Consider the following 72,089-nt stretch of genomic DNA (forward strand, 5'->3'; position numbering starts at 1 on the left):
AACAAGACATTAAAAGGCATGATCATGGGGCTCCCTTAAAAACTCAAAAGGACATGGGATGTCCTCTTGCCATGTCTGCTTTTCGCTTACAGAGAGGTGCCTCAGAAGGGAGTAGGGTTCTCACCCTTTGAACTTCTGTTTGGCCACCCTGTAAGGGGACCACTAGCTCTTGTGAAAGAAGGCTGGGAGAGACCTCTTCATGAGCCTAAGCAAGATATAGTGGACTATGTACTGGGCCTACGTTCAAGGATGGCAGAGTACATGGAAAAGGCAAGTAAAAACCTTGGGGCCAGCCAACAGCTCCAGAAGTTTTGGTATGACCAAAAGGCTGCAATGGTTGAATTTCAGCCAGGGCAGAAAGTCTGGGTTCTGGAGCCTGTGGCTCCCAGGGCACTTCAGGACAAATGGAGTGGCCCTTACCCAGTGCTAGAAAAGAAGAGTCAGGTCACCTACCTGGTGGACCTAGGCACTAGCAGGAGCCCCCAGAGGGTGATCTATGTGAACTACCTTAAGCTCTTCCATGACAGGGCTGATGTGAATCTGTTGATGGTAACACATGAGGACCAGGAAGCTGAGAGTGAGCCTCTCCCTGATCTCCTCTCCTCAGACCCTAAAGATGGTTCAGTTGATGGAGTGATTTATTCAGACACCCTCTCTGGCCAACAGCAATCTGACTGCAGGAAGGTCCTGCAACAGTTTGCTGAGCTCTTTTCCCTAACCCCTGGTCAGACACACCTGTGTACCCATGATGTGGACACAGGAGACAGCATGCCTGTCAAAAACAAAATATTCAGACAGTCTGACCAAGTTAAGGAAAGCATCAAAGTGGAAGTCCACAAGATGCTGGAATTGGGAGTCATTGAGCACTCTGACAGCCCCTGGGCTAGCCCAGTGGTCTTAGTCCCCAAACCTCACACCAAAGATGGAAAGAGAGAGATGAGGTTTTGTGTGGACTACAGAGGACTTAATTCTGTCACCAAGACAGATGCCCATCCCATTCCAAGGGCTGATGAACTGATTGATAAATTAGGTGCTGCCAAATTCTTAAGTACCTTTGACTTAACAGCAGGGTACTGGCAAATCAAAATGGCACCAGGAGCAAAGGAAAAGACAGCATTCTCCACAACTGATGGGCATTATCAGTTTAGTTTGGTTTAAAGAATGCCCCTGCCACCTTCCAAAGGTTGGTGAATAAAGTCCTTGCTGGCTTGGAGTCCTTTAGTGCAGCTTATCTTGACGATATTGCTGTCTTTAGCTCCAGCTGGCAGGATCACCTGGTCTACCTGAAGAAGGTTTTGAAGGCTCTGCAATCAGCAGGCCTCTCTATCAAGGCATCCAAATGCCAGATAGGGCAGGGAACTGTGGTTTACTTGGGACACCTTGTAGGTGGAGGCCAAGTTCAGCCACTCCAGCCTAAGATCCAGACTATTCTGGACTGGGCAGCTCCATAAACCCAGACTCAAGTCAGGGCATTCCTTGGCTTGACTGGGTATTACAGGAGGTTTGTGAAGGGATATGGATCCATAGTGACAGCCCTCACAGAACTTACCTCCAAGAAAATGCCCAAGAAGGTAAACTGGACTGTAGAATGCCAACAGGCCTTTGACACCCTGAAACAAGCAATGTGCACAGCGCCAGTTCTAAAAGCTCCAGATTACTCCAAGCAGTTCATTGTGCAGACAGATGCCTCTGAACATGGGATAGGGGCAGTTTTGTCCCAAACAAATGATGATGGCCTTGACCAGCCTGTTGCTTTCATTAGCAGGAGGTTACTCCCCAGGGAACAGCGTTGGAGTACCATTGAGAGGGAGGCCTTTGCTGTGGTTTGGTCCCTGAAGAAGCTGAGACCATACCTCTTTGGTACTCACTTTGTAGTTCAAACTGACCACAGACCTCTCAGATGGCTGATGCAAATGAAAGGTGAAAACCCAAAACTGTTGAGGTGGTCCATCTCCCTACAGGGAATGGACTTTATAGTGGAACACAGACCTGGGACTGCCCATGCCAATGTAGATGGCCTTTCCAGGTTCTTCCACTTAGAAAAGGAAGACTCTCTTGGGAAAGGTTAGTCTCATCCTATTTCGTTTGGGGGGGGGGGTTGTGTAAGGAAATGCCTCCTTGGCATGGTTACCCCCTGACTTTTTGCCTTTGCTGATGCTAAGTTTTGATTTGAAAGTGTGCTGAGGCCTGCTAACCAGGCCCCAGCACCAGTGTTCTTTCCCTAACCTGTACTTTTGTTTCCACAATTGGCACACCCTGGCATCCAGGTAAGTCCCTTGTAACTGGTACCCCTGGTACCAAGGGCCCTGATGCCAGGGAAGGTCTCTAAGGGCTGCAGCATGTCTTATGCCACCCTGGGGACCCCTCACTCAGCACAGACACACTGCTTGCCAGCTTGTGTGTGCTAGTGAGGACAAAACGAGTAAGTCGACATGACACTCCCCTCAGGGTGCCATGCCAACCTCACACTGCCTATGCAGTATAGATAAGTCACCCCTCTAGCAGGCCTTACAGCCCTAAGGCAGGGTGCACTATACCATAGGTGAGGGCATAAGTGCATGAGCACTATGCCCCTACAGTGTCTAAACAAAACCTTAGACATTGTAAGTGCAGGGTAGCCATAGGAGTATATGGTCTGGGAGTCTGTCATGCACGAACTCCACAGCACCATAATGGCTACACTGAAAACTGTGAAGTTTGGTATCAAACTTCTCAGCACAATAAATGCACACTGATGCCAGTGTACATTTTATTGTAACATACACCCCAGAGGGCACCTTAGAGGTGCCCCCTGAAACCTTAACCGACTACCCGTGTAGGCTGACTGGTTTTAGCAGCCTGCCACACTCGAGACATGTTGCTGGCCACATGGGGAGAGTGACTTTGTCACTCTGTGGCTAGTAACAAAGCCTGTACTGGGTGGAGATGCTTATCACCTCCCCCTTGCAGGAACTGTAACACCTGGCGGTGAGCCTCAAAGGCTCACCCCCTTTGTTACAGCACCCCAGGGCATTCCAGCTAGTGGAGTTGCCCGCCCCCTCCGGCCACAGCCCCACTTTTGGCGTCAAGGCCCGAGGAGATAATGAGAAAAACAAGGAGGAGTCACTGGCCAGTCAGGACAGCCCCTAAGGCAACCTGAGCTGAGGTGACTCTGACTTTTAGAAATCCTCCATCTTGCAGATGGAGGATTCCCCCAAAAGGGATAGGAATGTGACCCCCTCCCCTTGGGAGGAGGCACAAAGAGGGTGTAGCCACCCTCAGGGCTAGTAGCCATTGGCTACTAACCCCCCAGACCTAAACACACCCCTAAATCGAGTATTTAGGGGCACCCAGAACACAGCAAGATAGATTCCTGCAACCTAAGAGGAAGAGGACTGCTAAGCTGAAAAACCCTGTAGAGAAGACGAAGACACCAACTGCTTTGGCCCCAGCTCTACCGGCCTGTCTCCCCCCTTCTAAAGACACTGCTCCAGCGACGCTCTCCCCAGGGACCAGCGACCTCTGAATCCTCAGAGGACTGCCCTGCTCTAGAAGGACCAAGAACTCCTGAGGACAGCGGCTCTGTTCACCCAAGACTGCAACTTTGTTACAAAGGAGCAACTTTAAAAACGACCTGCGTTTCCCGCCGGAAGCGGGAGACTTGCTACTCTGCACCCGACACCCCCGGCTCGACTTGTGGAGAACAAACACTTCAGGGAGGACTCCCCGGCGACTGCGAGACCGTGAGTAGCCAGAGTTGCCCCCCCTGAGCCCCCACAGCGACGCCTGCAGAGGGAATCCCGAGGCTCCCCCTGACCGCGACTGCCTGTTCCTCAGATCCCGACGCCTGGTAAAGACTCTGCACCCGCAGCCCCCAGGACCTGAAGGATCCGATCTCCAGTGCAGGAGTGACCCCCAGGAGGCCCTCTCCCTTGCCCAGGTGGTGGCTACCCCGAGGAGCCCCCCCCCTTGCCTGCCTGCATCGCTGAAGAGACCCCTTGGTCTCCCATTGATTTCTATTGGGAACCCGACGCGTGTCTGCACACTGCACCCGGCCGCCCCGTGCTGCTGAGGGTGTACTTTCTGTGCTAACTTGTGTCCCCCCCGGTGCCCTACAAAACCCCCCTGGTCTGCCCTCCGAAGACGCGGGTACTTACCTGCTGGCAGACTGGAACCGGGGCACCCCCTTCTCCATTGATGCCTATGCGTTTTGGGCACCACTTTGACCTCTGCACCTGACCGGCCCTGAGCTGCTGGTGTGGTAACTTTGCAGTTGCTCTGAACCCCCAACGGTGGGCTACCTTCGACCCAAACTTGAACCCCGTAGGTGGTTTACTTACCTGCAAAAACTAACAAACACTTACCTCCCCCAGGAACTGTTGAAAATTGCACTGTCTAGTTCTAAAATAGCTATATGTGATTTATGTGAAAAGTGTATATGCTATTTTGCTAATTCAAAGTTCCTAAAGTACCTACCTGCAATACCTTTCATTTGAAGTATTACATGTAAATCTTGAACCTGTGGTTCTTAAAATAAACTATATAAGAAAATATATTTTTCTATACAAAAACCTATTGGCCTGGAATTGTCTCTGAGTGTGTGTTCCTCATTTATTGCCTGTGTGTGTACAACAAATGCTTAACACTACTCCTTTGATAAGCCTACTGCTCGACCACACTACCACAAAATAGAGCATTAGTAATATCTCTTTTTGCCACTATCTTACCTCTAAGGGGAACCCTTGGACTCTGTGCATACTATTCCTTACTTTGAAATAGTACATACAGAGCCAACTTCCTACAGTTGGGCTAGAGAGGTAGGGTCAAAAGGGACTGCAAGGAGACCAGTGACGATAGCAGTGCTGGTGGCTTTGGTATCCAAGTTACCAGAAATTCGTTTGGAAGATGGTGAGGTGCTGCTCTTTAGTACACTAATGGTATGGATATTCTTCGGGTCTTTAGTGTGTCTGAGCTATTAGGTCATAGGGGATAATCAGGGATTCGGTGGATTGACATCCAAGAGGAGAAGACCACTGTTTGGATTTGGATTAGTAAATCAAAAACGGACCAAAGAGGTCGAGGGAGTAGGGTACACCTGAATGCTTACCCAGACAGGCGCATATGCCCGGTAGTATGGGGCTGTGCGCTGCAAACAAGAGGTGGGTTTCCTTCTGAGCTAGTCTTTTTACATAAGGATAATCGGCCCGTGACAGCATTCCAATTGCTGTCAGTGCTAAGGAAAGCGGCTCTATCTTTGGGATTCATTCATTCAGGATTTGGTACTCATTCCTTTAGAATAGGCATAGCGACTGAGGCAAGCAAAAGAGGTTGGGATAGGGAACGGATTATGAATTTGGAGAGGTGGGGCTCTGATGCTTTTAAGAGGTATGTGTGCAATGATCAAGGAAAATGTTGATAGTTTACTTAAGTTTTCTTGTATTTGTTCTTTTTCAGGTTCGGTATCTGGCCTGGCGAGCAAGGTTGTGGCGATTTGGCTGGTGGGACATTCCTTTATAAAATGGGCGTGCCTGCAGGCTCATCAGGGCAGTGATGGAGCGAATCTGGGGTTTAAATCAGCAGCATTCATGCTACAGTGGCACGGAAAGGGGGGTGAAGTTGCTGGAATTGGTTCCATGTTTGAATAGGTTGGCTGTGCGAGGACAGTGTCCGGATGTTTTGCTAATTCACCTTGGCGACAATGATTTAGTTGAAGCAAAAGGGTTGCAGGTTTTAAAAAGCATGACGAGAGATATTGAGGAGATTCAGAAGCAATGGGCTGGTTGCCATGTACAGGGAGTGCAGAATTATTAGGCAAATGAGTATTTTGACCACATCATCCTCTTTATGCATGTTGTCTTACTCCAAGCTGTATAGGCTCGAAAGCCTACTACCAATTAAGCATATTAGGTGATGTGCATCTCTGTAATGAGAAGGGGTGTGGTCTAATGACATCAACACCCTATATCAGGTGTGCATAATTATTAGGCAACTTCCTTTCCTTTGGCAAAATGGGTCAAAAGAAGGACTTGACAGGCTCCGAAAAGTCAAAAATAGTGAGATATCTTGCAGAGGGATGCAGCACTCTTAAAATTGCAAAGCTTCTGAAGCGTGATCATCGAACAATCAAGCGTTTCATTCAAAATAGTCAACAGGGTCGCAAGAAGCGTGTGGAAAAACCAAGGCGCAAAATAACTGCCCATTAACTGAGAAAAGTCAAGCGTGCAGCTGCCACGATGCCACTTGCCACCAGTTTGGCCATATTTCAGAGCTGCAACATCACTGGAGTGCCCAAAAGCACAAGGTGTGCAATACTCCGAGACATGGCCAAGGTAAGAAAGGCTGAAAGACGACCACCACTGAACAAGACACACAAGCTGAAACGTCAAGACTGGGCCAATAAATATCTCAAGACTGATTTTTCTAAGGTTTTATGGACTGATGAAATGAGAGTGAGTCTTGATGGGCCAGATGGATGGGCCCGTGGCTGGATTGGTAAAGGGCAGAGAGCTCCAGTCCGACTCAGACGCCAGCAAGGTGGAGGTGGAGTACTGGTTTGGGCTGGTATCATCAAAGATGAGCTTGTGGGGCCTTTTCGGGTTGAGGATGGAGTCAAGCTCAACTCCCAGTCCTACTGCCAGTTCCTGGAAGACACCTTCTTCAAGCAGTGGTACAGCAAGAAGTCTGCATCCTTCAAGAAAAACATGATTTTCATGCAGGACAATGCTCCATCACACGCGTCCAAGTACTCCACAGCGTGGCTGGCAAGAAAGGGTATAAAAGAAGGAAATCTAATGACATGGCCTCCTTGTTCACCTGATCTGAACCCCATTGAGAACCTGTGGTCCATCATCAAATGTGAGATTTACAAGGAGGGAAAACAGTACACCTCTCTGAACAGTGTCTGGGAGGCTGTGGTTGCTGCTGCACGCAATGTTGATGGTGAACAGATCAAAACACTGACAGAATCCATGGATGGCAGGCTTTTGAGTGTCCTTGCAAAGAAAGGTGGCTATATTGGTCACTGATTTGTTTTTGTTTTGTTTTTGAATGTCAGAAATGTATATTTGTGAATGTTGAGATGTTATATTGGTTTCACTGGTAATAATAAATAATTGAAATGGGTATATATATTTTTTTTGTTAAGTTGCCTAATAATTATGCACAGTAATAGACACCTGCACACACAGATATCCCCCTAACATAGCTAAAACTAAAAACAAACTAAAAACTACTTCCAAAAATATTCAGCTTTGATATTAATGAGTTTTTTGGGTTCATTGAGAACATGGTTGTTGTTCAATAATAAAATTAATCCTCAAAAATACAACTTGCCTAATAATTCTGCACTCCCTGTAGTATGGACGGCATTTGTTCTGCGGATGTCGTGGAGGGTTGCAAGACGGCTAGGAACAATTGATTGGGAAAGCAGAAAATCAACAAGGAGATTAGGAATTTTTGTAGAGAACGGAGTCTTACATATTTGGAACACTCTGATCTGAAGTTGAAGGATGACGAGAAGACGGTGTTCATTTGTCTTTCATGGGCAGAAGTTTATTTGTTGCAGAGCAAGGACGTTTTGCAGGACCTCTTTGCGCTGAGTTAAATAGGACGTTTGGGTGGGGGTGCAGAAACAGCCCTTTAGAGGACTCTTTCTGGGTGGCGAAGGCAGGGCGTGAGGGCAGGGCTGGTTGGCACAGTTTGCACAGTTTTAGGCTTGAAAGCGGCAGTCCAGGTGGGAAAGGAAATGGGAGACTGGACTTCACCTGGTCGAGCCATGTTAAAATGTTCGGCAGGAAGTTAGAGTTGTTACAGTTGCAAAGTAATAGCATCTTGAAAGAAGTTTTAAAATAGCAATTGCAATGACAGGATTGAAATACTGTTTGTGGAGAGGGGAGAGGGTAGGGTTGAAGCACATGTATAGCACATGAAGCGCATGTATAGTGAGGCAGTTAGTTTTGAAAGGCAAAGGCCTGGTTGTAATGTTAATGGCACCTGTTTGCAATAAAGCAGCCTTTTCCACACAATTCGGTGTCAGTCCTGGTTATGCCCCCATTTTCCCCAATTATGTTTTAGGGGGTAGCCGACCGGTTGATGTCTCCCCCTGGAATTATTCGGGGAATGGAGCAGTCCATGACTGCTCCCGCTACTTTTGGTCTACATTTGGGTTCTGTTCATGCTCCGGTTATTTAACCAGCCATTTTATGTATTAGGTCACCATTTTGTCATAGGTGACACAGTGGCAGGCTGGCTGTAGGAGTAGAGAATAATTTTCCTTCTGTCCACCCTTTAGTTTAGTTTTCGGGAGGGGGTGTTTGTCATTAAGTCTGGTATTTGGTAAGGCAAGGAGGCCTTCTTGGGGACAGGTGCTCTGGGTTAAAGTTTGTGTGTTTGCTTTGGTGTCTCTTGGAGGCAGGTGCTATAGCAGGGACAGGGACAGCTGGTACGGTTTGCACAGTTTTAGGCTTGAAAGTGGCAGCCCAGGTGGTAAAGGAGAAGGGAGACTAGACTTCGCATGGTCGAGCCACATTGCTAAAATGTCCAGCACTTGTTATAGTTGCCGAGTAATAGCATCTTGAAAGGTGTTTTAAAATAGCAATTGCAACCATAAAGGCAAGAGGGCAGGATTGCAATACTGTTTGTAGGGAGTAGGGGTGAGGGGTGGCATAGTTGAAGCGCATGTATATTGAGACAGTTAGTTGTGTAAGGCAAAGGCCAGGTTGTAATGAAAAGGGCACCTGTCTTCAATAAAGCAGCCTTTTCCACTCAATTCGGTGTCAGTCTTGGTTATGCCCCCATTTTCCCCAATTCCAAGTTGGGGAGGCAAAGCAACTCGGTAGGTAGGATGGATAGGAATGGGATAAAGCTGACATTTCGGTCATAGACAGGAAGTTTAACATTTGCAGTTTTAGGAGTTTAACAGACGTTCAGGTGGTAGGCAAAGGTAAGGTGAAGCATGGTTGTATTGGGAAGGTTTGTTGGGATGGTTATTTAGGGGTGTGGATAATGAGATTATAGATAAAATCAGTGTTTAATAAGACAAGTTTTAGTCTGTAAGGCTAAGAGCCCAGGGTGATGTTTGCAACGTGCACCTCCTCTATTAAAGTGGCCTTTTCTATACAAACCGTAGTTGAGTAATCTTTGCAGTCTTGTTTAAACATGTTTTTACTAAACTTTTACATATTTGTCCGAGGTTTTGGTTTGCAAGGCAATGAAGAAAGCCAGTTCAACCGTCGGACAGTGGGGTGAAGTCTGAACCAACACATCTTCAGCCAAAATCCTGATTACTGGACAATTCCCAGCATACCACATAAACGTGTTACGTGGAAGTTTCTACTATAGTAAAAGAATGCTGAACTGGCAGGAAAAAAATGTTACTACAGACCTCCCCAGGGCAGCTACAACCCCGATGCAGGGAACAAGAGAACAAAGTCATTCAGTTTGTCACGTCCACAGAGAGATAACAGTAAACTGCAGCAGGGGAACCAGCACTTTGTGCATTTTTGAACCTTGTCCTGTAAGTGTCTCCCTGCCTACGGCCTCCTGTTCTCACTCACACACACCAGATACTCTTTTATATCCTTCTACCATGGGGTTAAAAAATAAAGACCACAGTTTTGGGGGCTGACGTACACTTTACAGGGACTAGTAGATCCTTCAAGCCAGGAGAACAGGTTTACGAGAAATGTGACCCTCACCTCCCTCCGCGCACTGATCTCCATACTGTGCTTAGAGTCAGCAGGACCAACTTTAGCGCTGATGACGTCAGGTACGACAATGTTTGTTGACGCCTCTACCAATGACCACCTTCGCCACAGTTCCCTCACTATCACCCTTTAACAGTGCCCGGAAGTCTCCATAACCACTCTCTCTCAGATGCATTTAATTCGTTTTATAGCACCACTCATAAAAGTGTAGCGTGTCAGAGCACTTTACATCACAAACAAATTATAGGGAGTCAAATCAATCATTTGTGTAAATCAGTGTATAGGAAATTTTACATAAGTCAAGGGACTGCAAGGTGCAGGAGAAGCACAAATTCAGAATGTAAAACTACAACCATAGTTGGGGTTTGTCTTTACTAATAAGAATTGATTTCTACCCAAATTAACCCTTTTTGCAACATTAGGATAATGAAAGACTGGGGAACTAATAAAAACGCTCTAACCTATACCTTGCAGTTTCCACGCAGCTCTTTGATGACAGTTTCTTGCTCACTGTTCTAGGTTAGGATTTTACCTTGTAAACTGCTAGTTACTAAAGGTTATCCCCAAAAAAAGCAGTAACCCACGAACACATTTAGATTATATGTACTTTGTGATCTGCATGGTTCATGTTCTTTGTAGCAGGTGTATTAACCCTCTGCGCTACCTTATGATGAGTTAGAACCTCCACTAGAGAAAACTCGATCTCTCTCCAGAAGGTCCATTAACCACAGTTAACTTGACATTTTAATTGTTGAAAATTGCTGTTGGCAAGGCACACGGAATCAGGTGCTTTTAAAACCATAACAGGCGCTCTCACCCGAAGACAACGTCCGGTGCAGTGGCACCGGTCGCACCCCCCGAGATTTGGCCCTGTGCAACAGCCACCTTTGCCTACCGGTGTGGTAAGTTTGGGTGGGTCGACTAATCGGTGCAGCCTAGGTTTTACCATCTAAGGGCAGAACGGTCCATGGAAGCCCTTCAGTGTACTCGCAGACTGTCTAGTCCAATGGGACGAGTTAAAAAGGCATGTCAGAAAGCAATCGAACAGGGGCGGGTAGCACAACTTTTAAAAGCCGTGCAAGAACTCCTCTCTCTTCAGCCTCTGACCTCCTTTGTGGTTCTGCACCGAGCCCGCTGCACGCTCTCCATAGTTACACTGTCCTGTCTCAACATGACTCGTCCTTGCTCAAATAGATGTCAGGTCTGTTTTTCCAAAACGCCCTTTCACCTTTTAGCACATGAAAGAGCGATAGTCTGCATGCCTCTGGCGTCTCGCTGTTTAACGGTGCAAGACGTCTTCTGTTAATATCGACATGTCACTGTTACCTTGGAATCCGTGGAATCATTATACTTATTCTATACAGACCACATGTGACACTCGGTAAACTTTATGGGAAATAAACAAATAATAGCACACGCATTGTAGGAAAGTACCATCTTTCTTGGCATGTTATCCCTATTTTTACCTGTATGTCAGTATGTTTTTGCCTGTCTCACTGTGATCCTGCTGGCCAGGACCCCAGTGCTCATAGTTTGTGGCCTAATGTGTGTGTTGTGAGTAGTGCTTGACTGTGTCACTGAGGCTCTGCTAACCAGAACCTCAGTGCTTATGCTCTCGCTGCTTTTAAATTTGTCACTATAGGCTAGTGACTTCATTTACCAATTCCAATTGGCACACTGGGCCCCCCTTATAAGTCCCTAGTATATGGTACCTAGGTGCCCAGGGCATTGGGGTTCCAGGAGATCTTTATGGGCTGCAGCATTTCTTTTGCTGCCCATAAGGAGCTCAGACAAAACCTTTCACAGGACAGCCCCTGCAGCCTGCGTGAAATAGTGCACACACTATTTCACAGCCATTTTTCACTGCACTTAAGTAACCTATAAGTCACCTATATATCTAACCTTCATTTACTGAAGGCTGGGTGCAAAGTTACTAAGTGGGAGGGCACCCTTGCACTAGCAAAGGTGCCCCCATGCTGTCCAGGGCCAAATCCTCGACTTCGTGAGTGTGGGGGCGCCATTACATGTGTGCACTACATATAGGTCAATACCTATATGTAGCTTCACAATGGTGACTCCGAATATGGCCATGTAAGGTGTCTAAGCTCATGGAATTGTCCCCCCATTCCAAATATGGTAGTGGGGAGCCAATTCCATGCATCCTGGGGGCTCCACCATGGACCCCCAGTACTGCCAAACTAGCTCTCTGAGGCTTGCACTGCAGCTACAGCTGCTGCCACCTCACAAACAGGGTGCTGCCCTCCTGGGGTCTGAGCAGCTCAGTCCCAGGAGGGCAGAACAAAGCATTTCCTTTGGGGGGAGGGTGTTACACCCTCTCCCTTTGAAAATAGGTGTTACAGGCTAAGGAGGGGAAGCCTCCCAGAGCCTCTGGAAATACTTTTGAAGGGCACAGATGGTGGCCTCCTTGCATAAGCCAGTCTACACCAGTTCAGGGACCCCCAGTTCCTGCTCGGCGTGAAACTGGACAAAGGAAAGGGGAGTGGCCACTCTCCTGTCCATAACCACCCCAGGGGTGGTGCCCAGAGCTCCTCCAGTGTGTCCCAGACTTCAGCCATCTTGTTTTCCAAGGTGTGGGGACACTCTGGAGGCCTCTGAGTGGCCAGTGCCAGCAGGTGACATCAGAGACCCCTCCTGATAGGTCCATACCTGATAAGGTAGCCAATCCCCCTCTCAGGGCCACTTAGGGTGTCTCCTGTGGGTTTCTCTTCAGATTCTGCTTGCAAGTTTCCATCAGGAATCCTCTGCAACTACTACTTCATCATCTGACCTCGGATTGACCGCAGACTGCTCCAGGAACCGCTGTAACTGCAACAAAGTATCCAGAAAGGCTATTTTGACCCTGGAACTTCAGCTCCAGCCAGCAACTGCAACAGTTTCCACAGTGTGCACACTCTGGGGACTCCCTGTCTTCACCCTGCACCAGAAGGACCGAAGAATTCTCCCGTGGAGTGACTGAGTCACTTCCCTGCTCCAGCAGGCACCTTTCAAGATGACGGCCGGTTTTCTTGGACTCCTCTCCTGGCGACGAGCGTGCTCCATGGAACACAGGTGGTGGACCTCTTCAACACAGACTATCCAAAGGTCCTGCTGTCCAAATTTGGTGGAGGTAGGAGCTTGCCTTCCCTGTTTGTGACAGTACCCCTGTGCACTGCGTCATCTTCACCTCCTGAGGAATCTGTGCGGTATTTGCATGGATCCTTCATGCACAGCCTGGCCCAGGTCCCCAGCATTCTATCCTGCCATGCTCAACTCGCTGAGTTGTTCTCCGGCGGCGTGGGGACTTCTTTTGTAGTGCTGCTGCAACCGCAATTTGCACCTTCTTTGTCCCTGTGTCCTGGGACCTCCGTGGGTGCTGCCTGGTCATCTGTGGGTTCCCTCCAGTGTTGGGAGCGCCCTCTGCCTCCTCAGTCTGAGTTGAGGCCCCCAGGTCCCTCCTGGGTCCAGGCAGTGCCACTTTAACGCAATCCGCGACATTGCTTGAAACAAGGCTTGTTGGATGAATACAGCGCCGAAACTCGCCTGCATCGAACATCTCCACGTGGAACATCCTTTGCATCATGCAGGAATCCGCAGCCATCTTCCTTGGTGCTCTTCTGTAGTCTTCTTCCAACCGGAGACTCTCTTTTGCACCATCTTCTAGGTTGGCAGGGGCACCTGTCCCTTCTGGAATCTTCTGCAACTTCTGGACTTGGTCTCCTCTCTTTACAGGTCTTCAGGTCCAGAAATCCACCATTTGTTGCTTGCAGTCTTGCTTGGTTCTTGCAATAAGTCTAATCACGACTTGTAGTGTGTCCTAAGGAAACTTGCAGTACTTTACTCTTACTTTCCTGGGCTCTGGGGTGGGGTATTTTACTCACCTTTGTGGTATTCTTACTCTCCCAGCGATTCTCTGCACACTACACTTGTCTAGGGGGGAATTCGTGATTTGCATTCCACTTTCTTAGTACATGGTTTGTGTCGCCTCTAGACCTAATTCTTCCTATTGCTTTCTATGGTATTTTCTAATGTTTGGAATTACCTTATTTTGCTGTATAGTGTATATGTTGTGTATAATACTTAGCTCCAGAAGGAGTATTGACTCTAAGGTATTTTTGACATTGTGTCACTAATATAAACTACCTTTATTTTTGGTAACACTGAGTATTGCCTTTACTTGTGTATAAGTACTGTGTAGCTATAGTGGTATTGAAGGAGCTTTGCATGTCTCCTAGTTCCACCTAAGCTGTTCTGCTACATCTTCCTCTATCAACCTAAGCTGCTGGAACACTACTACATTTCACTAATAAGGGATAACTGGACCTGGTATAAGGTGTAAGTACCCAAGGTACCCACTACAAACCAAGCCAACCTCCTACACGCACACATATTCTGTAGCAGAAGCTAATGCGAAGCAAGGCGCTGCCATGTAGAAAACCTCTCAAATGTTCCTACTTCTTCCACAACAAAGAGTAGACAGCTCCAGAAAGGCAATTGTCTGTCCTGCTTTAGTAGGGGTCGGTATCGCTGATGGCTGTTGTCCACCATTGCTGGCCGTTGAGAGAAAGCGATGCTTAAATCACAATGATATTGCAAAATTACTGTTTGACAAACCTCACTGTAAGCCCGTCCGTACTGCACTAATTATACGGGCCAAGCCTGCTTGGTAATTCCTGAGTTCAGCAGAATTTGTTATTGCCAGCAACTTTAAGAGAAGGAGGGGACTCTGGGGACATATTCGCTATGTTTTGTGCTGAGCTCGTGCTGCTCTTTTCAAAAGTACGACCTTTCCACCTTAATCACCAGCATCTACGGCGGGAATGGGTTCAGAAAGAGGGGTGACAACAGACATTGTTTTTCCTTTGTCTGTGTCACTTCAGACAGTTAAACATCTTTTCACAATGCCCATTTGTTTATCCAAGGAGTGTTAATGTTGGCTCATTAGCTGTCAGATGATTACACATGCATATGGGAGGCTTTGCCTGCCCTCTCCCCCACTAGGCTGCTTAAACTATGAAACAACAAAAAGGCACAAAGTCAAGAACAAGATTTTATTTTGCATTTCAGAAGTCAGTCGATTTGCACTGTGACATATAACCGGGGCCACTGAATTAAGCATTTTTTGCAGCTGCTGCGTTTTTTGCATAAACATGGAGTTTCCTCATTTATCACCTTCTATATCATCTGCTGCACAATTTTAAGATTGCACCTACCGGATCACCGATTGGAAGCAGCTCTCCGCTGAAGATACCATCTCCATCATGACCTCCATCTACTCCAGATCCCCAGCGGACCCCTACCTTCCTTGCTTCTACAACCTGGGAAGAGAAGTAATCGGAGTCTCCTTCACAGAAGTCTTCAACACCTCCATTTCCACAGCTACTGTACAATGCCTAGAAACATGCCGAGGTCAAGCCCCTCCTGAAGAAACCCCCTGCCAACCCCAAAAAACTCAAAAACTACAGCCCCAACTTGCTCCTCCCAATTCCCTGCCAAATTTTTGGAAAAGGCCATCAACCCCCAGCTCACGGACTACCTTGAAGACAACAACCTGCTCAACCCATCCCAATCCGGCTTCGGGCCTAATCATAGTACTGAGCAGCCGTGGCTTGTCCTTTGGGACTGAGGGGCCATGCCCCCACCTTTTGCCCCTCAAGAAGAGTGTCTGTCAGGCTGAGCAAAGGTTAGCCTGACAGACACTCTTCATTTTCAGGTCAGGCAGCCAGGAGCTGGGCATGCGCTATTTGTAAACAAAAAATGCTAGATATAATTCTAAGCAGAGACAGATTCTTTGCCACATTTATCTCATCACCTAAGCTGCCTAAGCTGAGCTTTGCTGGACTGAAGAAGTCACAGTCCTGTCGGCATGACCTCTTCAGCCTAACAAAGGTGCCTGGAAGCCCCCCCCCCCAAATGACGATGGGGAATGTCACCAATTTCTCCGGACCTGGACACTTCAGTTTTAGGCCCTGAAGTGCCTAGGGCCGAATGTCAATTAGTGACACCTCGTCACAGAGTGGGGTGGGGTCAGCAGTCTCACTGACCCCATCCCACTCTGTGACGAGTTGGGACTGCTGCCTTCCCTCATTGGCCGACCTTAGGTTAGTTATTGAGGAAAGGCAGCAGTCACAACCCTGTTGGGACCTCCGAGGAAGAGCAGAAGGTAAGTGTGTGTGCGTGCGTTTTTTAAAAATTGAATGTTTGGTGCGTGTGTGCATGTATGTTTGACTAATTGATAATGAGTGTTGTGAATGGATGAGTGTGTGCACGCATGTGTGAATGACTGAGCGTGAGTTGCCATGTGTGTCCCACCCACCCCCTCACTCCTAAAATTACCGGCCGCCACTGGCACTAAGATTGCCCTGATCGCAGCAACTGATGACATCAGATGCCTCCTCGACCTAGGGGGAACAGCTGCCCACTTCCTCCTTGACTTATCAATATCCTTTGACACTGTTCTCCACAACACTCTCATCACCAGTCTCCACCGCATTGGCATCCAAGACAACACACTCAATTGGATCTCCTCCTCCCTCTCCGGCCAAACATAGAGGATCCACCTACCACCCTTCATCTACACACCAAAACCAATCATCATCTGTGGTGTTCCCTAGGGCTCCTCCTTCAGCCCTACTGTCTTCAACACCTACATGACACCACTGGTAGACATCGTAAGCACCCTCGGACTCAACGTCATCTACTATGCCGATGACACCCTGCTCATCCTGTCCCTCACAGGCGACACTGCCATCACACAAACCAACTTCCAAAACACCATGCCCGACATTGCCACCTGGATAAGAACCAACTGCCTTAAGCTCAACTCAGACAAAACTGAGGTCCTCATTTTCAGGGTTAAGCCCTCCCCCTAGGACGACATGTGGTGGCCTGCTGCCCTTGGCCCCTCTCACGCCCCCACCAGCCACGCACGCAACCTCAGAATTATCCTGGACATCGAACTGACCATGAAGCAACAGATCAACACCGTCTCCTCTGCCTGCTTCCACATCCTTCGCATGTTCTACAAGATCTTCTGATGGATCACCATCTCTGCCAGGAAGACAGTCAACCAGGCCCACATCTCCAGCTGAGCCGACTGTGGCAAAGCACTCTACACCAGAATCACCAAACAGCCCATGAACCGCCTCCAGACCATCCAGAACTCAGTGGCAAGACTCATCCTTGACCTCCCCAGAAGAACCAGCATCAACCCTCAACTCGGGCTCTCCACTGGCATCCTGCCCAGCAAAGATGCCTCTTCGGACTCCTGACGTACGCCTACAAAGCCCTCCACAACTTCGGACCCGCATACATCAACAACTACCTTACATTCCACCGACCGTCCAGAGAACTCTGCCCTGTATACCTCATCCAGGCCCACGTCCACCACATCCATCGCAACCGCTTTGGAGGTCACTCCTTTTCTCACCTCGCCGCAAACTACTGTAACAACCTCCCACTCCACCTGCACACCTTCCTTTTGCAGAAGGACTTCAGAAAGCAGCTCAAGACTTGGCTCTTCAACTGCCATCGCCAACTGGATGAGGCTCGCAGCATCCCACTAGTGCCTGGAGAGCCCCCAGGGTGACAAGCCGCACTGTACAAGACCCCATTGATTGATAAAACATATTTTGCTTCTAGGTCAATCAGATCAAATGTTAGTAAACAAAAAATGCTAGATATAATTCTTAGCAGAGACAGATCCTTTGCAACGTTTATCTCATCACCTTTCATTTGCTGAATTCTGTATTCAGGTGTTAAACTGGTACTAATGGGGTGTGGGTTTGCAGAGACAATGGCTGCTAAAATATAGAAATAATACTGCTACATGTTGTGTCATGCTATGCCTTAAATTTGGCCTTTCCTGGCTGCATGATTTTGCCAACCCTGTCTCATAATTTGATCCACCAATGGCCTTATTTATAATACCATCCACCATTCCTGGCTTTTTAGCCAGTAGCATGCTGTATTTTGGGGGTCATAATTTTGCTTTGAATGCTGCCATTATGGACTCAAAACCCAGCATACAAACTACTGTTGACTCCAAAGCCAGAAACACCTAAGTTAATAGGCATGACATTTGTCTACTATGTTTTAAATATCTGCAGTCATCTAGTCTGTTTAAAAAAAAAGCTTGTTTCACACATTAAACCAAAAGTAACCTCTGCACACATATTTTATGTTTTCTTCAAAGAACAGCCAAATCTTGGGCAGAAACATTGTAAGCTTCTGTCCACAAGAGGAAAGGTCCTGTTATAACAGGCTTCTCCAACATGTCGATTGTGCGCTACCAGTAGCTCGCAAGCTGTGCTGGAGTAGTTGGCTGCTTGTTTGAAGCATTCAACTGCCTGCCCATCTACCAATGCTGCTCTTAAAACACTGTGAGCCCAGTTCTGTGATGAGGACCTGAGGGTTCAAGAACAGCATTCAACCCACCCTCTTGTTAAATAAACAAGTGTGCAGCTGCTGTCTGTTAAGATACGTGAATATAAATAAATGCCTCACGCACACTGTAAAGGTCTCTGAAAACCACCTTGAAGAGGCACTGGCAAAGCCAATCGGTCTTGTTCATGGAAGATCTATTAGCTCTGTCAATGTCTTGTAGTCATGTTGTACAGCAGCATACTATGAATCATGGCTGAAAGTTAGAACATGGCCAGCTCTGACCACATGGGACAGTGATCCGTTTTCTTAGTATGGGATTATTCCCTGTCTTCACAAAACAGTTTTCAGGAGCAAATGATAATAACACCTTGTTGGTAAATGTAAATCAACATGAAATTTAAAAAAAACGTATGCATCAACTTTTTTGCAATACTTGTTTATTGATTTCTGTTCTGGAGTCGTCACAAAGTATACAAGCATGTACTTGCAGAACGCAGCATGAGTGGTAAGCCTGGAAGACAAAAGGAACAAAAGAAACACATGCTACAGGTACCCCAATGAAAGTATATCAAAGGCAGTAACAATGCAATAACGATCATAAATTGCAACTGTAGATAGGGCAATGGGTCTTCTGGTGCAACTAAGATTGAAAATAGTAAAATATCGCAAGGGGGATGAACATGGGGATGGGGTGGAGCGAATGGAAGGGGGTGATTCCAGACATGATAGAGTCCATGTGGGTGATTGTAACAAGAAAACAAGAAACAGGGTAGGGTTGCATCTCAGGGGGCCATGAAAGGTAACAGAGGAGAGTGAAGTATGCACAGCCTCAGGATGGAACAGTCTCAACTATCGTTCAAAATGGTCCTCACATTGCATGGAAGGCATTGAATTTGTAATTCGTTTTGTATGTGATATATTCAGGGCTAGCCATTTTATCAAGTTCTATCCGCCACTCCTTGTATGTGGGTGTGGTGGGCTGTCTCTAGTGTTGAAAATGCACAGTTTGGTCAAAGCAAGGGAGGCTGCTAACCGTTGGTACTCATGGGTTGTCAAATATGGTGAACTAGAGATATCATGTAGGAGGGCTAGCTGGTAGGTTGGGGGTGGAGGGGAGATGAGACTAGGAAGGGCCACTAAAGATGAAACCAGACAGCTACCCAGTAGCCGACGAACATGAGGCATGACCAAAGAATATAATATAGGTTATAGTGATCCACATTACAATTCCAGCAATGATTGTGGGTTAGCAGTTTGGCCCGTTAGAGTTTGCATGTGGCCAATACCATTCATGGAGTACTTTAAAGTAGAGGAACTTCAGTTTGGATTCCCTGTGAGCCCTTTCGTAGTCCGTCAGTGGATTTGTCCGCTCTTCCTGCGAGTAGTACTTACCCAATAGTAGTTGCCATTTTAATCTGGTAGTGTTGCTCAAAAGGCCAGAGTGTAAGGATTCAGTGAGTACTCCATACAATCCAGAGACTACACTCAAAACACGTCCCAAAGCATGGAGGTATTAAAGAATGGGTGAGATAGGAAGCTCCACCGACTGAGTTCCAAATATGTCTCGTAGCAATGGGTTAGTTGGCAATTTTGCCACAAGTCTGCTGGCTTAAGTCGAAATCCATCGGCAAAGCAGAAAATTACTTAAGCAGTCCAGTGTCATAAATCTGATCAATTCTCTTGAGGCCTTTTGCATAGCTGGACACCCAAAAGAATGGTTTCTCTCCAACACGGAGGGCCTAATTGTGCCACAGTGGTGCTTTATGGTGCAGCAATGGTGGGGTACCCACAAATTTATGAGCCTCTTTCCAGGACACCACTGTTGACGTAAGGGCAGTATTGGAGTCCACCACATGGTTGGAGATGGTCGGGTATGCCAGGAGGGAAAAATGTGGACCATTTAGAAGATGTCTTCCAGGCTTGCCCATGAGGCGGGGAGGGGCTCCTGAAAAGGGACCAGGTAAACTACCAGCTGTGATAAATGGAAGTCTAGACTGTATGATCTCATGTGGGGTACTCCCAACCCCCCAGCTGTCGTATTGGCCCATAGATGGGACACTTGGAGCCTTGGTTTGCGTTCGCTCCACATATAGGAGCTGGTATCCGCATTTATGCCAGCCAGGTGTTGGCTAGGGATGCAAAGAGTGACAATACCAAAGAGATAATTCAATAGTCTGTACCTTTCCCCAAAAGGAAGGATTGAGGTGAGACCACCTCCGTACACCCCACCCCACCTCGTGAGCTCTTTTAGGCAGAGGAGGTTGTTCTTCACCATGCGAGACAGTCCTGCATTGATTCGAGCCCCACAGAGACCCATCTCATAATTTAGGTGTGAATCCACACAACCGAAGTAGATCGGAACAGAGGGAGCACCTCACACTTCCACCAGGTGATTTTGTAACCTGATCAACTAGAGCGAAATCCTCAATGATGTACATCACTGCAGCTATTAAGAGAGGGGATGGGATAAGAAGAGCAAATTATCAGCCATGTAAAGGGAGATAAACCTCTTCCAGGGCAGTGGGGATGCCTTTCACCTTTTAAGAATGACAAGGTGCCACCGTAAGGGGTTTTAAGGCCAGCAAGAAAAGGAGTGGGGATAAAAGGCACCACTGCTTAGTGCCATGCCCAACCTTGCATGGTTCCAACAGGAAGCCTCCACAAAAACCTTCAGCCATAGACATATCGTATAGGAGGTGGACCTTGTGTATGAAGTTCTCCCCCAAGCCCATGTGAGACATTACTTGAAAGAGGTAGTGCCAGTACACGTGGTCAAATTCCTTCTCAGTGTCTAACCAAAGCGATAAAATCTCAGGTGGGTTATCCTTGGTTGCTATGAAAGATGAGCCAGCATCTGCAAATGGTCGTGGGAACTACAACCTGGAATGAAGCCCACCTGACGCTCATTGAAAAGTTGGGGGATAACCTTACCAAGGCACATCACCAGTACTTATTCCATAATCTTCAGATCCACATTGAATGTTGATACTGGGTGGTAGCTGGAACAATTTAATGAGCTCTTGTCTTTAGGGAGGATAATAATGGTGGCCTTGTTAGCTATAGCTTGAAAAATGCCTTGGACCTACAACTCTTGAAATGCCTGGGTCATATAGTACTACCCCAGAACATCTTCTCCTTGAGACTTGCATGTTGGGAGGGTCGATATGATATCAGCCACCTCGTCCTCCGTGAAGGTCGCCTGCCCCCTTCTGATAATACAGACAGGTGTAAAGGAGTCAGAAAAATGCTCGCCTGTGTGGGCATAGCCTTCAAGTCCACCGTATTGAGGGAAGCATAGTAGGAAGAGAATCGGTTGACTGTATCATTGGAATACACTAACAGGTTCCTCTTCTAGTTGCGGATCGCTGAGATGGCCAGGTGTGATTTGCTCAGATTCAGCCGGGCTCCCAAAAGTCTACCTTTTCCCGATGATGATACCTCCATCATTTCAGCTTAATGAGGGCCTTCTCAGCTGCTTTGGAACAGTAAAAAGTCAGGTGTATTTTGGCGAGCTCCAGTTGTTTCTAAAGGGCCATTGAAAGGGATGTTATGTACTGTGCTGTAAGGTAAGAACACTGTTTTTTAACAGATGAAGATCGGAACTGTTTTCCCTTTGGCATTGCAGAATGAGCTATCATTTTGCCTTGCAAAGTAGCCTTACTGGCCACTCATAAACCCCCTTGAGAGTTTACCAAGCCCACAATGCTGGAGGGGTAAGACTGAATGTGTGTTCATAGCTATTCTTTTCCCACAGGCAACCTGTAGGCAAATGCTTTTGCTATTAATTGGGTTTTTGGTTGAAGAGGGTGTGAGCCCTACTTAAGCAACAACCAAAATCCTTCTCAGTATGAAATGCAAAAAGTCACAAAATGACCCTGTGCTTAACCCTCTGGTAGCTTGGCACAAAAGCAGTCAGGCTTAATTTGGAGGCAATGAGGAAAATATTTATACAGCACTTAAACAGTAATAAAGTGAAACACAACACAAGAAAAATCCCACATTAATTAAGAAAAATAGAATACATTTAATACATTAACTGACATTAAAATGGTCAGTAGAACCAGAGATATTATTTTTTCAAGTTTTTATAAAAACTAGCAGGTAAAAGATTAAAGCACCAGCCATGGCCATTTAGACTAGGGCAATGTCAAAATGTATGGCTTACAGTGATGGAGGGTGGCTCAGCTACATAAGGTGGATTGGGCATCGTCTCTGCTTACCTTAGTACTTAGAAGAATGTTTGAAAAAAAATATCTCAGAAGGTAGAGTCAGAGGGGTAAGGCAGCCGGCGGTGTCCAAGGTGGAGGCGTAGTCGGAGAGACACTGGACGAAGTCATGTGAAGATTTCTGTGTTTGTACTTAGGGCCTGATTTAGAAGTTGGCGAATGTAATACTCCGTCACAAATGTGAAGGATATCCCGTCCACCGTATTACAATCCCCACAGGACATAATCAGATCATAATACGGCAGATGGGATATCAGTCATATTTGTGACAAAGTATTCGACTCCGTCAACTTCTAAATCAGGCCCTTAGTTACTGTTTTTGGAAGTAAAAAATATCCAGCAGGACAGAGCTGGAGGATGTAGCTGGCGAAAGCTCCACAAGGCCTTAAACCCCTTCTGCGAGAAAAGGCTGAACAAGATATGTTGCTGCGGAGGAGCGTGTAGTGGTATTTACTGCAAATTCAGGTAGACCGGGCAATGCACCTTGGGCAAATCGGCAAGCAGGTGTGTCTCGGTCTCCTCTCGGCTGACAGAGCACTTTTTGGCTGCAAAGTTTCATAGTCTCAAGTTTTGGATTTAGGCTGTTTGGGCAACTTTAGCACCACTTCCAAGGGTCCAGGACTGTGTGGGCACCACTTGGAAGGCAGGGCTCGCTTCAGGGAGGGTCCAGGTGCACAGTTCAAGTTGTTGGAGCTTTTTGTGTCCCTGTGGCTCAGAATAGGAGGCCAGCCAACTAGCCCTTGCCGTCACTCTAGTAGACTAGGGTTCAAGTGGCAAAGCAGTCCTCCAGCAGCAGGGCAGTCCTCTGAGGGTTTAAGGCAGGCTTCTATCAGCAGGGCAGTCCTCCAAAGTACAAACCAGGCCTCACGTGGCAGGGTAGTCCAATGAAGTGCAGGGCAGGCCTTCTCAGTATCCTCCACAGGGTCAGGAGTGAACTTTAGAGTGGGTTTGAGGGTCCTATTTTTATACCTGGTTCCAGCTTTGAAGTGGACGAAACTTCTGGAGTTTTCCCCTCAAGGATGGTTCTAGAATTTCCTTCCTCCATGCCCTGGTCCCATGATGTCCGTGGTGACAAAAGTCTTTTGTGAATGTTCTAAGGCAGGTCCTTTGAAATGTAAGTGGGGATGTGCACAGCCCCTCCCACCGTTCTAACACCTAGTCCCCTTTTGTATGACTGTTTGGGAGGAATACCCAAAGGCTAAATGCAACACTAATTACAGTCATGTGACCCATGACACATGCTGCAGGCACCAAATTGTTAGTACAAGAAAATGGCAACTTTCTAAAAGTGGCATTTTCAGAACTGTAACTTGAAATCCGACTTTACCATTGAAGTGAATTTTTCATTACAATTCTTTAGACACATTTCCACTTGTTCCCAAGCAAAAGTTTTCACTTATTAAATACATTAAGGTAACTCAATGATATCCTATGGGAGAAGTAGTCCTTACAGTAGTCGAAAATAAATGTTGGAGTTTGGCACTACCGGGAAATGTAAAACTTAAAAGTATAAGTCCAACTTTTTAAATACGATGCCCTATGGGCTGTTTAGGACCTAACTTGGTAGTGATTCATATGTATTCAAAAGAGTGTTTTAGGCATGGCAAGGGTTTATTTTCCCAGATCGACTTGGCAGTTGAAAACTGCAAGTGGGCTGCAATGGCAAGTCTGAGACCTGTTAAAAAGACTACTTAAGTGGTTGGCACAGGCACTTAAATAGCATTTAATTTACAAGCCCTGTGTACATGTTATACCACTTTACTAAGAACATATTAGTACATTTAGGGTGCCAATTTTACCATGTTATAAGGAGAGAGAGCAGAAGCACTTTAACAATGGTCAGCAGTGGAAAGGTGCACAGGGTCATAAAGCCAACAAAAATGACTTTCAGCAAACAGGAGGGGGAGTAGGCAAAACATTGGGGGAAGACCACATTCAGGTTGACAGTTTTTACAGCCTTCTTTCACCACCGGCTTGGGGGAATTGCTAGACACCCTATCTCAAGGCCCAATGGAACTAGGCTGTAGTCCACTAAGCCCCCTTTTAAGATACCACAGTAGGTAATGTGCGGTAGTAGCTAACCATGGAGAAGATAGTAGTCTGTATGAGATTGGGTCCCATGAGGGCAGGAGGAAAAATTGTATTCCCTGTAGCTCTGGTGTAGCAAGAACCAGACATACACTAACAAGTGATCTTCTACAAGATCTCAGAGTAGGGCCAGTCATTTCGATTAAGTACATCCCTCCAACCAGGCCTGTTCAGAATTGGGTCCGGTGCTAATTTCCAGTTCCCACCCTACAGCACAGGTGTCTTGCTAAGAGGGGACAAAAGACTCAAAAGTTGCGTCAGAAAGTGAGATTTATCTCTGGTGGGCACGTATATGGAACATATGATGATTGTCTTGCCCAGGATCTGTAGGTTTGCCAGCACTCAGTGACCCCCCATCAGTCCAAGTTTTAATAGCTTTGCACGTGAGACCCTCTTCTATAAGGATTGCTCTGAGGAGCATGGAAAAGAGCATTAGGGACTGCGTTGAGTCTCCATTTTAGATTATACATTTTATTTTGATATCTTTTCCTGATGGTGACTTTTTACAGTTATGTAATAATGTACTGAGAAGACACTGTACATGCAGCTTATTCCTCATAAGCATTGCTACCATGTAGTCTGTATGCTAAGTCCAAGGCTAGGCACACAGAACACAATTCCCTTGTATTATGATGGTCCACTGGAGACAGCTCTGGGGCTCCAGACAAATCATTGCATTAGCTCTTCACCTCTGACATAGCGAAATAAGAACAGAGTTTTATTTATATAAACTGTCTCTATGCTACATTTGGCAGAGGAGCACCTCTGCTGGGGTTATCCTGGAACGCAGCGCACTGTGACTGAGATGCAGTCCTGACTACTCTGACCACCATTCTACTAAAGACGATAGCCTGCACTACATCAGACCGGCTTCCTGGTATTGTTTACCCAGATATAGAGGGTTAAGCTATCCCAATTGATCTGGCAGAGGGTACTCCCACTATGCTCTCAATAGTATAGGTAGCAACAGACAGGAGTGTCACACTGTAGTAACATTATCATGGTTGAATTGTTAATCTTTTTTTTACCATTCTCATAATGCTGGTTACCATGTTTTGCTTCCTCTGCCTAATAATTGCAGCTCATGCTTTCTATACAAGAATATGATTGTCTCAATAAATGTTTGAAAAGCCATTTTCATATTTTTTCTTGTGTCTTATCTTGGGCATGCAAAGTAACAATGAAAAGGTTGATCTGTTTCCATGTTTTTTCTTGGGAATCAGAATAGTCGTGTTCAAGGTTACTGATACCGTCTGGTACCCAGGTAAGGTTAGGGGTTCAAATGGGGCATTGTGAGCTAGCTAGGAATTGTGCCAACATTTCCTGATTGTATTGATGGACTAAGTTCCTATATCCTGAAAATTATGCTGACCTGATACACAGCCCTACTTAATTCGTAGGAACCGTATAACAGGAGGAGGCATTGCCTTGCTCATTGATTGATCTGCTGTTAATGATCGTGTTCACCCATTCCAGTTTAAGCTTGGACGATTCCACCTGACAGAGATGGTCTTCTGCAATATGGCTATATCTGCATGTTTCGTGCAGAGGCAATGCAGGATCTTCATACCTTTAATGTAGTGAGACATGCTATTGATGTCCATGGAGCTCAGGGCCAGTGGTGTAGGCGACATGTTCTAATATGCAATAAACCCTCAAGATGGCTAGGAAAGAGCCAGGGTACTGGGGCAGGGGACCCACTGGGGTGAAAAACAACTAGTGGGGGAGAGTGGGGTAAAGACCCCAAAGGACATATTCCTCTACACTTGGGATTGGGCTTGATCCTGTGCCGTTGGGGCCGGTGCGCCACAACTCATCCACACACAGAAGGATAGGTGAGGGCATGTGTCATGGATACGGGGAAGAGTTTGCAGCTACCCTTTGTCATGTGTCTCTGCAGGTGGGTGGAGACCTTGTGTGATTAGGCTTGGGGATCAGGGAGAAGCACTTGACCAATCAGTGCCCGGTGCAGGCCCAGGAGAAATCAAGCCACCTGCCTTTCATTGCTGAGGCCTAGATCTCCAAAATGCCTACAAGGCACCAGTTCCTTGGTGAGGGTATATAGAGATGCCAAACGGGGCATACAAGAAAAGCTTAAAACAACTTCCCAAACAGAGTAACATGAAACAAGAAGACAATCTGGAATAAGCAGAAGGTAATATGAAAAGAGAACAACGTGGGTGAGACAACAATCACTACACAATGAACAACAGGGGACTTCCAGGCAAAGCATATGTTCAAGTCTCGCCTCTCCTTCCAGTATCGCTTGCTCCCTGTTTCAGGGCAGACCTCAATTTGTCTCTGCCTCTGTCTTGTGTAGTGCCTAGACCACTTGATGCAGACCAGCTTGATCCAATTCCCTCCTATGCATGCCCCCCAAATGCAGATGACTGGGCTGATATCTAAGGGGCATATCGAGAGAGGATATCACAAAGGCGTGGATGTGTCACTAACAGTTGTGTCTATCATAGAATTCCCTAGATTGTCAAGGAACAGCTCAAGATCCCCTGGATCAGTAAACTCCAGCGTTGTCTTGTCCACTGTAACCACCACCCTTGCAGGTTCCTTTAGGCAGTACTTAATATCTTTGCACTTCAGATGACTGCAGAAGACTAAGGACCTCTTGTGCTTGGCATTGGTAGCTGTGGAAAAGTCTGCTGAGAAGGGAATTCAGCTTCCATCAAATGCAAAGCTTCAGGAAGCTTCTTGGCCATGGAGAGGATGGCCCTAGTATGTTGGTAGGGTAGTCCACAGGCTATGATTGGTTGCAGGATGTTGGACTGGAAGGCTCAATAAGAACTGACTTGGTGAGATCTCTGAAATTATATAGGTTTACACAGCTGGAGAAGGAGGAGTGCCTGGGTCATGGTAGTTAGGTAGCCCAGCATGTTAGCTTATTCTGACCCTTCTGGAACCCTGTAGATCCGAAAGTTGTCTCTCGTGGTCTATCCTCCAAGTGCATCACTTCATGGTGCAAAGTCCGATAGGTGAGTGTATTGGGATTCCACTTCTTCTGATCTATGATCCACCTTATGCATATGTGAATATATGGAGGACATCTCTTGCACATGGATTTCACCTCTGACGTGAGGTCCATCATCTTCACATTCATCATGGGGAGGGTGGTTCGGATGGCCGAGATTTCCCTCAGGAGTGCGTCATGTTATTGTCTGAGAAGGTTATGTGGGTAGGTTTTGAGAAATGTTGAGAGTGTCATTCAGCCTAAGAGAAAATAAGCTAACTAGCTGGCTGCTTCCAGGGCGATATGTGTGGCTGTTGCACTGTTAGAAATTGGGTTTCTGGTTGGCAAGGGTATGCACCTAAGCCTAGCAAAACCCACCCACTTCAGTAAGGGTAAGGGAGTTACATGTCCAAGATAACCCCTGTTCACCCCCTTGGTAGCTTGGCACAAGCAGTCGGGCCTAACCCGGAGGCAATGTGTAAAGCGTTTGCACAACGCACACAACACATGTGATGCAATAAATACACCACAAAGGAACACAACACCAAGTTATGTCAAAATACACTGTAAAGCACAAAACATCATTAGACCAAACATAACATGACAGTAATATCCTGCTACTCAAGCAGTTGTCAGAATGTTACACAATAGTTACTCTGCAGAAACCAGCAGTAGTCATACATAACACACAGGTTACTCATTATTCTACAACATAAGCAGTAGTCAGGAATCGCATTACTAAAGAAATGCACTTGTCATAGAAATATCATAACTGCCAAGACCAGTAACATTATAAAACATATGGCAAGTAATAAAAACATATCAGCCTGTCATGCCCATAAAAGGAACATCAGCACATATATGTCACATTATATAGAAAACAGGTTAGCACACCAGTCCATACCAGGACCATTAGAAATTGTGTTTCTGCGCAAACGGGGGCCTTGGGCTGATGTTAGGGGGAGAAGAGGTGGCACGCACCACCTCCGGGTTTTATATTGGCCCCCCCTGGCACCCGCGATTTCTGGGGCCCCCCGGACCACTACTGGCCCTCCAGAAGGGGGGGTGAAGACACAAGGGGGCAATCAGAAAGGGGGCCCAGCGGTACGGGGGGCCTCCGATGAGTCTTACGCCCTGCTCACGAGTGCTCCTCACTTCATGGTGGCACAAAGGCAACCGGGCCCCCTGCCACACAAGAAAAAGGGTCCAGTGGCACGCAGGAGCATCTGATGAGACTTCCCTCCCGGCCGTGGACCATCAATGACACGTAGGGGGCCGGCGAGGCACAAAGCCTCCGATGAGGGCTTGACTCTCAGAGGCAGCCACACCCCAGCAGCTGAGACGCTCGCACCCGGCGTGGTGCACGAATTTATGCCTAGGCCGCAGCGGTGATCTTGATCCCAGACTAGATGCCAGTTGGAGCTCTTTGGAGCGTGCTACGCCCCAGGGGCACCGTTAGGAGCGCACTTGCTCCATTCCTCACATCCTCCAGGAGTGCGCTTTTGACGCATTCAGAGATCCACAAATGCCCGAGTCGCGGTGGTGATTTTGGTGGCAAATTTTATGAGTGCCTACAAAGTGCATAGGGCCATAAAACAGAAACGCTTCTCGAGGCGCAAGTTAATTAAAAGGAAAGGCATTATCCCAGCACGACAGGGACATCAGACAGAGCGCTACTCCATGCACTCTGGCAGCTGCAGGGGTCAATGGCCACAGCATCCCGCCCCTGGGGGACACAAAGGACGGAGCACATGGCGGCAGGGCCCAGCAACATGCCAGCACAAATGGATGCAGTCAGTGGTACTTCTTCCTAGTGAGCCAGCAGGTCACAGGTCAGCGCAACAGCAACAGTTCAAGGCAGTTCCTAGTGAGTCCCCGCAGCAGAATTCTGTGTCCAGTTACAAGCATGTTGAAAGTCCAAAATATCTCCAAATTGTGGGGAAAAATCCCCTGTACTTATACTCAGTTTTGCAAAGCATTTCCAATGAAGAGGAGAGGGGGTTTCAACCAGCTACAACTGGTTCAGTGAGTGTCCCCTCTCTCCTCCAGCACAGGCTGCAAACATCAGTTGGGGTAAACAACCCTTTTCTGTGAGGCCAGGACACAGCATTCACAGATGCATGTGTGCCCCGCCTCCCCCTTCTCTCAGCCCAGGAAGCCCATTCACAATGCAGATGCACCTCTGTGACACCTCCCCCCTCCCTGTGTACAAGCTGTCTTAGAAGTATGCACAAGGCCCAACTCTCACTCTGCCCAGACGTGTATTGAAGTCAAGCTGCAAAACAGCAGAGTCATAAGCACAGAGAAATGCTCACTTTCTAGAAGTGGCATTTCTGTAATGATAATAAAAAATCCACCTACACCAGTAAGCAGCATTTCTCACTATCATTACAACCATATCAAACATGTCTACGCTACCCCTCATAAATCAGACAATACCCCATAGACATAAGGCAGGGCATTTCCAATGCAATCCTATGAGAAGGCAGCACTCACAGCAGTGAGAAACCAAATAGGTTGTCTGTCACTACCAGGACAGGCCATGCTACTAGGCACATGTCCTCCTTCTACTTACATAGCACCCTGCCCATAGGGCTAGCTAGGGCCTACCTTAGGGTGACTTACATGTAGTAAAAGGGGAGTTCTGGGTGTGGCAAGTAGATTTAAATGACAGGTCCCTGTGGCAGCAAACTGCACACGCAGGTCGTGCGCTAGCATGCCTGAGACAGGTTTGAAAGGCTACTTCAGTAGGTGTTGCAAGCAGAGCTGCAAGCCCACTGGTAGCATTTAATTTACAGACCATGGGTATAGAGATACCACTGTACAAGGGACTTAAAGGTAAATTAAATGTGCCAATCAGGTATAAGTCAATTATACCAAGTTTACAGGGGAGAGCACATGCACTTTAGCATTGATTAGCAGTGGTAAAGTGCCCAGAGTCATAACATCAGCCAAAAAGGGTCAGAAAAATAAGGAGGGGAAGGCTAAAAGTTTGGGGAATGACCCTGTAGAAAGACCAGGTCCAACCTGACCCCCTACCAGCCTAAAGCCGGGGGGAGCAATCAATTCCTTGATGGACTTCCCTGCTTGAGGCGATAGAACATGGACCCTGACCCGCAACTGCAGGAGCATGATCCAGTTCTATGTCGATCTGAACCCAGTTTGATCCCTCTGTCTATGCTCCCCAGGCAATCTAAGCTAACCTGTGACATCCTAGTTGTCTGTGGCCAGAGCCGGGTCCCAGTCCACCCAGGGGCTCTGGTCTCTGAAACCTCTCTGAGTGTGGGGCGGTAGGTCCATGTGCATAACATCCTCTGTCCATTCTACTTCCCTCCAGTTCAGGGGTTCTCCTCTGTCACTGGTCCTCGAGCCTAGGGACCGGTCCCATAGCCTGAACAGGGGTCAGCGGTGAGTCCTTCCTTACCCTACCCCTCCTTGTAGGGTTCCGCACCCTCCGTTTAGGATTGGTACCCCCAGAATTCAGAACTGCCAGGGTGCTGGTATCGGTCGTCCTGTTCTGCTCACCCACCTTTCCAGGGGAGCCCTTCTGTAACTGGTTTCCCAACCCAGGGTCCTCCCCTTCTGGTTGAGCTAGGGTCAGGGAAGAGCCCTTCCTCCTCCTGCCCCTTCTTCTAGAGTTGCACACACTCCCACCAGGAGTGATACCCCTAGAAGTATTGGTAGAGAGGCTGGGGACAGCTGTCTCTACCTCCAGGTCAAGGGGGTTGCCCTGGACCTGGTTCTCCAACCCAGGGTCTGTACCCTCGGGCTGGTCATGAGTTAGCGGCGAGTCCTCCCTTTCCCTCAAATTCTTCCCCTCAGAAGTGGTGGTCCTAGGGGACAAAATAGTAGTGATGCTCAGCACAGCTGCCTCTACTTCCAGGTCAAGAGTGTTGCCCTGGGCCTGGTTTCCCCACCTAGGGTCTGTAACCTTGGGTGGGACTGGAGTTAGGGGAGAGATGTCCCCCTCCCGCAAACCCCTCAGTGGAAGCGTCTGCATCCCCCTTTGCAGGGTGGTACTACTGGTCAGCAGAGCTGGCAGGACACTGGTCCCAGGCAACCCTCCCACTCCTCCTGACACTAGGGGATCCCTTTCAGTGGATGTCTCTTTGGTAAAGACTAAGTTCCCGCCCTGGGGCCCCCTCTAGGTGTCTAGGGCTAGATGGTCCTGTACCCCGCAGTGGGGTACAGGACCATCTTGAACCTGCACCTTCTGCAGACAGCACCCTGTCTGGGTCAACTAAGTTCCTGCCCTGGAGCCCCCTCTGGGTGCCGTCCCGGACCTGTGGCAGGGTACAGGACCATCCAGAACCTGCACCCTCTCCGCTCAGAACCTTTCCTGGTTCAGCTAAGCTCCCCCCCTGGGGTCCCCTATGGGTGCCGTCCAGGGCCTGCGTCAGGGAACAAGACCATCTAGAACCTGCACCATCTCCACTCAGAACCTCGCCTGGTTTACCCTGAACGTTTCCCACCCCCTGATGGTGTGAACCTGAGCCATTCCCTTTCAGGTCACTCCCCAGTGCTTACCAGCTCCTCTAGCACTCAGCCAGAGGTAGGCCTCCTTTGAAAGCTCTCTGGGTTCAGAGAACTTACTCTGCGACAGGTGTTGGCGTAGCCCTGGAAAACAGCAACAGAACATGTGCTCTCCTACAATGAAACTGAACAGCCCTTCATTAGTGGTTGTTGTGCTACTCTTCACCCATCCTTCTGGTATTTTGCATCAATTCTCCACAAAATCCTCCCAAGACTGGTGAGACCACTTCCTGCTGCCTCCGAACCTCAACCTATAATCTTCAGTGGTGAGACCAAACCTTTCTATCAGGGACTTTTTGATGAGGGGATACTCCTGCCTGTCACTCCCGTCCAGGGCCAGTAGGGCATCCCTCCCCACCTCAGGAATATAGCCCCCTAGGCCAGTCCCCTAATCCTTCTTAGGGATCCTGCGTGCAACTAGAGCTTCCTCATACTCCCTCAGCCACTGACGTATGTCGTCTTCCTTCTTGAACACACGCCGGTAGGTAAGGATTGTGCCAAGCACTACAAACAATGCTGCTACCACTGTACTCCACCTGCAGTGCTGGCGAGTCCAGATTTGTCAGACTGTGCTCTAGAGCGAGTCTTTCCCTGGCTAAGGCCTTTTCAGCCTCTGCCATCCTCTCCTGGACCAAGGCCCTCTCTACCTCAGCCCTTCTCTCTTCTACAGCCAGCCTCGTTAGCTGAAGCCTCAGGTCCCTCTCTTCCCGCCTATCTCTGAGCTCCTCAGGCGACAGGGAAGGAGAGGTGGCGCTGCTGCTAGGCAAGGACCCAGTAAGGGACTCCTTATCTATGGGGTCCTCTCTCTCTACTGGCGTCCCGGGCCAGTCATCTTCTCCCTCTATGTCTAACTCTCTGAGGTCACTGTCCCCCTGGGGTGTGGACTGGGGACCCTCCCACTCAAAGTCCTCGCTACTCTATTGGTTCTCTTCAGGGTCACCCTCAGAACCGTCCCCCCCTCAGGCCTCTTTTACTGGTGTTACCCTGTGCGCCTGCTCAAAATAACACAAGGCTCTCCTGAGGAACATTATATTGCATTCTCTGCATATAGGTATACCTCTCTCCCTGCAGAATCCCTCTAACTCTTCTAGAGTGTATTCCCACAACTCATCCATGTCAAAGGTGGATTCCATTTTGATTAAAGCAACACAGGCGTAAAACAACAAGAGTCCCAAGTATATAACACAGGAATAATACATTAAAATGACTGGTTTGAGAGAAAAGGACAGTTAAAAAAAGAGAATTGGAACATGTAATGGTCTAAGTGCAATTTGTGGTGCAACAATGAGTCACAATGGTATTAGGCAAGCGCAAGTACGATCCTCACCACTGACAACCAATGTTAGAAATGGGGTTTCTGGTTGGCTAGGCTATGCACCTAAGCCAGGCAGAACCCACCCACTCTAGTCAGGGCAAGGGAGTTACACGTCCAATATAACCCCTGCTCACCCCCTTGATAGCTTGGCACGAGCAGTCAGGACTATCCCGGAGGCAATGTGTAAAGCGTTTGCACAACAGACACAACACTTGATGCAATAAATACACCACAAAGGAACACAACACAAAGTTATGTAAAAATAAACTGTATTGCACAAAACATCATTAGACCCAACATAACATGTCAGTAATATCCTGCTACCCAAGCAGTTGTCAGAACGTTACACAATAGTTACTCTGCAGAAACCAGCAGTAGTCACACATAACACACAGGTTACTCATTATTCTGCAACATAAGCAGTAGTCAAGAATCGCATTACTAAAGAAATGCACTTGCCATAGAAATATTATAACTGCCCGGACCAGTAACATTATAAAACATATGGCAAGTAATAAAAACATATTAGTCTGTCATGCCCATAAAAGGAACATCAGCACATATATGTCACATCATATAGAAAACAGGTTAGCACACCAGTCCATCACGTCCATACCAGGACCATTAGAAATCGTGATTCCCCAAAAGGAGTACCTGTTTTATTTGATGAGAGGGGACTTCCAATGCCTCAGTGTAAAATAAGGTGGCACATGGTGCTCCTTTGTGCAAATGGGAGTCTTGGGCTGATGTTAGAGGGAGGTGGGTGGCATGCACCCCCTCTGGGTTTTATATGGAGCCCCTCCTGGGGCCTGCGATCTCTGGGGCCACCCGGACCACAACTGGCCCTCTAGAAGGGGGGGGGGGGTGAAGGCATAACAAGAGGGGGCAATCAGGAGAAGGGCCCAGCGGCACGGGGACCTCCGATGAGGCTTCCGCCTGCGAGTCCTCCTCACTTCGTGGGGGCCCAAAGGAAACCGGGCCCCATGACACACCAGGGAAAGGGTCCAGCGGCATGGAGGAGCCTCAGATGAGGCTTCCCTCCCGCCCGCTGACCATCAATCACACGGAGGGGGCCGGCGATACACAAGCCTTCCGATGAGGGCTTGACTCTTGAAGGCAGTTGCGCCCCCACAGCTGAGACGCTCACACTCAGCGTGGTGTGTGAATTTCTGCCCGGGCCGCAGCAGTGATCTTGATCCAGACTAGATGCCGGTTGGTTCCTTGAGGATGCTCCTCAGAACCTGCTTCGCCCCAGGGGCACACTAAAGACGGCGCTCGATCCATTCCTCACATCCAGGTGCCCCACGGGCACTTCCAGGAGCACGCTTTCGACAGGCTCAGAGACCCACAAATGCCCGAGTCGAGGCGGTGATTTTGGCCGCTAATTTTACGAGCGCTTACAAAGCACATAGGGCCATAAAATAGAAGCACTTCTCGAGGTGGTAGTTATTTAAAAGGAAAGGCTCTATCCCAGCACGACAGGGACATCAGACAGAGCGCTACTCCATGCGCTCCAGCAGCTGCAGGGGTCAGGGGCCACAGCACCCAGGCCCTGGGGGACACAAAGGGTTGGGCACAGGGCGGCAGAGCCCAGCAACAGGCCAGCACAAAGGGTTTCAGTGAGTGTTAGTTCCTCCTAGTGACCCAGCAGGTCACAGGTCAGCACAACAGCAGCAGTCCAAGGCGGTTGCTGGTGAGTCCCTCCAGCAGCATTCTGTGTCGTTACAAGCATGTTGATAATCCACAGTGTCTCTAAATTGTGGGCAAAAATCCCCTGTACTTATACTCAGTTTTGCAAAGCATTTCCAAAGAAGAGGAGAGGGGGTTTCAACCAGCTACAACTGGTTCTGGGAGTGTCCCGTCTCTTCTCCAGCACAGGCTCCAAACATCAGTTGGGGGTAAACGCCCCTTTTGTGTGAGGCCAGGGCACAGCTTTTACAGATGCATGTGTGCCCTGCCTCCCCCTTCTCTCAGCCCAGTAAGACCATTCACAATGCAGATGCACCTCTGTGACACCTCCACCCTCCCTGTGTACAGACTGTCTTAGACGTATGCACAAGGCCCAGCCTTCACTCTGCCTACACATGGATTGGAGTCAAGCTGCAAAACACCAGAGTCACAAGCACAGAAATACTTACTTTCTAGAAGTGGCATTTTTGTAATGATAAAAAAAGCCACCTACACCAGTAAGCAGCATTTCCCACTATCATTACAACCATACCAAACATGGCTACGCTATCCCTCATAAATCAGACAATACCCCATAGACATAAGGCAGGGCATTTCCAATGCAATCCTATGAGAAGGCAGCACTCACAGCAGTGAGAAACGAAATTGGCTGTTTGTCACTCCCAGGACAGGCACATGTCATGCCTTCTACATACATAGCACCCAGCCCATAGGGCTAGCTAGGGCCTACCTTAGGGGTGACTTACATGTAGTAAAAGGGGAGTTCTGGACCTGGCAAGTAGATTTAGATGCCAGGTCCCTGTGGCAGCAAACTGCACACGCAGGTCCTGTGCTAGCAGGCCTGAGACAGTTTTGAAAGGCTACTTCAGTGGGTGGTGCAAAAGCACTACATGCCCACTGGTAGCATTTAATTTACAGGCCCTGGGTTCATAGATACTGAAAAGACACTCCGGTGTCGTTGCTCATCTTACAAGATATGCTTTTATTTCCAAGTACGAGTAGTACATCCAACCCTGGCAGGCTCCTCTACCAACTGCCACCCAACCACTCCCAACATTCTAACTCCTTCATCACATCACTAGACAACAGCTAGTTGCCACATTCTACTACATTTTACTACAATACAACACATCTCCCCCTTCACCCATCAACAAAATAACATCTAGCCTAAATGAACTACAATACAATGCATTATGCAAAATAAACTATACAATTTATCACACTAACACCCTACAAATAATGACTTAAACCTACAGAATAATAATTGTCTATCATCCTTTAAACAAAACACCCCTTTATCTTCATTTAATATAAGACTGCTCATGTTACATAATCATTCAAATGTACTGGTCTTTTCACCAATCTTCTTTTCCTACCTTCTTCTTTATTCACCTCTCCATACGTAGCACCATTCCTCATCACACACCACTTCCGCAATTTTGCTTCATTACACTTCGTTATCTTACTTGCATTCCATCTTCTTCCGTCCTCCAACTCCACACTATAATTATTCACCTTCACCACACGCTTAGGTGTCGACCATTTGGACAAACCCTTTTTCGTTTTGTCCCACACCCTCGTCCTCACCCAATCCCCGATCTCCAACTTTCCTCTCTTCCAACCTTTCTTGTTCCTCTCATCATATGCTTCCTGCTTTTCCCTCACTCGCCTCAACATTTCTTCCTCATCCACAATACCTCTACCCGCTTTGCCCATCCACCCAGGCACAGCTTTGGTACACGGCTTCCTACCCTTCAATAAAATAAATGGGGTCTTCAATGTGAGGGAATGCGGGGTAGTGCGATAATTCCACAAAAGATTCTTTATTTCCTTCCTCCAGTTCAAACCATTTTGCACAGACAATTGTATATTCTCGCTCAGCACCCTATTGAACCTTTCAACTAATCCATTCTCCCTGGGATGTGCTACAGCTGTTCTAATGTGTCTTACCCCACACTTTTCTACATAATCACCAAACTCACTAGATGTAAACTGTGGACCATTGTCCATCACAACCACCTCTGGATAACCTTCTCTTCTCCACACTTTCTTCACAAAACTCTATTATCACACTTGACCTTACGTCCTTCACCACACTTACCTCAGGCCACTTGGAATGATAATCTACCATTACTACAACAAAAACCTTGCCTTCCGTACCTAACAAAAAAGGACCACATATGTCCATCCCTGCCTTCTGCCATGGCTTGTCCGGGAATGGAAATGGAACCACAGGTGTCTTTTCTCCCACATGGGACTTATCACTGCATGCACATTCCACACAGTTCCTAACAAATCTTTCTACATCTCGGTCCATCCCCGGCCACCAAAAATCCTCCCTCACCTTTCTCTTCATTCCTGACATTCCACCATGACCCTCATGCAAAATTCCCAGTAATCTTCCTCTCAATTTGTGCGGAACAATCAATCTGTTACCACGCCTCAACAAGCCATCAAGATTAGACAATTCTGACCACACACACTTGAAGTTCGCTATCTGATTTTTATGACCTTCTATCGGTCAATGCATTCCCAAATTTTCCTTCAACGCTTGCAACTCCATATCCTCATCAATTGACTTTCGCCATAATTCCTCATTAATCGCACCCATCCTTACATCTTGGATGCTTGCAATCAACCATTCTTCTTCTTTTTCGTCCATATGACCTTCAATTGGTAATCTGGATAAGCAATCTGCGTTCACATTCTTCACCCCCGGCACATAACGCATCGTAAAATCATACTCCTGCAGAGTGTATTCCCATTTCGCTATTTTGGAAGACGCTCGACACGCACCTTTTGTTGTAAATACGTTGATTAACGGTTTATGGTCTGTTCTCAGTTCAAATTTCCTTCCCCATACATAGTTCCTAAAGTATTTAACACCCCACCAACAGGCAAGGGCTTCTTTCTCAATAGCAGAGTATGTCGCTTCGGCTCCCTTCAGTGTCCTTGAAGCAAATGCAACTACACGTTCCTTTCCTTTGTGTAATTGTATCAACACTGCTCCCAGACCGTGCATACTCGCATCAGTAGATACAATAGTATGATCACTTGCTACAAAAGGTTTCAGTTCTACAGCATTGATGATACACAGTTTTAAAGCAGAATACGCTTGTTGACACTCCTTAGACCATTCAAATTTTACATTTTTCTTCATCATGTGATGCAATGGTTGAGCAACATCTGCAAAGTTTTTCACAAATTTTGCATAATATTCTGCTAAACCTAGAAAGGATCTTAGCTGGTCTTTGTTCGATGGACTTGGTGCTTTCTCAATTACTTCCAGTAAGTTCGTTTTTGGTTTTACACCATTCCCCGATACCGTATGACCTAAATACTCAACACTTCTACATTCAAATTTACACTTCTTCATTTCTACTGTTAAACCTGCCTCCTCTGATACGGAACATACCTTCCTCACTACCACATTATGTTCCTCTACATTTTCTGCCCACACTAATACATCATCTTGGAAGAATTTTACATTACCAATATCTCCTAATAAATTTTGCATGATTCTCTGGAACACCGCTGAAGCCGATGCCAATCCAAATGGCATGCGTATAAATCTGAACGCCCCCTCCGGAGTTATGAAAGATGTTAGATGTCTTGAATCTGGATGTAACATGATCTGGTGGTAAGCATTTGATAGGTCAAGAGTAGAAAAAATCTCACCACCCTGGATACTAGCCAGCAATTTGTTAATATTTGGTATCAGGTGCCTATCTATCCAGATGTTATCATTAAGATCCCTTAAGTCCACACACATACAAATTTTGCCATTCGGTTTGCGTGCCAAAACCACTGGACTCAGCCATTCTGAAGACTCAACTTCTTCTATTACTCCCATCTCCAGCAATCTTTTCAATTCACCCCTCAACGCTTCCTTTAACACTACAGGAACAGCTCTTACTTTATGCACCTTGGGTACAGCTCCTTCCTTCAGTATGATTTTATGTTGGAATCTTAGCAAACATCCTAATTTCTCACCAAACAACATAGGGAATTCCATCTTCCACTTGTTCGACTTCTCATCTACACTCTCCACCGTTAACACTCGCTCTTCCGCATTCGGATTTAGTATAATACCCAAATATTTCTGTTCACCCCAACCTAATAAACACTTTCCACTTTCCACCACATAAATATCACATGAGACTTTTCTCCGTTTGAATTCTATTTCTCCTCGGAAGTAACCTATTACAGGTATTCTGTTTCCTCCATACCCCATTAAATTCACCTTAGCTTCAAACAATTTCACCTCACCTATTCTTACCCAAGTCATTTTATCAATTAACGTATGCGGGGAACATTAATCCGCCCACATACTTACTGGTATTCCATTCACTTCCACCACACACTTGGGAGGTCTGTAGTCATTACTCCCTAGCATCAACACATCACCATCTTCAGCATCTTCAACTGTACCATCCAAGGCTACACCTTGCAGCATCAGCACTTCCACCGGTTCATCTGTATCGCCTCCCTCCAACGAAATTCCCTCACCCAAATAATTCACAGTCTTCTTGTCCCCTTCTTTCTTTTGATTACACACTTTGGAAAAGTGTCCAATTTTGTTACATCTGAAACATTTGCTGTTCCTAGCTGGACAATTCGTCGCAAATGCTAAATGTTTTATGCTAAGACATCTATAACATTTTTTTTTCCCAGCTTTTGTACTGTCTCTTTCGCACTTAATTTTGTCTACTTCTTGGACAGTTATGCTAGTTTCATCCACACTTCTTTTCTCCAATTCCCTGATGTATTTAGACGTGGCTTCTATACGTCTTGCTGCAGACAATGCCTCATCTAATGATGGATCCCTTAGAGATAATAACTTTCCTTGAATTTTCCTATCCTTAGTACGGCTTATTAACTGATCACGTATTATCTCTTCGTGCAAATCCTTAAATCTACACGTGTTGGCCAGTGATCGTAGTGCACATACATACTGATCAATCGTTTCATTTAGCGATTGAGTTCTCGAAAAAAATCTATGCCTTTCTACAACTATGCTAAATTTTCTACAATAATGCTCTTCTAATGCCGTCATAGTTCTTACATAAATATCATCATTTCCATCCTCTTCATCCGAGCCATCACCATTTACCTCCAACACCTCGTTACTGGGTAATGCTTTCAATACTTTCCTTCCCTCCACACCTAAATTATGTTTAAGTAAAGCTAATTTTCTTTTAGCAGTCAAAATGGCCCCACCCAGCGCTTCCAAATACGTTTCGAATGCTTCACGCCAATCCTCCCAAGGCATACTTGGTTCACCAGGCAAATTCAAAAATGTTGGAGTTGGCATAATTGACTGCATGTTTCTCTCCACACCACTTAACTTTTCTTATTATACACGTTCAAACTGAGACCTTATCCACCATGAAACAATAATAAATAAACACATAAATAAAGTTATATAATGTTCAGTGTCTCTAACATATAACTATATAAAGCACGATATATGGTTATATACCAATCCTTCCTTCTTCTGCCGCGTTTTTTAAAAAGAACATTCACATCAGGATATTTTAGTTCAACAGTACATGGGTTTACATTTCTACCAATCAGATTGTCTATAAACAGTTTATTGGTAAAACTTGATGTGCCTTCTCGATGTGTCTTCTTGAATTCGTTTCTTCCCACTACTCAAAATCCGCTTTTCTGCCGTTTTTCCTTTATTTCTGTTGCCCTGGAGACGTTGGACGCAACACGCCACTCAAAATCCGATTTTCCGCTGTTTTTCTCTTTTTTTTCTTTGTTACCCTGGAAACGCTGGACGCACACGCCGCCGTGCAGACGCCGGTCAAGAACGCTCACGTGCTGTCTCCTCCCGTTGCCCTGGAGACGCCGTAAGCAAATACGCCGTGACGCCGCCGGTCGAGAGCGCACACGTGCCCACGTCACCGCGTGCACTCTCGCCGGGACAGCAACCAGCACCAAGGAACCGCGCAACCACTGGAACCGCGCGACCCAGCCAACGGTCAAAATAAAAGGTAAGAAGAAGAAAAACAATATACTCTTTTTCCTTCCTTATTCGTCTCTGCCTGCACGTTTCTGCATTCCGTCATCGCTTAGGCAACATCTCTGTTCTACCAAACCGTTCCTTCAACTGCTCCGCTCCTTTCCGCTCGAGCCACCCTGTTCACTATACCTTCAAATAGTTGTTTGGCAGATGAAAGATTGTCCTTCCACACGGTCGGTTCACGTTTAAACGCAGCACAAAAAAAAAAAAAATTGGTCATCCACATACATTCACTACGACGCTTCTGCGGCAAGTTTATCAGCACCACCAGGGTTGATTAATTGAGCTATCCTCGTCGCCACTGAAAAGACACTCCGGTGTCGTTGCTCATCTTACAAGATATGCTTTTATTTCCAAGTACGAGTAGTACATCCAACCCTGGCAGGCTCCTCTACCAACTGCCACCCAACCGCTCCCAACATTCTAACTCCTTCATCACATCACTAGGCAACAGCTAGTTGCCACATTCTACTACATTTTACTACAATACAACACATACCACTGTACAAGGGACTTACAGGTAAATTAAATGTGCCAATCAGGTATAAGTCAATTATACCAAGTTAACAAGGGAGAGCACATGCACTTTAGCACTGATTAGCAGTAGTAAAGTGCCCAGAGTCATAACGTTAGCCAAAAAGGGTTAGAAGAATAAGGAGGAGAAGGCAACAAGTTTGTAGAATGACCATGTAGAAAGGGCCAGGTCCAACATGCACCAGCTCAGACACTGGCCGTAATCCCCGTTGCCCTTGGACCTCAAGATACCAAAGCAATAATGGCTTGGCTGTTCTTTCCCTCAATTCAGACATTAGAAGTACAGTGAGCAGAATGAATCCTTCAGCACCTGCAGTGGGTCACTGTCAGGGTATCCCCAACCAGAAAGTCGCCGCTTGCTACAGGTAAGGAGCTCCTGGGAAAGTCTATGCACATCTAGGTGTGGTCAAGAGCCTGTGATGTGTTCCAGAGTCCAGATGTTGAGGAGTACAATTTAGCAGAACATGGCAACAGTAAGTACACTCTTCCATACATACAGTCACCTACATCTACACTGCAGGGACAGCAAGCAGAAAAAACGATATCCACCCTCGACAGTTAAGGAGCACTCCTAGCTGGGATTCATGATGTAGTCTCCAGGAGCTGAGTCAGGGGCTACGTGTCCAACAAGGGTAGAGGTACTGTAGGTGTAGTAGCACTCCCTCACCAGTCCAAAGCAGTATATCAGAAGCATATGCGTCGTGCATTGCAAGGCCACATGGTAAAGTCCTTGACCTGCTCATCTCACCGTGCTTCTATTTGATACATCTCTCCTACTCCGGACAGCCACCAGAGAAGCTCAGGGCAGATGGACGGTCAGTTGCCCGGCAGGCCTTTATGCTTGATGGTGAAAAGGCCAGATGTGGTTTCAGAGGATCGGGTCACCAGTAGTAGAAAGACGCAGTCAGGAATAGCATCTAGTGATAGGCCACAGTCCCACGTGACCACCACAGCACTGTGTCTGGTCTAGAAGCGAGTCCTTCAGTGCAGTGGAGTATGCAGTACATTTCTCTAGCACGAAGGTGAAATCTGCAAGCTCTCCGAGCGGGTAGATGGGAGGAGGCTCAAGAGTGGCGCTATCATGGACCTCTAACAGGGAACAGCCATCTTCGTCAGCACCAAGCTCTGCCTTCCCATCAATCTACTTTTAATTGGGACAGAAAATGTGAGCCAAAGGCTGAGGGTATTGTGCAAAACACAAATGAAGTATTAATAACAAAGGTTCATGATAACCGCTATCCATAAACGGATGCAAAGGCTGCAATCTACTTAAAGGATCATGCTATGGCTGTCATGTTAAAGGTATTCAAGGAAAAAAAAGAACTATGCTCTCATGAAGACTGCGCTAGAAAGGGCCATGTAGAGGAGGGAGTACAGCACTGTCTGCATTTTTGTAGCATCTTTAAACCAGTGGTGGGACTTTTGGACGCTTTTTCTGGCGGGATGGGAGAGAGCAAAAAACGAAGAAGGAGGCGGTGGACACAGAGGGCAAACAACAACAGGGTAGGGGTGGGGCAGACCAGACAAGCAACAATGCAGGGAGGGGGAGGGGAGAAAGGGGGCACAAGTAAACAGAAAAAAAGACCTCTGAAAGCAGCAAGCAGTGGAAGGACACTGTGTAAGGGAAGTGGAATTGGGACATGCTTCATGGTAGGGTCAAGCACACAAAGAGGAATTATAGTTGGTGACTGCTGACCAAAGAGAAGCATAAAAATAAGACTGACAGTGAAGCCAACCAATAGTAAGCAATGTACAGGCTCTAAGACCCCTGTAAGGAAGCAACATTTTTCAGGTGAGACCTGCAGTACAGGCCATGTGGACTCGGGACAGGGAGGGAGCAATTTGTCCAAGAGGGGAAGGTGCCCACTAAAAATACCAAAGGGCATAAAACAACCAACAGTATCCCCAAAATATTCAGGGGTGCTCGGGTGAAGGCGGAACAGTGTTTAAAGAGGGACGGGAATGTGTCCTGCCAGAGAGGAAACATCCTTTACCATATAGGACCTTTACAGCACGGTCTTCACTAAGCAGGTATTGGTACCTTTACCACACAGTACTTTTCCACACAGGTATAATTTTTTAAAAAACATACTATTCATCTTATTTAACAAAAAAAAGTGATTTTAGGGTTAGGTTGAGGTAAAGGAAGGAAAGGTTGATTTAAGGGTTTTAGAGTGGGTAGAGGTAAAGGGAGTTAAGAGTGATTTTAGGGTTTAGGGTGGGTAGCGGTAATAGGAGGTAAAGGTGATTTTAGGGCTTGGGTGGGTAAAGTTAAAGGGCGGTAAGGTTTACTTTAGGGTTTGGGCAGGGTAGAGATAAATGGAGGTAAGGGTGATTTTAGGGATTGGGGTGGGCATAAATAAAGGGAGTTAAGGGTGATTCTAGGGTTTGTGGTGGGCAGAGATAAGGGAAGTTAAGGGTGAATTTGTGTTCTGAGGTGCATAGATGTTAAGGGAAGTAAGGATCAATTTAGAATTCAGGGGTGGGTAGCGGTAAATGATGGGAAGGGGTTCAGGGGTGAGTAGAAGTAAAGGGAGGGATGTGTGATTTGAGGATTCAGGGTGGGTAGAGGTAAAGGGAAGTAAGAATGATTTTAGGGTTCATGGTGGGTAGAGAAAAAGGGAATTGGGAGAGATTTTAGGATTCAAAGTTGATAGATGTAAAGAAATGAAAGGTTGATTTTAAGGTTCAGGATGGGTAGGGGTAAAAGGAGGTAAGGGGGATTTCTGGGTTGAGGTGTGTTGAGGTAAAGGAAGGCATGGGTGAATTTATGGTTCGGGATAGTAAGGTAAAAGGAGATAAGGGTGATTTCAGGGTTCACAGGATGGGTAGAAGTAATGGGAGGTACAGCTGATAATAGGGTTCAAGGGTGGGTAGAGGTAAAGGGAAATAAGGCTAATTTTAGGGTTCGGGTTGCATAGAGGTAAACGGTGGTAGGAGTTTGAGGTGATTAAAAGTAAAGGGAGATAAAAATTATTTTAGGATTCAGGGCGAAAAGAGTTAAAGGGAAGTAAGTGTGACTTTATGGTTTGAGGTGGGCAGAGGGAAAGGGAGTGAAGGGTGATTTTAGGATTCAGTTTGGGTAGAGGTAAAGGCATGTAAGGTTCATTTTAGGATTTGGGATGGGCAGAAATTAAGGAAGGTGGGGGTGTGTTGAGGTAAAGGGACATATGGGTGGATTTAAGGTTCAGGGAAGGGTAAAGTAAAGGGAGGTAAGGATGATTTTAGGGTTCACAGTGGGTAAAGGTAAAGGAACGTGAGCTTAATTTAGGATTAGGAGGGGGTAAAGGTAATGGGAGGTAAGGTTGATTTTAGAGTTTAGGGGTGTGCAGCGGTAAGGGTGAATTTAGGCTTCAGGGGAGGGTAGAGGCAAAGGGAGGCAAGGGTGAATTTAGATTCTATGCTACGTAGAGCCAAAGGGAGGGAGCAGTGATTTTAGGTCTTAGGGTAGTTGGAGGAAAACTGAGGTAAAGTTGGTTTTAAGATTCAGGATGGATAGAGGTAAAGGAAAGTAAGTGTGATTTTAAGGTTTGGGGTGTGTATGCATAAAGGTCCATTTCAGGGTTTGCGGTGGGCAGAGGTAAAGGGAGGTAAGAGTGAATTTAGGATTCAGGGGTGGGTAGAGGTAAAGGGAGGTAAAGGTGATTTTAGGGTTCTGGGTGGGTAGAGTTAGAGGGAGTGAATGATGATTTGGGAGTTCAAGTGGGTAGAGTTAAAGGTATGTAAGGGTGTTTTTATGGTTGGTAGAGCTAAAGGGAAGCAATGGTGATTTTATGGCTGGGGCGGATAGAGGCTTAGGGAGGTAAGGTTGATTTTAGGGCTCAGAGTTGGGTGGACATAAAGGGTAGTAAGGGTGATTTTAGTGTTGAGCTGAGTACAGGTAAAAGAAGGTAAGGGTGATTTTAGGGTACAGGTGTGGGAAGAGGTGAAGGGTGGTAATGGTGATTTTAGGGTTTGAGGGTGAGCTAGAAGTAAAGGGCGGTACAAGTGATTGTTGGGTTTAGGGATGAATAGAGGTAAAGGGAGGCTCAGGGGTGGGTTGACATAAAGGGTAGTGTAGCCGGCTATCTGATAACCAGGCTCCTGACATCACAGAGTCGGGAACGGTGTTCCACTCCTGCTGCGGGGACGACGCCTCACCCAGGTACCCGGGCAACGGGGACGCCGGAAACCGTTTAGGGAACCCGGATATCCGGGTTCCCGAGAGAACAGAAAAGGAAGACGGACTTTGCACGCGCGGCGCGGAGGAAGACAAAAACGCCGACAGAGACGCGAAGGAGAGGGACGAAGAAACGAAAGACCGGAGCAGAAACGGGAACAGCGAGGTTACCCTGGAGACCAAAGGCCAACCTTGTGCCGGGAGGAGAGCTGAAGGACGCGAACTCCGCCACGTCCCAGGAGGGACGTGGCTAACCAAGGTACAGTCCTTCCTAAAGGACAAATTCTATCAGAAAGGGGAGAGTGACGGCGAGAGAGGGGAGGGGAGGGCTGGTACAGGGAGAGGGAAGGGGGAAATCTGGAGAGGGCAGGAAGAAGAAGGGCAGTACTAAGGTGAAGAGGAGTCTGAAGACATAAGACTTCCCTACCATTACAAAACCAAAGAACAGTATTTAGCCAGACTTAAAGAACACTTGGGGATAGAAATCTAATTCTAAGACAACACTAAGAGGTGATTATTTATGCACCCGTTGTTTTCAAACCTCAGCACATGTTCCAGGGGGAGTCTCTCTCTCTCTCTCTCTCTCTCTCTCTCTGTCTCTCTCTCTTTCTCTCTCTCTCTTTCACTCTCTCTCTGTGCATCTCTCTCTCTCTCCCTCTCTCTCTCCTATATTCTTAACAAGACTTCTACCCCTATACAACCCGACTTACCTTTATCTCCATTCCTCTTTTCCGGTGCGTCTGGGAGCCCGAGAAGAAAATTTTCGCAAGTCAAGAGGGGACCTGGAAAAGAGAGAGAAGAGACATTCTATTAGGAGGAGCACACCACCCATATTTTTTTTTGAACAAATCACATATCTTTAAAGAACTTTAAATAAAATCACTGTTTCTCACCCACCCAAGCATCCTAGTCCTTATTATCACCAAACCCACTGCCACAGGTAGTAAGGGTGTTTTTAGGATTCAGGGTGAGTGGAGCTAGAGGGGGGTAAGGGTGATGTTAAGATTCCGAGTGGGTAAAGGGAAAGGAGGTAAGTGTGATTTAAAGGTTTGGGGTGGGTAGACATAAAGGGAGGTAGGGCTGATTTCAGGGGTGAACAAGAGGTGAAAGGAGGTAAGGCTGATTTTAGAGTTTGAGGTGGGTAGAGGTAAAAGAAGGTAAGGATGATTTTAGACTTCGGGTAGAAGGAGATAGCAGGAGGTAAGCATGAATTTAGGGTTCAGGGTGGGTAGAGGTGGAGGAAGGTGTGGGTGATTTTAGAGTTCAGGGCTAGGTAGAGGTAAAGGGAGGTGCTGGTGATTTTAGGGTTCGGTGAATACAGGTAATGGGATGTAAGGATGACTTTAGAGTTTGGGTAGGTAGAGGTAAAGAGAGGCAAGAGTGATTTTAGGATTTAGAGGTTGATAGAGGTAAAGGGATGTAAGAGTAAATTTAGGATTCATGGGTGGGTAGAGGTGAAGGAAGGTAAGAGTGATTTTAGGGTTCAGAGGTAGTAGAGGTAAAAGGAGCTAAGATGATTTTAGGGTTTGGAGATGGGTAGAGGTAAAGGGAGGTAAGGATGAATTTAGGGTTTGGGTTGGTAGAGGTAAATGGAGGTAAGGGTAATTTTGGTGTTCAGGGGTGGGGAGAGGTAAGGGGGCGGTAAGGGAGATTTTAAGGTTTAGGGCTGGGTAGACGTAAAAGAAGGTAAGGGTAGGAGGCATGGACATCAATTGGGGGTCATCAGAGGTCACTGCTGCGACCCCTGGCACTTCTCTTGCGACACCTGGTGTCCCCCTTGCGACTCCTGGCCTAAGAAGAGACAAATTGTTAGACCTGACAGCCTTAGGGTGGTCTCCCTCCAACTTTTTGCCTGCCTCTCTCCATTTTTCGGATCTCCCTTTTGCTAGTTGCAGGACTCTGCACACTTTACCACTGCTGACCAGTGCTAAAGTGCTTGTGCTCTCTCCTCTAGAAATGGTAACACTGAATCCTACCTAATTGGCATATTTAATTTACCTAAAAGTCCCCAGTAATGTGCACTAGATGTACCCAGGACCTGTAAATTAAATGCTACTAGTGGGCCTGCAGCACTGATTGTGCCACCCACATAAGGCCCTTAACCATGTCTCAGGTCTGCCATTGATAGCTTCACTGCCACTTTGACTAAGCATTTCAAACTACTTGCCAAGCCTTAAACTACCTCTTTCTTCCAAATAAGTCACCCCTAAGGTAGGCCGTAGTTAACCCATAGGGTAGGGCTCTTTGTAAGTGAAAGGCAGGACATGTACTTATAAGTTTTACCTGTCCTGGTAGTGAAAAACTCCCAAAGTCATGTTTCACTATGGTGAAGTCTGCTTCCCTCATAGGCCAGCATCATAGATTCCTGTATATGCTTTTAAGTGGTAATTTCTGATCTGAGAGGAATAGACATGTCATATTTGGTATGGTTGGAATGGCAGTAAGAAATCCTACTTACTAGTGAAATTGGATTTTACATTAATATTCAGAGATGCTAATTTCCCTGCACTTACTGCCATCTGTGCCTTACAGCCTATCTCCAATCCAAGTCTGCTTTGTGGTGGTTGACAGTTCCCCTTGTGCATTCCACCCAGACAGCCATAAACACAAGACACTCAACTGCATAAAGATGGGTTTCCCTGGGCACGAGGGTGGAGGGGCTCTCCCTTACACTTCAAAGGCCAGTGGCCTGCCCTCACAAAGGACTGATAACCCCACCACAGGGCTCCTGGCAGACAGGACTGGGTTGAAAGGGCAACTTGTGCACTTCAAAACCATTTTTTGATGTTTCCTCCACTTCAAAGGCACTTTTGGGTATATATACTGGGTCTGTGACCCCACCAAAACAGGCACTTCTGGACCTACAACTGGACTCGGTCAGAGGGACTGCTTGGCTGCCCAAATGACTCACCTGGACTGCTGTGCTGGAAGGACTGCTGGCGTGCTTGTTGCACTGCTGCCTGCTGACCTCTGACTTTGCAGGAAGGGCTCTGCCTTCCACCTCAAGTGCTCTCCAAGGGCTCTGTAGGAGGCTGACCCTCTATGTAGTGTGCAAAGCTAATCACACTCTGCAGGGGGGTCCAGGCAACCACACGTTGGTTTCCAGAGGTATAAGTCACATCACCTAATGCTCCAATTTTTGAGGTAGCTGGTTGAGCAGTTATGCTAATCTAGGAGATGTTCTAAACATTTGTTGTACTTACAGAATCAATCATTCACCACACACGCTTAATGAATAACTCAAGACCAGAATTTATAGAAATATTTCAGATTGATAAATAATTTTTAAGACCAATATGGTTAAGATACGCTAAGTACGGGGGGCGTGGCCGGGCCACGAAAGAAGATGGCCGCCTAAGTCCCGAGCTCCGCACCGCAGTGGCCCCAAGGAGGTGGCGGGGCCCTATGGAGGCCGAAAAATCGCCTTAACGCACGCCGAAACCCTCCCACAACCTCGAGCTTCCGTCCGAACCTCAACAACTGGCCACCGAGACCCTATCGGCTGACAGCGCGCCTCGGAGGGAAAGGGGGAAAAATGGCCTACAGAGAGGGCGGAGCCGCGTTTCCTCGACCAGAAAACCGGCTCTCTTAAGGATGGAGGAACCCAGTCCGGAAGACCCTGAGGAGCCTCCCAAAGCCCAGGACCTCCAATCTTGAGTGGGGACACGCTCCGGAGCATCAGGGGATCTAGGGTGCACAATATCGAGGTAGGCCCAACTGCGGGGGAGGAGCCGCGCTCTCGAGCCGAGAGAGGAGCCGGCCTCCCTACCATTACGGCGACTGGAGTCGCAGGCACAGTCCTTCGCATCCTATTTCCAAAGGGAGGCGGTGAGCATTTATCCTCTATTTGGCCCGGGAGAGGAAAGAAGACAATGCCGCGGAGCGGCGAGGGGATCAAGGTGAGGAGGCGAGGAGGCGAGGAGGGGCGAACCAGGACAGTAAACAATAGAAAGGAATAAAGACACGGAAACAAGAGAAGAAGGGGAGTAAGGGAAAAATAAAAGGAAGGAGGAAGAAAGAGCAAACAGAAAAGGGGAAGAAGAGAGCTAAGAACCAAGCTAAACAAAGAAGGAGAGGGGAGGCGAAAGGGGGGAAAGAGGGAAAGAAAAACAAAACAGGAGGAGAAGACAGAAAGAAAGAAGAAACACACCAAAAAATTCCCCCCCCAACACATCCGGGAACAGAAAAAGGACCAAATAAATTACCGCCTCAACCCTAAAATCCCCCCAAAACAAAACAAAACAAAAAAAGAAGAGGAGGGGAAAAAGAAAAGGGGAAAAAAAAAAAAGAGAGAATATCAAAAGTCAGAACAAGACACGAACCGGCTGACTGCGTAACACTGCTTTCACCAGACTCCGAGGAAAACTCCGGAACCAGTTGGACAACACACACAGACGGACGAGGCGATGCCCGGCAGCAAAACAAACCAGAAACCCACTGGTAAGTCGGCACGACAATTATTATTCTCCGAAGCTCTCCATCACAAGCGTCCAATATCTACGATAACAGGACCTCACTCACCACCCTCCCCAATACAATCCACCACAATGTCTGACAAGGAACAATCCATAACCATGGAAAAAATACTATAGGAGATCACCGCTGTCAGCCGCCGAATAGAGGGAATGTACGCTTCTCTGTCTTCACTGACCCTGGAAACCAAATCTATGAGATTAGACATTGCAGGTTTTCAAACCAGGGTGACAGGCTTGGAACACCGCATGGGCTCATTAGAAACGCAGATGACCACTTATCGAGACAGAGACCAAGACCTCCTTTACCTTAGGAGTAAACTCACAGACCTAGAGGATAGGAGCCGAAGAGATAACATTCGCCTACTGGGAATCCCGGAGCATGAAGAAGGTACAGACATGCAGGCCTTCCTGGGCTCCGTTCTCCCCAAACTAACCTCCCTGGACTTCGACCCACCGCTGGAATTCCAAAGAGCACACAGAGTAGGCCCGAAACGTTCTGATACATCTTTAAGACCCAGACCGATAATCGCTTGTCTATTACGCCACAACCATGCCCGACAGATATTACAAACGGCGCGTAAACAGGGCCCTTTCCGGATAGGCCAACATGACAACCGAATAACAGCTGATTACTCCAAGGACACCAACGAACGAAGAAAAGCCTTCCTAGCTCTAAGACCTCGACTTCGCCAAATGGGGATGAAATTCGGCCTCTTCGACCCCGCCAGAATGTGGGTCACCAATAACAGTATATCCAAAGACTTCTATAATCCAGACAAACTGAGCCTTTTCCTTGACTCTTTTCAACATCAGCCTATGGACTCTACCAATCCAGACTGTTCACAAGATACCGGGAGAGAAAACGAAGGGGGAGGACTCTTACCCCCGGGCCCACAGAAAGAAGGCCCGCTCCATCATGACACCGACCTCAATCAAAGGGGCAGGGACGCAGAGAGGCTAGCCAGACTACACGACGACAGGGGTCAGGTTCTCCACGCTGTGGCAACCTACACCCAACTGTCAGAAAGAGACAAATCCAGATCACCTCTAAAACCAATGACTGTACCCCCCTGAGACACCGATCCCTCGTTGGGTGCATGTAAGATGATTACAAGACATTGAAACTGGAACTACGAGAACTCACGGAAGGATGAGTACAAGCCCGGGTTTTGTTTGTAACCATTATTACTTAACAATCGTCAATAACCTTTTTAACAACATTAGATGACCATTATGTTTACATGTTCTACAAGATAACACGGGGCTTTATTCTATAACACTGTTGCATAGACATCCACTGTATAACACGAAACGCACAAGCCGGATCTTGCAGACCCCACAGGTGATGCAAACACATACATCGGGACCTTGCTCAGTAGGGACAAGTTCCAACACCTAAAGAGAAGCTACCATTCAACCCCTCACAGCACTACTACAATATAGAATATTCGACAACACAACACCACACAATAACAACAAGACTACATGAACAGGCCCGATCCTGCAGACAAGTCGTAATGCTGTCCCCTCTCAGCTAAATCTGCCACCCTCCACTTCTCCCTTAAACGGCCGTTCCGGGAAACGAAACAAATGTAATATAATCTACACGCAATAATACACATCCCGACGATCACTAGAGTACTGCCACAGGGGACGATAAGATATAATACAACACAACATTACATATTACGGAGATGCACCACTACTTCTTACGGGAACACTATGGGGGTCATTCCAACCCTGGCGGTCGGTGATAAAGCGGCGGCCAACCCGCCAACAGGCAGGCGGTAAAAAAAAATTTATTCTGACCCTGGAGGGAACCGCCAACACAGACCGCTACTTTAACACTCCGACCGCCACGGCGGGACAGACAAACAGCGCGGCGGTCACCGCCAACAGGCAGGCGGCAGACAACGTACCGCCCACCCTATCACAACTCACCAATCCGCCACCTTTTCCGGGGCGGGAGCACCGCCGATAAAAACACGGCGGAAACAGACTACGAACGGGAAAACGCACACCTCTATACACTCCACGAGGTCGGAGGACAGCATGGAGCCCGAATTGAACATCCTACCTGCTCTCGTCTACCTGCTCATCTACCACGAGTACGAACTCCGGTGCAGACGACAACGGTGAGTACCGCACCTACGACACAGGGGAGGGGGGAGGAGGAAGGGTTACGGGCACACACATACGCAATACACCCACCCCCCAACTATCTACACACCAATGCAGAGCACCAATTCAAAGTGACACCACCCAAACCCCCCGGAATAATGAAAAGATATAATTAAAGTGAGAAACTAAATTTATGTATAAAATAGGTTCATTGAAGTCATGGTAAAATAGGAAAATGATTTAAAAAAATTCAAGTTTAAACATTGCGTAACCGATAAATAGAGGCAATAAGTCCAGCACAGTCACTGAAATTTCAACTGTCCGTGGGCCAAAGTGTATCAACACATGGGCAAAGCCCACACAGGAGACCTGAGTCCGTTGGAGAGAACACTGCAGGGGCATCAGATGATAAAACTACAGGCACCTCAGGGGGAAGGGAAGGGGGGGCACCACAGCCACATGAGTCCACGACGCCAGATCCACGAAGGGGCCACCATGCCCGCTGTGCCATCCTGGGGAGTGCAAAGCCACAGTCTCTCAAGTCTCTACAGTGGGTGGCTTGCCCACTGTTCAATCCTGGGGAGTGCAAAGCCACAGTCTCTCAAGTCTCTACAGTGGGTGGCTTGCCCACTGTTCAATCCTGGGGAGTGCAAAGCCACAGTCTCTCAAGTCTCTACAGTGGGTGCCTTGCCCACTGTTCAATCCTGGGGAGTGCAAAGCCACAGTCTATCAAGTGGATAACAGTCTCCACAGGCAATGGAGGAGGCAGGGTGGCCCGAGTGCAGCGTGAACAGTAGCTCGACACAGAACCGGCACTGTCATTGGGCCAGCGGTGCTTGAGACGGCGGGGCCCAGCGGAGCGGTGCTTGACAGGAAGGGCCCAGCGCAGCGGTGCTTGAGACGGCGGGGCCCAGCGGAGCGGTGCTTGACAGGAAGGGCCCAGCGGAGCGGTGCTTGAGACGGCGGGGCCCAGCGGAGCGGTGCTTGACAGGAAGGGCCCAGCGGAGCGGTGCTTGAGACGGCGGGGCCCAGCGGAGCGGTGCTTGACAGGAAGGGCCCAGCGGAGCGGTGCTTGAGACGGCGGGGCCCAGCGGAGCGGTGCTTGACAGGAAGGGCCCAGCGGAGCGGTGCTTGAGACGGCGGGGCCCAGCGGAGCGGTGCTTGACATGAAGGGCCCAGCAGAGCGGTGCTTGAGACGGCGGGGCCGAGCGGAGCGGTGCTTGACATGAAGGGCCCAGCGGAGCGGTGCTTGAGACGGCGGGGCCCAGCGGAGCGGTGCTTGACAGGAAGGGCCCAGCGGAGCGGTGCTTGAGATGAAGGGCCCGGCGGAGCGGTGCTTGACAGGAAGGGCCCAGCGGAGCGGTGCCTGTCTTGGCGTTGCCCTGTTCAGCGGTGCCTTTCTGCACGGCAGGGCCCTGTTCAGTGGTGCCTTTCTGGACGGCGGGGCCCTATTCAGCGGTGCCTTTCTGCACGGCGGGGCCCTGTTCAGCGGTGCCTTTCTGGACGGCGGGGCCCTCTTCAGCGGTGCTTGTTCTGTAAGTCAAGGGAGTCAGACCTGGCCAGGACTCCCTGCTCAGTCGCCCTCCGACCGTACAGTTGCTGGACCCTTCGGTGACGGTGTCCTGGGCCCTTGGGTGTCCTCCCTCACACCCAGGATGGGGCTTGTGGGGCCCTCCTGGTCCGCACTCCTGCTGGCTGACTTCTCCGCCCTGCTTCCCTTGCCCTCCTTCGATGTGGCTCTCTGGGCCTTGCCTCCCCTGGATGTTGTGGCAGGTGAAGTGGCAGAACTTTGGTCCTTGGGGGCAGCGGTGTCAGTCTTCTCGCGGCGGCCCCTTACTTTACGGGTCCTCTTTCCAGGGGGGGGGGGCTGGCTGTCCCCTTGCTGCTGACCGATGTATCACTGCTGGCAAAGGGGGGACTCCAAAATCCATGCACTACGGTGACCCTTGAAGCCGGGCTGGTGGTGGCTGAGGCGCTCTTGGGACTCTTAGCAGATGGAGGGGGTGGGTCAGGTGAGGGAAAGAGGTCAAGAGTGGAGAGGTAAACTTTTTTAGGACCAAGGTAAAGGGTAGGTGTAGTGGTTATGGGAGTGGAGGAAGAGGAGGTGGTTGTAGGAGAGTCAGGTGTGCTGTCCTTGGGTGAAGGTGCATGGGCTGGCGGCTGTGGTGATGTGGCTGGCTGTTGGGTGGGTGGCTGCCTGCGTTTGTGTGTCTTGGAAGAGGGGGTGACAGACACAGTGGGAGAGGACACAGGGGACGTGTAAATGGCAGTGGGGGTGGTGACTGCACGTGTGCGACTGTACTGGAGGGTGTGCTGGTGATGGAAGTACTGGCTGTTGGTGGTGTGCATGCAGGTGTGAGTAGAGACGTCACAGGGAGGGAGGAGGGAGACGAGGAGGTGGGGGATACAGAGGTGGTAGTGGCTGTTGGCATGTCTGCATCTGGGTGTTGCTTGGGTGAATGTTTGTGTGATCTGTGGTGCTTATGTCTGGATGAGCTGCCCTTGGGTGTTGAGGTGTGTGCAGGCTGGTCTGATGGTGTGGATGGGATAGGCTGAGGAACAGGAGACAGAGACAGGGTGGAGGCAGTTAGAAGAGGGAGGCTGGAAACAGGGACAATGGCTGCCGTCAGTGCTGAGGCCAGAGCATTGAACGATCGTTGATGGGCAGCCTGACCCGAATGAATGCCCTCCAGGTATGCATTGCTACGATGCACCTCCCTCTCTACCCCCTGGATGGCATTCAAAAGGGTAGACTGCCCAACAATGATGGTCTGTAGGAGGTCAATGACCTCCTCACTGAGGGCAGCAGGGGTAACAGGGGCAGGGCCTGAGGTGCCTGGGGCGAAGGAGATGCCCGCCTTCTTGGGCGAGCGGGCACGGAGCGAAGGCTGAGGGGCTGCTGGGAGGGCGGAGCTGGTGCGCTGGGTGGCGGCTGTACCTGTAGAGGCGGGGGGCACGGATGTTGCCGCCACCGCTAGGGAGCTCCCATCCGAGGACGTGTCGGTGTCGCTGGTGTCACCACGCGTCCCTGTTGTGAAGCTCCCCTCGCCCTCCGTATCACTGGTGGCCTCGGTGTCTGTGCCATGGCCCACCGGGGCCTTGTGAGTTGCAGCTCCCTCGTGCTCCGGTGCCAATTCTCCTCCGCCTGATGATGCTAATGCACACATGCACAAGAAGATAAAGAAAAAGGGTGGGGGGAGAAATAAATACAGGTTGAGTGCATGCATTGTCAACACCGTTGGCGGAGAGGACAGACACAGGAGCCTCATGCACTAAGCCGCGCAATCGGGGTACACTACTCAGTACTTGTGACTAGGCCAACAGGTCTAGGGACAACAAACGCACACATGGGTGATGCAGGACCATGGATAGCTGTACTTGTCACCCTACAGAGGTGGGGGGCGGGGGCACAGGGACATGGCTAAAGGAGAGGACTACACTACAGAAAGCGCCCTGGCCTAATGTCACCCACAGCCCTCCTCCCCCACCCAGGCACCTCCACTGCGCGTAAAGATAGCTGAATGTGCTGGTACTCGCCCCCTTGTGTCTGCTGTGATGTCCTCACGCGCCCATCCAAATCGGGGTAGGCCACCGCCAGGATCCGGGACATCAGGGGGGTCAGGGTACGAATGGCACCCCTCCTAGGTTGGGAGGCCATCCCCAGCAGTGACTCAGCGGTCTTCCTGGTCCCGCGGCGGATGTCCTCCCACCTCTTGCGGCAGTGGGTGCCCCGTCTGTTGTGGACCCCCAGGGTCCGGACTTCCTTGGCGATGGCACGCCAAATGTCGACTTTCTGATGGGCGCTGACCTATTTGACATGTACAGGGTGGAATTGGAAATATCATCAATTTTCCGCATGAGAGATGTGATTGGCCCTCCCTCCCCAACCTTGCCATGTGGCACATGCTCTCATCTGTCGTGCCTTGCACTCGTCATTGTCTCCCCACCCCACCATCTAATCTCCACCCCACTCAACACAGGCATAGCCCATTCAACGTGCACACAGTGTACTTACCTGTTGGTCTGGAGGACCGTAGAGTAGCTTATACTGGGGCAGGACCCCATCCACAAGTTTCTCCAACTCTTCTGTAGTGAAGGCAGGGGCCCTTTCCCCAGTCGCAGCAGCCATTGTCTCTTCCAGACCGAGTTCACAGCAGCACTTGCAGTATAGGTCCTCTCCTGTGGATGATCAGGTCTCGAGTGATTAATCAGATAGGAAATGGCGGTCACGCCCGCGGCGGTGCGTACCGCCGTGGTGCGTACCGCGACCGCCGGCGCACCTCGTCATTGGCTCCTGAAACCCATAGGGTTCAATGTTAACCATTGCGGCTTGGCGCCGCGGTCTTCGACCGCCTACCGCCACGGTGTGTCACGCCAGCGCATTGACCTCATATCCCACTGTCACACTTCTCAGGTCAGGCAGCCGCCATTTCAAGGGCCCACATGGCTTAATTTCTACTGCGTCACACAGGCCTAGGCCTTGCATTGCCACTCATACAAGCCATTCAATGCATAGCGATTTGTGTACTGTGCAAGCTGTAGTTACGTACCTGTGGGTTGCTTGACTCTGTACTCCATGTTCTCCTTCCTAGGCACCGTCCGCTGGGACTTGCGAGGAGAAGGAGGAATCCTCCCGTGTACCGACCGCTGGTGGACCTGTCGACAGTGGAGGAACGTCATATAATACTTCGATACCGACTTGACTGAGCCACTATACATGAACTGTGTGCCCAGCTGGAGCCAGCACTGATGTCCCCCATCCGCCAACCCACAGGAATTCCCCCTCTGGTGCAGGTTCTGTCAGTCCTCCATTTTTTGTCAAGTGGGTCTTTTCAGACAACAGTGGCCATGTCATCAGGGATGTCTCAGCCTATGTTTTCAAAGATTTTGTCCAGAGTGTTGTCTGCCCTGACGAAATACATGCGGAGCTACATTGTTTTCCCTGAGGAGGGTGATTTGGCCACTCTGAAGGGTGACTTCTATGCCCTTGGACATATCCCCAACATCATTGGTGCCATTGATGGGACCCATGTGGCCTTAGTACCCCCAAAAGACGATGAGCAGGTGTACAGAAACAGGAAAAATTACCATTCTATGAATGTGCAGGTGGTCTGTTTGGCTGACCAGTACATCTCCCATGTAAATGCCAAGTTCCCTGGGTCAGTGCATGACGCGTATGTTATGCGAAATAGCAGCATCCCCTATGTGATGGAACATCTACAGAGACACCGTGTGTGGCTAATAGGTGACTCTGGTTACCCCAACCTGCCGTGGCTACTGACCCCAGTGAGGAATCCCCGGACCAGGGCAGAGGAACGGTACAATGAGGCCAATGGGCGATCTAGGAGGATCATAGAAAGGACCTTCGGCCTCCTGAAGGCCAGGTTTAGGTGCCTGCATATGACAGGGGGATCCCTAATGTACTCACCAAAGAAGGTGTGCCAGATCATCGTGGCCTGCTGTATGCTTCACAATCTTGCATTGCGACGCCAGGTGCCTTTCCTGCAGGAGGATGGTCCAGATGGTGGTGTTGTAGCAGCTGTGGAGCCTGTGGAGAGTGAAGAGGAGGAAGACGACGGGGACGACACGGACAACAGGGACACAGTCATACAACAGTATTTTCAGTAGCACACAGGTAAGAATCCCCAACGCCATTTTGCATTTGCTTCAGGCCTCCTGCATCTCTACTTTCTGTGTTTCCCCACAGTTCCTTTCAACTGAATTGTGACTTTCCCTTCCCTTTTCAGAGCTGTATGACCCACTGCGTGACTTCTGCTTTGTTTGCCCATGGAGTAAAGCACATTGACATTGGTATGTTGTCATCACAATGTAACTGAACATTTTGGACCGTTATGTGTAATACATTTGTTAAGAATACAAGCAGACTCCTGAGTGTTTTAAGTGCAATTAGTGATTTATTTAAAGTGCTACATATAGGTCCATGATAGTAAAACAGTGATGGGTGGGGGTGGAGTAATGTCCATGGCAGAGTCCAGTTCTCAGTCGCACAGGTGCATTGTCCATATGCCTGTGGAAGGATGGAGCAGGGGCAGTTCAAGGTTGGACAGGGTGACAATGTGGGACAGTGGAATTACATCAGGGGGTATCTTATGCTGGCGGGGGTCTTGGCATCCTACTCTGTCTTCCTTTGTGATCTCAGGTTCCTCTTGCGGGGTGGTTGATCTTCAGCAGGAGGTTGGGTTCTGGTGGCCTGTCGTTGTGTGGGGGCCTCCTGTCCACTAGCGCCGGCGGAGGTGGTAGGCTGATCCTGGTCCAGGCTGGTGACAGGGGCCCTTTGGGGTGCCACATGGATCCGCAATGTGGTGACTATTTGGTTGAGGGCCAGGACGATGTTCCTGAGCTCCTCTCTGTACCCCATGTACCGTTCCTCCTGCTGTGCCTGGATCTCCTGGAACCTGGCCAGTACCGTCGTCATCGTCTCCTGGGAGCGGTGGTATGCTCCCATGATGGTGGTGAGGGCCTCTTGGAGAGTCGGTTCCCTGGGCCTGTCCTCCCCCCCCTGCCGCACAGCAGCCCTCCCAGTTCCCCTGTTTCCCTGGGCCTCTTTCCCTTGGACGGTGTGCCCACTACCACTGCCCCCAGGTCCCTGTTGTTGTTGGGGTGTTGGGTCAGCCTGGGTGCCCTGTAGTGGCGGACACACCGCTGATTGACCTGTCCTGGAGACAGAGGCATGGGCCCGCTGGGTGGGAGCTGTGCTGATATTCCCAGAGGGGGTTAGGTCTGCTGTGGCCTGTGTCTGTGTGTGGGGAACCGACTGTCCATAGGTCCCCGATGGTCCGGGCTGGTCATCAGGTTCTAGGTCGACAGAGCTGCTGTCCTCACTGGGGGCCTGTTCTGGGGGTGGGATGGACATATCTGGACCCTCCTGGCCGGTGTGTTGGCGTTCGGGCCCTGCAGGGGTAAAAGAGTATGGTTATTGCTTCTGTGTGTTCCATGGCGTGCGATTTGTGGGTGCTCTTGTCCCCCAGTGCTGGCATTCCCTTGTGGGAGGAGTTGTGAGGGTGGTTTGTGGGGGGGGATGGGTATGTGCGGTGGTCATGCATAGGTGATGGGTGTCCATGGTTTGTGTTGGCAATCAGGGTTTGGTTTTGGGTTGGGTGGGTTGTGCTGGTGAGACATTGGCAGGGAGGATGTGTGCTGGGGGGTTGGGGGTGAGGGTGGGGGTGTGGGTTGGCATGCTGGTGGTTGGGGGGGGGGGAGTAGTTGAGATTAGACATACCAGAGTCCATTCCTCCGCCTACTCCAGCGAGGCCCGCAGGATGCAGGATGTTCAAGACCTCTTGCTCCCATGCAGTGAATTCGGGAGGAGTGGTGGTGGTCCGCTGCCAGTCTTCTGCACAGAGATGTTGTGTCTTGAGACCATCGACCGTACCTTCCCCCGTAGGTCGTTCCAGCGCTTTCGGATGTCTTCCCGGTTTCTGGGATGCTGTCCCACAGCGTTGACCCTGTCGACGATCCTTTGCCATAGCTCCGCCTTCCTGGCTATTGTGGTGTGTTGCACCTGTGTGCCGAAGAGCTGGGGCTCTACCCTTATTATTTCCTCCACCATGACCCTGAGTTCTTGGTCCGAAAACCTGGGGTGTCTTTGGGGTGCCATGGGGTGGTGTGGATGAAGTGTGGGGTGGTGTTTGTGGTGATGTGAGTGTTGGTGTGTGGTGATGTGTGCGTAGATGTGGTGTGGTTGATGATGTTGTGTTCCTGTGTGTGTTGGGGTTTTCGATAGCTGTGCTCTCTCTCTCTCTCTCTATCGCCTTCTCTCCGATTTTCTAGTAGTGGGGGTTTGTGGGTGATGTGGGTGTGTGTTTTATAGTTGCTTGGATGTGTGGGAGTGTTGTTTGTATATGTATCAGGTGTGTGTATTTCAAATTGTCCAATGTGGCTGTGTTTTGGAGCTGGGTGTGTATTTTGACCGCGGCGGTGTGTACCGCCAATGGAATACCGCGGTTGTAAGACCGCCGCGTGGATTCGTGGGTCGTAATGGCATGGGCGTGTTTGTGTTGGCGTGGCGGTGGAGGTTTGGTCATCTCCAGTTTTTCGCTGCCCGCTGATGAGGCGGCCTTCCGTGGATGTCGGGTTTTCGGCGGTTTGGCAGTTGGAGGTCAGAATGACCATGGCGGTTTACCGCGGCGGTATGATGGCAGTCTTCTGACTGGCGGTAAGGGCCTTTTACCGCCGAGGTCACAATGACCCCCTATATCTCCATGGAGACATGACAAACAGGTCGACATTCATACGTATTCCCCAGAATCCTCCCCATGAGGGGGATGCAACCCCCCCATATACTCGCGATGACACCTGACCACGTAGATGATGAGCAGTAGACCAACCACTTGTATACACAACCCATGTTCCACCCTTCAATAACAACACCCACCCCGGGGCTGGTCCCACAACATATAAACTAATAGAATGTAATAAGATTACCTGTGTGGAAATAAGTTATATTGCGTTACGTTATGCTATGTTATACTGTTATGTTATACAAATTAACAGATTGCAGTGACATTATGCTGTTTGACATTATGTTGTTTGACATAGCGATATTATGCTATATAAGTATAGTAATATTTCAACTGTTATTATGTACAAATGTACTCCAATATCCTGATCTGAACCGGCATTATGTTACTTAGCTCCCTCCCCCCCTTGCCCTCTCCTCTCCTCCGGCCCTTTAGACACCCACCCCTTGATCCCACAAATCACTTCTCCCCCCCCTTACACAAATACCAACACCTACAGTAACATCTACATTACAACCATCACCACATTTATATCTATCATTATAATCATGATTACAAATACACACCCTGATCCACACCCACCCCCCTCCTCGACCAATATACCCTCACAACATAGAACCCATCGCGATGACATACATCAAGTACAGTGATCGCTAGCCCCCTTTCACTCGAAAATAGGATAAACATCTACCCTATTAACTTAGACACTGGACACTGCGAGGTATCAACTGGATCCTTCTCCATCTCTTAATCCAGGCCAGTGCGAACTCCCCCTCTACCACCTTTCCCACTGTACCCACCCTCACCATATTAAAATTATGTCACCAAATCCTCCCCCCATTATCTACACATCATACCCTCCCTCCTCAACATAGCTACTACCCTCTCCCGGCCCGCCCCCCCTCCATAATATGCCCATGGCTTCCCCCCATATCCGTTTCTCTCCTCCGGAGCTCAGCTCAGAACCTGTGCATTCGACCACCTTGGATCAATACTGGCCTCCCCCTGCCCCAACGCCGCCTCCTCGGCAGAGAGGCTGCATCGACGGCATTAGGAGGTCGGATAGGACTCGGACTCGCCATTTACAGACCGTCCCTAAGGGAGCATAGTACTCCTGATCCTCCCTATATCTCTCTAACCTCTTCCCCTCCTAATCATCACATCCATTCCCCTTTACAGACAAACGCTAACTCTAGCCTTCTTTCCTCCCATATTATCCCTTTCCCCTCCCTCACCAACCCCTACACGTTCTTGTTTCTCCCCACCCCCCTTTTCTTGTCGGGGTACCCGACCCTCATCAGCTGCCTCTGTCTCACCCCTCGAACTCCCAAATATTCATATTACAGCGAACACAGTACCACACGACTACCACCCCCAGTATTGCTGAAATTCCTTCCTCCAACTCAGTATGCCAGCGACAATCCCCCACATAGTACACCCTCTACGAATCCTCTCCTGGAATGTTCATGGCATGACGAATTACATCAAACGGAAAAAGATCTTGTCATATTTCCAATCTAAAAAAGCAGACATAGCCCTGATCCAAAAAACTCATCTTGATAATATAGAGTCCGACAAACTTAGACGTGACTGGGTAGGAAAGGTCCTCTTCAGCTGCTGTCCAGAAGATCAGGGAATCAAGGGAGGCACACCTCGTAAATGTGGCGTAGCGATACTAATACGTAAATCCCTGCCGACCACGATCATTAAAACATGGAATGACACAGAAGGGAGATATACATTTGTCAAACTGAAAATAGGAAATACCTTCCTATGTGTGGGCTCTGTCTATGCACCAACCGGACCAAAGCGTTCCTTCTTCCTACAACTCAATTGCGTATTGACCGAAATAGGGACCACACGCTATATAATCGGAGGGGATTGGAATCTTACTAGAAATGCCATACTGGACAGGACAGGCCCCATCGATGTGGGCAATAATCCCGATAGGGCCTTACTGACGGACATCACAGCAGATGTAGGTCTAGTCGACTGCTGGAGACTAACACACCCAAAGGACAAGGAATTCACATTCATTTCGTCCGTCCATGGCACCCAATCACGCCTGGACTATTTTCTTGTATCACACACCATAATCCCCCAAATACTAGACACTAGCATCTTAGATAGCGGACTCTCAGACCATTCCCCGATTTCACTCTCTATTCAGGTGGGCTTGACCTCTCCTGGTCGTAAACCATGGCGCTTTGCCATACACAGATACCATTCCCCCCAGGGGAAAGAGCAACTCAAGGCCCACATATCCACATACATGACCGAAAACATAGGCTCTGTGACATTCAAGCGGGTCTTATGGGCAGCGGCTAAGGCCACTCTGAGAGGGAAAATGATGAGGGACGCAGCACTGGCCAATAGAGATAGGGAGGTCCGCTACCGCACCCTAGAAGACACGATCCAACGCCTCACCAAACAATACACTACTCGGCCGTCCCCAGCGCTACGCCGCCCCCTCGAACAAGCCCGAATGGCACACAACAATCTTTACACAACGCAGGCAGAATATGCACTACAAAGATTACGTCATCGCCACTATGAAGAAGGAGAAAAGGCTGGACGCCTCTTAGCGGCACAGCTCCGACAGAGAGATGCTGCCTCAGCTATCTCAGCTATAACGTCTCCCTCCGGAGCAGTACTGACCCGCCCGCAAGACATTGTGAATTAATTTGCTACATATTATCAACTCCTTTACACCCCCGAAACCCCGACCAACCAGGCACAGACAGAGGCATTTCTCACTGCGGCAAAATTGCCCTGCCTATCAGAAGCCGGCCGAGCTCTCCTTGAGGGCGATATAAGCAAGGAAGAAATTATACAGGTTATCACAAAATTCCCATACCATAAATCCCCGGGCGAAGATGGATTCCCAGCGGAATTTTACAGATGGTCAGGAGAGGAGATAACCATGGCAGTACACGAGGCACTCATGGAGGCGTGCCAGGAGGGCTCTCTGGGTGCCCTGTCCAACAGGGCCACGATTGTCGTCCTGCCTAAACCTGGAAGGGACCCCCTACTTTGCAGTAGCTATCGCCCCATCTCCCTTTTAAACGGAGACGTTAAATTACTAGCTAGTGTCCTTGCAGCACGTCTACACAAAGTCATACTGTCCCTAATCCATCATACCCAGGTGGGATTCGTACCGGGCCACACTTCCAGAAACCATATGCGCACACTATGCCACACCCTGCTTGAATCGTTAAACCTACCAGAAGAAGCCTTGGCACTATCCCTCGACGCGGAGAAGGCATTCGACCGCATCGAATGGCCCTATCTATTTACCACCATGAAACATTTTGGTCTCGGAGATCAATTTATTTCTAAAGTCCGATTATTATACGAACACCCTACGGCACAAGTTAACTGCGGGGGCTTTCTGTCGGACCCATTCCCCATCGGAAGGGGCACTCAACAGGGCTGCCCCTTGTCTCCGCTCTTATTCCTACTAGCAATGGAACCGCTGGCGGCAACTATAAGGAATTCTCAACAGATAACAGGTATCTCCTTACCGGGGGGTTCCTCCAAAATCTATCTATATGCAGACGATATTCTGTTAACCTTGTCTGACTTAGAGAGATCCATCCCATCCCTACTCTCTATCATAGAAAGCTTTGCACCCTTGTCCGGGTATCGAGTAAACTGGGACAAGAGTGAATCGTTGCCCCTATCTCGCGTAACAACGAGAGCTGCAATCCATGGCCGCCCATTCAAATGGACCCCAACCCACCTCAAATATCTGGGGACATATATTAACCGAGGCTTAGAACACATGGTCAGGGATAACCTAGACCCTCTTATATCCCGGATGAAACAGGACTTTGCCAAGTGGACCTTTCTCGGCCTACCTATGTGGGGCAGAACACAGGCGGTTAGGATGGTCACCCTCCCCCGCTTCACATATGTTTTAGGCATGCTCCCCCTACAGATTCCGCTCTCTCTTCTTCGAAGGATTGATACTTTGATAAGGTCCTTTGTCTGGGGTTCTATACGGCCAAGACTAAAACCGGGGACAATATTAGCGCGCAGACCCTATGGAGGACTAGGTCTACCCTCAGTAGAACAATACGCTCTAGCCCTACAACTATCACAACTAGCCTACACACTACCAGGCACTCCAGACCCCCCACAATGGACAATCACGGAGAAACACATACAGGGACAACACTCCGAACTAGGCGGGATATATACCGACTACTCTCACTCGTCCAATCCTATCCTCGCGGCCACAAATACAGCGTGGCGCAGAGCCCACCGGCTACTGGGAGTGCACCCTTCTCTACATGCTCAAGCCCCTTTAGCGGGAAACAAATGTATAGAAATAGGGGGAAGTACCCTAAGATGGCCCCAGTGGAACGACGCTGGTATCCACAACATAACTCAAATAATAGATGGCAATGATTTCCGGTCCTTTGAATCCCTAAGGGAAGAGTTCGGAATCCACAAAAATCAGGAATGGAGGTACAGGCAACTCATGCACTGTATGCGCAAGGCCCTAGGACCCCCCCCCGTGGACGATCAAAACCTCACCCGTTGTCTATTACCTGCAGAAATGGGGCCGGCACAGAGGAGTTATGGCCGGTCAATACCAGAGATTACGAACCCATCTTTACTCGCAACCCCTCCTAGAACGACTGCGTCTCAGATGGCAAGATCGACTAGCGATAGCCTACACAGTAGAAGATTGGCAAGACATAATCGAAGCCCTAGACAGAGGGGTCCGCGAGGCCCGCCTGAAATTCTGTCTCTTCAAAATCCTCCAGGACTGGTACTGGACCCCCACAAAACTCTTCAGGGCAGGTCTGATACCACATGCGAGGTGTTGGCGATGCGCAGAGCTCCATTGTGATCTACTTCATATTCTGTGCCACTGTCCGACGATACAGCCCCTATGGGAAGCTGTGTTCCAGACACTTAGGGATTTCATATCAATAGCAAACTCGTCACCGATAACACTCATTATCTTACACGACATGCGCCCATACCCCTCCCTATCACGCCCCCATAAACGACTACTACACACGGCAATTGCCACAGCAAAAATCTGTATTCTTCGACACTGGAGGTCTGCTGTTGCCCCAACACCAACGGAATGGATGACAGCCATGTTCCAAACAGCTACCCATGAGCGAGTCATTTATAACCTACAGGATCAAGCGGCCCTATTTACAGAAATTTGGAGCCCCTTCCTGACAAGACCATGAGGCAGCTGGCTGATGGTCAGTGGATGGCAGTTGACACCCCACCATCTTCCTTTCTCTCCTTCCCTCGCTTCCCTCCCTGCTCTCGTACCCCTTTCCTCCACTCCAGAGACTATTCATCCCAGAGAACATCCTTTACACCATGCCACATCGACCCGCTTAAATACGTACTAGAAACTATCTTTCTTGGTTTTGCTCGATTAGAGGCTAACTGTCCAACATTAGTAGGCAAAACCGGATTCTTTATACATCTAATCCTGAATCTACACAGATACTCTCCCTTGTCTACCCTCCCCTGGAATGGCCCTCTCCTCCCCCATAAATATATCCTCTTGGCCCACCCTACAATACACGTTGATAAATGTATCACATGGCACAATCCTATAAGATCGTCGGCAAATGACGAGGAACAACTGGAATATTCATCTAATAACCCAGAAGCACGGAGCCAAAATATTTGCCTTTCCCCCCTAATATTCTACCTAACCCTCCTACTTCCCCGTTCTCCTCTCTATCACTCTTCTCTCTCTCCTGCTCCCCTCTATTACAATTTGACCCCCCAATAACCTCTACCCCCTTCCCCGCACCCTTCCTAATTTTCAAAAAATAGTTTATGTCGACGAATCAATGTACCTATTAGACAATGTACATTCAGATATCATTTGTAAAATTACCATCTGAACCACGGATTACTGAAAAATGTCAATGCATACTGTGTATCGTCTTATATTTTTCTCTAATAAAATTTTTTACAAAAAAAAAAAGATACGCTAAGTACTTTTTGAGTTATGATTTTTCAACTTTTTAATAAAGTTAGTCTTTCTGTGTGTAATTATGCATCATAGGAATCAATGGAAGCCCACCTGTAAAAATGCGTATAAAATCACACAGTTGAGTTACCAGTTTCTTATTTTGCAGGATGGTCAATGAGGGTGGTGGGCACACTGTGCCAGCTGGAGAGCCTCTGGCGGCTCCCGGTTTTGGGAGAAGAGGAGCTTGAAAGTCTCTTGGCACGGGGCCACTTGGAGGGGCCACATGGATACTTACCTTAGGGTGTCTACACCCACTGTAGTGACCCCTTTCTGTGGGAAGGGTCACTTCTGTAAACCTCATTGGCTATTTTCCTCCTTTCCAAGATGGAGAAAACTGAATTTGAGGGTCCACTTCACAGGCAACACCTTAGGGGTGATGCATGCTAGGTGAGGCCACTCCTCCTACCCTTTGTGTGGTTTCCCGCCTTTGTTCCCTTCAAGAGTGGGGGTTTGCAAAGGGGGAGGCCGTCTGCTGCTAGCAGCTGCCCTTGGGATTGAGTTTCAACTGTGGTAGCCCTTTGAAGCTCACTTCCAGGGCAGTGCACATTCCTGAGGGATGGGTATTAGATCCTCCACCCAGGAAAGGCATTGTTGTACAAACCAGAGAGACAGGGCTCTCCCCCAAGGTTTGTGTATTGGCTGTTTGGATGTGGCAGGTGGCTGGAACCAGTCGGTAACCATGCCAGGATAGTTAGCTTTTGCAGACGCACCTCTAAAGTGACCCCTGGGTACATTTGATAATAAATCCAGTACTGGTACCAGTTTGGATTTATCATTCTGAGTTGTTTGATACCAAACAACCCAGGGTTCAGAGTACCTATTATGTAGCTGGGAAACTCGTGTTGAGCAGTGTCCAGCACATACATTAAAATGGCTGCTCTGTTCACTCACTATATCCCAGGTTTGACAGGGACACAGTGGGAGCATATTGCTCATGCAGCTATGCCCTTACCTTTAATATGGAGCACCCTGCCTTAGGGCTGTAGGGCCTGCTAGAGGGGTATCTTACCCATGGTATATACAGGTAATATGCCAAGTCAAGTTTGTGTTTTAGGTTTGCACCAGGACACTCAGCCTGCAGTGGCAGTGCTGGGTGCATCTGGATGCATGGCCCTAGAGGTTGGCACAATCAGTGATGCTGCCCTCATGGGCCTACCCATAGTACCCCATGCCCTAAGTACATTTTCCTAGGGACTGATAGTGGTAGTTAAGGGTGTTTCCAATTACCTTTGCAATTTTAGGGAAACAACACTGGCACTGGGAACCTGGTTAGCAGGATCACAGTGCACTCCAGACCAAGTTGCATTCAGAAGCCCAGGCAAAAAGTGGGGGGTGCTGCAACAAGATGCCAGTTTCCCACAGGCTTGGATTGAGCTTGACTCCTGTTCTGAAGACTCAAGGCTATCAAAGACTTCACCAAAGAAGAGAAAATCCAGAGCATCGGAAAATCGACACAACGCCTGCAAAAATTTGATGCAACACCTGCCAGATCGACGCAGCACCTGCATCGCTGCTGAAAAATCACTTCATCGTCTGCCAGATCGACACAGCACCTATTGCCTCTGCTCAAAGTGTTCTGGGTTTTCCACGCATCTTCCCTGGCTGTCAAAATATCCCCACATTGCAGTGAGGAACCGAGGCTGTGTCCTGGAAACTGACACAACATCTTGCAGCACAAAAAAAACCAATGCATCGCCTTTGCCACGGCGGAAAAATCAACGCATTGCTTTACTTTTCAAAGCATCTCTTCCTCTACGGCCCCTATCCGTCGCTTTTTATGACACATCACACGTACTGTGTGTTACAAGGATACAACCACTGATTCTTAAGGATTGAGACTAACTCAAACATTTTAGAAGTGATATCTTGACTTGTGCATATTGGATTTTTGTTGTTTGGCCTTATTTGATTCAGATAAATATTATCTATTTTCCTAAACTGGTGTGGAGTACTTTTTGTTGTATTTTCACTGAGTTACTGTATGAGTTATTGCACAAATACTTTACACATTGCCTTTTAAGTTAAGCCTGCCTGCTCTGTGTCAAACTACTGGAGGAGGAACACAGGATAATTTAGGCTGTGTTGTGATTTACCCTGACTAGGATTGTGGGCCCTACATGGATAGGGTGCATACCTCTGCCAACTAGAGACCTAATTTCTAACACAAATGCATTCAGATCTGGTGCAAGACAAGACAGTAGTGCAGGGACACATTATTATACTATCTCCATGAGCCCCTGCACCAGTCACCTTGGTAATCCCTTAACTGGATATGGATTGCCCCGGACTTCAGTGAGCAGCTGCTGCAGGCCCGGCCTTCTGGGCACAAAATACTTCTCTCACATCTCAAAAATGTGAATTCATTGCTGCCCTCCTCTCCCGTTCATTTTGTGGTTTTTGCAATATGCTGAGCAGGTTGAGCATTCTCTAATGGAATCACTATGCAGGGCACTTAACAAGGATTCTATGCTTTTTATACTGAGGTGTACCGTGCCGTACCTGTCATTGCTAGCAATTAAAGCCAACAGCACATTGCTCCCACTACCGCAATCAATTCCCACTGAAGATGGTGAAAGTGAAGAGAATTAATATTTTTCAAGATTGAATAAAAAGTGATGCACCTGGCCAGGGGTAAACCGGCGGGAAACCGCTGGTTGCCCTTGTCTGACCGCGGCTTTACCGCCGCGGTCAGAATGGCCAAGGAAGCACCGCCAGCCTGTTGGCGGTGCTTCCGTCATTTTAGCCCTGGCGGTCGCCGACCGCCAGGGTTAGAATGACCCCCTCAGTGTTTTTTGGGATTGGACAATTTCTATCGACAATTTATAGCGGACTTTGCTCAGAGAACCAGTTATATTACCCAAACCCTTAAGAAAGACAATCTAAGGAAAGGTTTTTGTTGGACACAAGACGCAGAGTTGGCCAGAATAGCTTGAATCTTATCTGAATCCATGGCTACACCTATTTGGTTAATACAATATCCCAGGTATTTTACCTCTGTTCGGTCAAATTCAAATTTTTCTGGCTTGCAGAATAGATGATGTTGTCTGAGTCTATCTAGGACTTGGAGTACATGTTTAGTGTGTTGTTCTGGGTGGACAGAGAATATTAAAATGTCGTCCAGATAAACAACCACAGTTTGATGTAGAAGATCAGAAAAAATAGCGTCCATGAATCTTTGAAAGATGGAGGGGGCATTGGTTAGTCCAAAAGGCATTACTCGGTATTCATAATGACCGAAAGGTGTTCTGAAGGCGGTCTTCCATTCATCACCTTCCTTTATCCTTAAAAGATGGTATGCTCCTCTAAGATCCAACTTGGTGAATCTCTTTGCCCCTCTGACAGCTTCTAAGATGTCCTTAATAAGAGGTAACGGGTATCGATCCTTAGTAGTAATCTTGTTTAATCCTCTAAAATCAATACAAGGACGCAAGTCTTTAGTCTTCTTTGGTACAAAGAAGAGAGGAGCCCCTGCAGGTGAGGAGGAAGGGGCAATCAACCCACTCTGTATGTTCTCCTCCAGGTATTCCTTGAGGATCTGCTTCTCAGGTTCTGTTAGAGAGTACATTCGCCCAAAAGGAACCACAGCATCTGGTTCCAAAGGAATGGCGCAATCGTATTCTCTATGGGGTGGCAGTTCAGGTCTTTCTGGTTTCTGGAATACATCAGCATATTCTAGATAGTGTCTGGGTACTCCTTGTAGAACGTTAATAGAACATCCCACCTTAGGGGGTGCCATTAAGAGACTCTTTGGGGACCAATAGTCTCCTGCTAAGTAACAGTGGTGTTGGCAAAAGTGAGAGGATAAAGAAATGGTTCTTGTTTCCCAGTTAATGTAAGGGTTATGCCAAGTTAGCCATGGAATTCCCAGAATCATAACGTGATGTGGTGAAGAAATCAAATCAAAAGAAATGTTTTCTTGATGTTTCCCGAATTGGAGACATAGGGTAGGAGTGGTATACTGTACAGGTCCCGAGGCCAAGAGTGACCCATCCACCGTGTGGACTTATTCTGGTACTTCATTAGGTATTTGCAAAATCTGTCTTTCCCTGGCCCAGGTTTCGTCTAGGTAGATACCACTGGCTCCACAGTCCAGCAAGGCCAGTGCCCTTTCTTCACGGCCATCTGTTAAGTGGAGGATAACAGGTAAGAGGAAAAGACCAGTTCCTTCCTCCCTTGAGGAACAAATGGAAGGTATTTCGAAATATCCCGTCCTCACCCTTCTCACTGAGGACGGGAATTGGCGTTTCACGTTGCAGACACTGGAAATCTTAGTGGGGCCCTGTTACAGCTGCATGAAGGTTTGGGGTGAACAGGACTGGGCTATTTTGTGCTGGGGTTACTTTCTGTGGCCTTACAGGGTGCCTTTGTGTGGTTGATATTGCATTTAGCGTCGATGGTGGGGTTTCATTGTAGTGGGGGTTGTTGTTCCATTGTGGGTACTTGCAGGGGTAGCTGACTGTGCACAGGGGGAGGGATGTGGGCCTGGTAGTGGCGTTTCCCAAAGGCTTGGCTGGACGGATGGGACATGTGCAAATTAGATGACCAGCAGCATCACAATACGGGCAAAGTCCTTTCCTTCGTCTGTTTTCTCGCTCACTAGATGATAATGGCCCTCGTGCCATGTCGATTTGCATAGGCTCTTCATCGGTAGCACCCTTAGTTTCAGAACGAGCCTCCTCGGAACGATGAGGAAGGGTGCGGGACATCACCGAGTGTGATGGTAAACAACTCTTCTTTTTCTCCATCCTTCGCTCATTTAACCGATATTCTATTGTCAGGGTCTGATCCATTAAACCCTTAAGATTCTCTACTCTGGCAGAGTGTACTAGTTCGTCCTTAATGTCCTCTCTGAGACCCCTGTGAAACAGGGTCACCAAAGTACGCTCCACCCAGGAAGTCTCAGCTGCCAATTGTCTGAAACGAGTGATGTATTGTAAGAGGTCCTGATTTCCTTGTTGAATATCGCAGAGAGCTTCTTCTGCGGAAGACTCTAGTCCAGGACGCTCAAACATCTGCTTAAAGACAGTGACAAAGCTGGAATAATTAGACAGGTTAGGGTCGTTGCTTGTCACCAAAGGGGTTGCCCATGCCAAGGCTGGTCCAGATAGGGCGCTAATCAAATACCCAACCTTGGTCTCGTCTTGCATGAACTGTGAAGGACGGAATGCGAAATAGACCGTCAAGGCATCCAGGAACTCTCGTAATTTGTTAGGATCCCTGGAGAAGCGAGGCGTAGTGACGGAGCCCGTAGGAACATCAGTGGTTCTAGAGGCGAAGGCTTGTCAGAAGACTGTGTTTTCGGTACGTAGCTGTTGGAGTTCTTGGGCCTGTTGTTGTATAGTCAGGAGCAGGGTTTGGCTTGTTGGTTCTGTACTCATCACGGGATTCTCCATGGTTCCGGATGGCAACTGGAGTTTTGGGCGTTGCAATCTGTCACGATTCACCCTGAGCTTACCGTTGATGTTGGAGAGCGGTGGTGAGGGGCCCCGGTTCCTGCAAGTCCTGCTCTGGCCGAGGTAGGGGCGACCCTTTCCGGTAGCCACGGTGCTGTTTGACAATAGTAAGCCACTACAGTCTGTGCCCTCCAGAAGGAGTCCCAGAGGAA

Source organism: Pleurodeles waltl, chromosome 6, assembly GCF_031143425.1.
Source record: "Pleurodeles waltl isolate 20211129_DDA chromosome 6, aPleWal1.hap1.20221129, whole genome shotgun sequence".
In the NCBI taxonomy this organism is placed as follows: Eukaryota; Metazoa; Chordata; class Amphibia; order Caudata; family Salamandridae; genus Pleurodeles; species Pleurodeles waltl.